At 48.0% G+C, this 70,959-nt stretch overlaps 2 protein-coding genes across 3 annotated transcripts; one reads left to right on the top strand and one right to left on the bottom strand.

Annotated features, from left to right (window-relative positions):
- The first annotated feature begins 8,989 nt into the window (after window positions 1-8,989).
- SULT2A1 (sulfotransferase family 2A member 1) lies at window positions 8,990-21,387 on the top strand. Its single transcript, XM_030796993.1, has 6 exons — window positions 8,990-9,207; window positions 11,515-11,723; window positions 13,090-13,216; window positions 16,183-16,277; window positions 17,896-18,073; window positions 21,146-21,387. Exons 1-6 carry the CDS (start codon window positions 9,072-9,074, stop codon window positions 21,256-21,258), a joined length of 858 nt encoding a protein of 285 aa, XP_030652853.1. The 5' UTR covers window positions 8,990-9,071; the 3' UTR covers window positions 21,259-21,387.
- Window positions 21,388-30,338: 8,951 nt separating this feature from the next.
- CRX (cone-rod homeobox) lies at window positions 30,339-56,937 on the bottom strand. 2 transcript variants are annotated; one of them, XM_030796990.1, is made up of 3 exons: window positions 56,838-56,937; window positions 31,566-31,735; window positions 30,339-31,049 (listed from the first exon to the last, which is right to left on the bottom strand). In XM_030796990.1, the coding sequence occupies exons 1-3, from the start codon at window positions 56,935-56,937 to the stop codon at window positions 30,339-30,341; spliced, it is 981 nt and encodes a 326-aa protein (XP_030652850.1). The 2 variants fall into 2 exon arrangements, with proteins under 2 accessions (XP_030652850.1, XP_030652851.1); XM_030796991.1 differs by lacking the exons at window positions 30,339-31,049; window positions 31,566-31,735 and adding exons at window positions 51,827-52,474; window positions 55,148-55,299.
- Window positions 56,938-70,959: the final 14,022 nt, after the last annotated feature.

Raw genomic sequence — 70,959 nt, 5'->3', positions numbered from 1 at the left:
GTAAGAACCTTTTCTCTATTCCAAAATTACCCTTGCCAGTGCTGGAGACAGTGACTGGTTTTCAGCACCTCCTATTGTTGCAGCCTTTTTTTTTTTTTTTTGACAGAGTCTCACCCTGTCACCAGGCTGGAGTGCAGTGGCGTGATCTTGGCTCACTGCAACCTCTGCCTCCCAGATTCAAGCAATTCTCCTACCTCAGACTCCCAAGTAGCTGGGACTACAGGTGTGTGCCACCACACCCAGCTAATTTTTGTATTTTCAGTAGAGACTGGGTTTCACCATGTTGGCCAGGGTGGTCTCGATCTCTGGATCTTGTGATCCACCCACCTCAGCCTCCCAAAGTGCTGGGATTACAGGCGTGAGCCACTACACCCAGCCCTGTTGCAGCTTTTTCATGACTGATGTTCAGTGAGTGGGAGGGAGTATTGTAGCTCTTCTACTCCCACCACCAGCAAGCTCCAGGTTCTTGTCCCACAACCAAGAAGAATAAGAAACGTCGACACTGGAGACTGAGTAGGGCAGAGTGGGATTTATCATGCGAAAGTCACAGAAAAGCTCTCAACAAGGAGAGGGGACCCGACAAAGAGTTGCTGGCTGCAGGGCTAAGTTCAGTGGTTTTATGGACTGGGAAGTGGGAGGAGTGTGCTAACTGGTCTGTGGGCCACTCAGAAAGACACACAACAGTGAAAAGAGCCAATTAGAGGCTGAGGTGAAGGCTTGGCCTGCAACCAATTAGGGGCTGGAGGGATGTTACATTTTATGCAAATGAGGATTTTGCCCACGGCCAATCACAGAAAGATAAGTGTATGTAAAATAGGTGAAAGGTAAGGATCAATCCGGAGGAAGCATGTGAAATGAGACAAACATGCATCAAAGGGAGGAAAATGTGTCCAAAAAAGGAATGGAATTTGTTCATCTAGGTTCACAGAGTAGGTATTTCCATTCAAGGACACAGGCTGTTTCTTATCTAGGGCCTGTAGCTTGATATTCAGGCTGTTCTTGATTTGAAGAAATTTTGCTGATGTGAGCTCTTTCTTATCTGGGGCCTGCAGCTAGATTTTCAGGCTGTTCTTGGTTTGAAGGAGTTTTACCAAGGACTCACCCTAACTGCCTGTCTGAGCACTTTCTTCCTACCTTCCTTCCTGGGGGGACATTGACATCTTCTCCCAGGTCAGCTCCTCAGAGGCCTCACTCTGGGCCACAGTTGAAGTGATTCTTCCAGCTCCAGAGATTACTGCCAGACATGGAAAGAACCCAAACCAGATGCTGGAGATAAGATCTCAGGAGCTCATCCCAGCCAATCTGCCAGTGCCCATGTGGAGCCATGTTTGGGTTTTATCTATTCATTTTATTATGAAATGTCTCACACATATAGAAAAGCATGTAAACAGGCTTCGCACGGTGGCTCAGGCCTGTAATCCTAGCACTTTGAGAGGCCGAGGCGAGCAGATCACTTGAGGTCAGAGATTTGAGACCAGCTTGGCCAATATGGCAAAACCCCATCTCTACTAAAGATACAAAAATTAGGTGCCTACCTGTAATCCCAGCTACTCAGGAGGCTGAGGCAGGAGAATCACTTGAATCCGGAAGGCGGAGGTTGCAGTAAGCCGAGATCACGCCATTGCACTCCAGCCTGAATAACAGAGTGAGACTCTGTCTCAAAAAAAAAAAAAAAGAAAAGAAAAGCGTGTCAACAAAACTCTTTAAGGCTATCATTTTGCCCTAAGTCTTCAGATAAAGACTCCAGTGAGAAAGTCAAAACACAATTGAGGCTTCTTCTAAAGTCTTTCCTGAGTCTGTTGCTCTGCTCCCCTTTCCAGAGGTGAAATTGTTCTGCAGCTTCCTGCCCGTGGTGTTTACGATCATGGCACCTCTCCCCACTGCTCTGTGCCTGTGAACATGGCCTGAGCACCATCTCTTCAAAATTAGGAATCTGCTTGTTCCTCTAACATTCTGTGCTGAGTGTGGGCGGGCTGACAGATGTAAGTCCCATTCATTCATTCAACTATAGTGTCATATTCCACATATTCTATAACTTATCCTGTGTTTTAATCATTCATTCCCAAATTCAACTGGTTTCCCATTTTTCACAGTTGCAATGTTGAAATACACATTTTTTTTCAAGTTTCCTTGTGCATGTATGAAAATATCTCCAAGGACATATATCTCTGCAAGTTTCAACTCCAGTTACTTTCTGAAACTCTCCTCCAATACCACCATGCAAATGAACAGATCCACCAAATTCGAACAGCCTGACCAACAGGTAGTATCGTCCCATTTTTTTCTTCCAGCGTATAAGAAGTGATAACCTACATGCGTTACTGTGATTTTGATTTGTATTTCCCTGATTACAAGTATGATTAATAATCAATTGTATGGTTTAATGGCCCTTTTATTTCCCTTTTCTGTCAAATAATAATATCCTTTGTCCTTTCTAAAAAGATGAATAAGTATGGCCAGGCGTGGTGGCTCATGCCTGCAATTCTTTCGGAGGTCAAGGCAGGTGGATCACCTGAGATCCGGAGTTCTAGATCTGCCTGGCCAATATGGTGAAACTCCATCTCTACTAAAAGTACAAAAATTAGTTGGGCATGGTGGCGCACCTTTGTAATCCCAGCTGCTTAGGAGGCTGAGGCAAGAGGTTCACTTGAACTGGAGAGGCGGAAGTTGCAGTGAGCTGAGATTGCACCACTGGCACTCCAGCCTGGGCAAGAGAGTGAGACTCCATCTCAAAATAAAATAAAATAAATAATAGGCCGGGCGCAGTGGCGCACGCCTGTAATCCCAGCACTTCGGGAGGCCGAGGTGGGCGGATCTCGAGGTCAGGAGATCGAGACCATCCTGGCTAACATAGTGAAACCCCGTCTCTACTAAAAATACAAAAAATTAGCCAGGTGTGGTGGTGGGTGCCTGTAGTCCCAGCTACTCGGGAGGCTGAGGCAGAATGGCGTGAACCCAGGAGGCGGAGCTTGCAGTGAGCCAAGACGGTGCCACTGCGCTCCAGCCGGGCTACAGAGCGAGACTCCGTCTCAAAAATAAATAAATAAATAAATATAAAAGTTTAAAAAACAGATGTAAGTATTTAAAGCTAAAGTATTATCTCTAAGATTTGTCTGTGTTTCACAAATGTTGATATGTTTTGTTTTCATTTTTATTCAGTTAAAAACCCTTCTTAATTTCTAATTACTTCTTTGACCCATGGGTTATTAAGATACATGTTGTTTAATTTAAAAGTATTTGGGGTCGGGCACAGTGGCTCACGCCTGTAATCCCAGCACTTTGGGCAGCCAAGGGAGGTGGATCACTTGAGGCCAGGAGTTCGAGACCGGCCTGGCCAACGTGGTGAAACCCTGTCAGTGCTAAAAATACAAAAATTAGCCAGGCATGGTGGCAGGTGCCCAGCTCCTCGGGAGGCTGAGGCAGGAGAATCACTTGAACCCAAGAGATGGAGATGGCAGTGAGTTGAGATTGTGCCACTGCACTCTAGCCCAGGCGACAGAGCAAGACTCTATCTCAAAAAAAAAAAAAGCTACATTATAGGATAAAAATCACAACTTAGTAAAATACTAAGTGTGCAACTTTATACAGGTACTAAATTAGCTTTCCTAGTGGAGAACAAGTATAGCTATAATCCAGGACAGAGCATGAACTGGAGCATCAATACGAAGGATTGTATTCCAGCAGCGAGCACAGCCCCTGGTGCATCTGTAAATGCTTCGCAAGCACACCCCCTGGTGTATCTGTAAATGCTATAGTCCCATACAGAGCATGAACTCGGTGTCACCTGAGTTAACTGTCATCAAGTACAGAGGGTTCAGAATGTTACTGACACAGGGTAGCTCTCGATAATTATTGTTCATTCACGGTGTCATAATTATTATCACTATGTAGAGTTATTTGGTAATATCGAGGAATGAACCAAAGGTAGTGAAACCCTTAACCATTTGATAAAGTTTAACCATTTATCTTGTTGTAGAGATCATTCTATCTGCTTAGATAGAGCACATGTGCAACCTCAGGTCTTTGCTGGCGAAATTCCGCTCATCTCTGAGAGATAACATTAGATGTAGCCTATTTCATCTTTCTCCCCTAAACGTACAAAAAGGTCAACAAATGAGTGAGACTCAGATTTATGGATTGATTATCAGCGCAAGGTGTGACACAGAAGTCCTCAGTCTATTCACCTAGCCCGGAACTGACGGGAAAAAGGGATGGTAAATGTTTTCTTGATCATCAAATATTCTTTTATTTATTTATTTATTTATTTATTTTTGAGCTAGAGTCATGCTCTGTCGCCCAGGCTGGAGTGCAGTGACATGATCTTGGCCCACTGCAACTTCTGCCTCTGGGGTTCAAGCGATTCTCCTGTCTCAGCCTCCCCAGTAGCTGGGATTACAGGCACCTGCCACCACACCCAGCTAATTTTTTTTGTATTTTTAATAGAGATAGGGTTTCGCCATGTTGGCCAGGCTGGTCTCGAACTCCTGACATCAAGTGATCCACCTCAGGCTTCCAAAGTGCTGGGATTACAGGCGTGAGCCACTGAGCCAGGCTGACCATCGAATATTCTAATTTAAACATTGCTACCTTCAAATTTGGGGGTTAGAGCATTCATTAGATGATATTCATTTTAGCTTAGGGAAGCCCAGGGGGAAACGGTGGAAACTAGATGGTTCTATAAGTCCTCCTAGCATCTGGAGGCCATGCATTCAGTGGACACCCTCCCTCTGGCTTGCTGTTTGAACAAGTGAAGCCAGGGGTCCTCTGAGCCCTCCACTGGGAAATAAAAGAGCTGGACCAAGGAAATAATCGTGCTTGTTGGGATATTCAGTGTGGTCAAGATGAGAATTTTCTTAACTCAGTCCCTAACACTGAAAGTACATAATGGATGCCCGGTATGTTAATGGCCATACAGAAAACAAGACTGGGTCCTGTAGTCCAGTTATAGTTGAGTGTAAATCCACCCTCCAACTGTGTGGCAAAAACAAGTTCTTGACCTTCTTACTCAAAGAGGTTACAGTCTATAGTTTATCAGTTTCCTTCCAGCTTGTTATGATTACAGGATACCTGTTATTTACTTTTACATTACAATATCTTCAAACTTAAAGACATCTTACCAAAAACAAACAAACAAAAAAACAAAAAAATAGCAAAAGATTCTTGTATGCAAGTCAAACGCTGACCAATTGTAATTTTTTTTTCTTTTTTTTTTTTTTTTGAGATGGAGTCTCGCTCTGTCACCCGGGCCGGAGTGCAGTGGTGCGATCTCGGCTCATTGCAACCTCCGCCTCCCGGGTTCAAGCAATTCTCCTGCCTCAGCCTCCCAAGTAGCTGGGATTACAGGCGCCCGCCACCAAACCCAGCTAATTTTTGTATTTTTAGTAGAGATAGGGTTTCACCTTGTTGGCCAGGCTGGTTTTGAACTCCTGACCTCAGATGATCCACCCACCTCAGCCTCCCAAAGTGGTGGGGTTACAGGCGTGAGCCACTGCACCCAGCCCAATTGCAATATTTTGCAAACATTTGCTAGATGATCTCTCTTTCTCTCTCATAGATAATATTAATTTTTTCCCTAACCATTTGAGAGTAAGTTGCAGATATTCATTTTCTTTTATTTCTCAAAACTTCAGTGTATATTGTCTAAGGACGAGGATATATCCTGTATAACATCAGTAAAAGTATAAAAATCAGGGAATCCAACAGTGACACAGTCTTGTTAACTAAATCTATGTTGCATATTCAAATTTGGCCAAATTTCCCAATAATAAAGTTATAACATGCTTGTGTATGTGTGGTCTAGGGTTCACATTATATTTGGTTTACATGTTCCTTTAATCTGGAACATGTATGTACTCAACTTGTATTTTTCCTCATAAGAATTTCACAATTTAGGCTGGACACGGTGGCTCACGCCTGTAATCCCAGCACTTTGGGGGGCCAAGGCGGGCGGATCACGAGGTCAGGAGATCGAGACCATCCTGGCTAACACGGTGAAATCCCGTCTCTACTAAAAAAATACACAAAATTAGCTGGGCGTGGTGGCAGGCACCTGTAGTCCCAGCTACTCGGGAGGCTGAGGTGGGAGAATGGCGTGAACCCAGGAGGTAGAGCTTGCAGTCAGCTGAGATCGTGCCACTGCACTCCAGCCTGGGCAACTGAGCACGAGACTCCGTTTCAAAAAAAAAAAAATTTCACAATTTAAAAAGTACAGGCCCGTCATTTTGCAGACTGTCCCTCATTTGGGGTTCATATAATGTTATCTCACTAATATATTCAGGCCTAGAGTTTATGTTTAAAATATGGCCACATAGAAAGGGAAGAGGGAGAAAAGTCAAGTGACCTCTGGTAACCAAGGTCAACATCATTAGTGCCAGGTCATGTTGCTAATAAGTCCCCTTGATATGGTGTGATGATCATGGTATTTTACCTCTGTGACCTTCCTCTCCAAAACCCACGAACCCATTTGTTGGATGAGAAAATGTGCAATAAATCCCAAAGGAGGAACATTGTACAAAATGCATTACCAGTGTTCTTCAAAACCATCAAGCTCATCAAAAATGAGGAAGGTCGGCCGGGCGCGGTGGCTCGCACCTGTAATCCCAGCACTTCTGGAGGCTGAGGCGGGTGGATCACGAGGTCAGGAGTTTGAGACCAGCCTGGCCAACATGGTGAAACCCCGTGTCTACTAAAAGTACAAAGTTTAGCCAGGAGTGGTGGTGGGTGCCTGTAATCCCAGCTACTCAGGAGGCTGAGGCAAGAGAATCGCTTGGACCCAGCAGGCGGAGGTTGCAGTGAGCCAAGATCACGCCATTGCACTCTAACCTGGGTGACAAGAGCAAGATTCCATCTCAAAAAAATAAATAAATAAAATCAAAACAGTAAAACCTGGGATTATATATCCCTGATAGATATTCACACTTGAACCATAGTTACTATAAAATGCAAAAATTCTTAATACTGTTATTCTTTGCACTTTTTCTTAATCATTTTATATGTATATGTTGCTTAGGTTGTTTTGTACAGATGTGGGCCACCATTGCAACAAAACAAATTCTTTTTGCTCTAAAATATTTATAAAGAAAATACTTAAATGCGATGTATAGGGTGGTAATAAGGGAAAAATCAAGTATTATAAACAAGAATGAAGGCTTTTTTTCTTTCCTTTTTTTTTTTTTTTTTTTTTTTTGAGACGGAGTCTCGCTCTGTCACCCAGGCTGGAATACAGTGGCAAGATCTCGGCTCACTGCAAGCTCCACCTCCCGGGTTCACACCATTCTCCTGGCTCAGCCTCCCGACTAGCTGGGACTACAGGCGCCTGCCACCATGCCCAGCTAATTTTTTGTATTTTTAGTAGAGACGGGGTTTCACCATGTTAGCCAGGATGGTCTCCATCTCCTGACCTCGTGATCCGCCCGCCTCAGCCTCCCAAAGTGCTGGGATTACAGGCGTGAGCCACCGCGCCGCGCCTAGCCCAAGAATGAAGGTTTTTGTAAAGATTTCTGTTCAGTGTTTTGCAAGGTAAAATTCTAGGCACGTTTTCCCTGAAGTTATGTGTATGTGAGTATTCTCATTCTTCCCAACTTGCCTTTGAAGAGTGAAAAACCATTATTATCAAGTAGACTTCTATTCAGTTTTTGCTCCTGCCCTGCTGTTTATCCCTTAAGAATGAGTTTCTTGGACTTTTCCAATATGTGATTTTTTTTTTCACATTTAGAATGGTGATTTTAAATGTGTGAGTGCATGCATTATCTTATCTCAGATATTTGCACCCCCAATCTACCCCCATCTCCCTAAAGCTAGAACACTGCCAACTGATCTGTTGTATAGGTCCTTTAGAAACACATAATTAGGCCGGGCATGGCGGATCACGAGGTCAGGAGATCCAGACCATCCTGGCTAACACGGTAAAGCCCCGTCTCTACTAAAAATACAAAAAATTAGCTGGGCGTGGTGGCGGGCACCTGTAGTCCCAGCTACTCTGGAGGCTGAGGCAGGAGAATGGTGTGAACCCAGTAGGCAGAGCTTGCAGTGAGCCAAGATCGCGCCACTGCACTCCAGCCTGGGCAACAGAGCGAGACTCCGTCTCAAAAAAAAAACGTAATTAACACTTAAGGTTGGGTGCTGCCAATTCTTTGTGAAAATCCAAATATTGTTAAGGAAACAGGGAGATGCCACTACCTCTTGATTTTCCGTCTAGAAACATACATGTTTATGTAAACAAATCTTTCCATATTCATCGTGACTTTTCAAGTATTTGAGCCTAAAGATTTTCATCTCACATTTTTATACCTGTTTAAATTGTTCACAATTATTACATACACATCAGCCATCAACTAAAGTTGTACTTTAAAAGTTTACTACAATATGTACATTGCTGATATTTGTACTTGCTCTTTTTTTCTCTAGAGTGGAGGTAAAATTGTGTGATATTTCAGAAATACAGATAAACGATTCAAAAAGTCTCAGGGAGAATAATGTTTCTTTGATCAAGTCTTGCCTATATTTTCCTGATAGCGTATGACAAATGTTTCTAACGTAACAAGGTGAGAACAGATAAAGATTGTATGGTCTTTTGGATTTGGAGAGAAATATTTTAATTTTTAAATGCAGTTACAAATTATAATGTATTCATATTTGTACTTTCTGTTAAAATGCACGGTTGCAGGATTATTTAGATTTTGTGTTTATTCTTGATGAAAAGCTTTGTTCTTGTTTTTAAGTTTGCACTCAAACCTTAAGAAATAAATTCACCCATATTATCAAAAAAAATATTTGTCCTCGTGTTTGTTATTTGATCTTGCAGTTCACTCTCATGAACGCAAGCTCAGATGACCCCTAAAATGGTCTCTAGATAAGTTCATGATTGCTCAATATCTTCAATCTTTTGAGTATGGGTCACATTATACCTCTCTTTATCAGCAAGTAAACTTTACAACAAACATGTGACATGCTGGGACAAGGTTAAAGATCGTTTTATCCTTGCTGTAAAAGCTGATCTGCTGGTAGCTGCCACAGCCTCCAGCGGTGGCTACAGTTGAAACCCTAACACCACGCAGGAAGAGGTCATCATCATGTCGGATGATTTCTTATGGTTTGAAGGCATAGCTTTCCCTACTATGGGTTTCAGATCCGAAACCTTAAGAAAAGTACGTGATGAGTTCGTGATAACGGATGAAGATGTAATAATATTGACTTACCCCAAATCAGGTAAGGAGGCAGAATCGCGAACTGAGAAAGGCTGTGGTTGTGTTCCTGTCCATTCAGTGCATGATTGGAGTTCTTCCTTTATGTCAGACAGTGTACAATGCTTTAAGGGGAAGAGAGGAATGCCCTATACCATTGACAATCAGAGAAAAGGATTTAGTCAGGAAATTACACAGTAGGATAAGTGTTCAGAGGGGCAATCTAAGGTATTAGGAAAATCCACAGGAGTGAATCCCAAGGCAAATTCAGGTGTTTGGTGGCAGTGGGAGGGAGGATGGCTGAGGATGACCAGTGATGTCCTGAAAGAAGGAATAGCATTGAAATGGAAATGGAAAGAATGAGTATGAAATTACTTGGTGGGGAGGGTTATTTTCAGATGGGAGAATCATCAGGGCAATGGCCAGGAACCACAAAAGAGCCAGGCAATCTCAAGGGGTTGAAAGATGAGGATCACATGTCTCTGGGAGCGGGTCTGTGGGCGGAGGGTGGTAAGAGCACTGCAGATGGGGTGAGGATTGAGGCTGAAGACATTGGAAGTGGCATGGCCCTGAGAGGCCAAGAGCAATGGGAACGTAATAAGAGGGATTTCAACAAATAGCCAAAAGATGGAAGCAACCCAGATATCCACTGACAGGTGAGTGAATAAGCAAAATGTGGTATATAGATATAATGGAATGTTACTCATCCTTGAGAAGGAAGAAAATTCTGATGCATGATACAACAGCTATAAACATCAAGGACATCATGCTAAATGAAATAAGCCAGTCACAAAAATACAAATACTGTGTGATTCCACCTACATAAGGTACCTAGAGTCATCAAGTGCATAGAAACAGAAAGTACAGTGGTGGCTGCCAGGGGCTGAAGAGAAGGGTAAATGGGGAGTTGGTGCTGGCTCTGCATAGAGTTTCGGTTTTGCAACACAAAAATCCTCTGGAGATTGGTTGAGCAGCACTGGGAATATACTTAACACTTAACACTACAAAACTGTAAAAGTGGTTGACAGGCTGGGCATGGTGGCTCATACCTGTAATCCCAGCACTTTAGGAGGTCAAGGCAGGTGGATTGCCTGAGGTCAAGAGTTCGAGACCAGCCTGGCCAACATGGCAAAACCCCGTCTCTACTAAAAATACAAAAATTAGCCAGGCGCTGTGGCGCACGTCTGTAGTTCTAGCTACTCGGGAGGCTGACCAAGACAATCACTTGAACCCAGGAGATGGAGGTGGCAGTGAGCCAAAATCATGCCACTGCACTCCAGCCTGGGCGACAGAGCAAGACTCTGTCTCAAAAAAAAAAAAAAAAAGTGGTTGAGAGCTGGCTGCAGTGGCTCACGCCTGCAATCCCAGTGCTTTGGGAGGGCAAGATAGGCAGATCGCTTGAGGTCAAGAGTTCAAGACCAGCCTGGGCAACATAGCAAGGCCTGGTCTCTACAATAAAATTTTTTTAAAAAATTAGCCCAGTACGATAGCACATGCCTGAGGTCTCAGACACTTGGGAGGCTGAAGCAGGAGGCCGAAGTACGAGGATCACTTGAGCCCCAGAGTTCAAGGCTGCAGTGGGCTATAATTGCACCACTGCACTCTAGCCTGGGCTACAGAGGGAGATCTCATCACTAAAAAAAAAGAAAAAAAAAAGGCCGGGCGCAGTGGCTCACGCCTGTAATCCCAGCACTTTGGGAGGCCGAGGCAGGCAGATCATGAGGTCAGGAGATCGAGACCATCCTGGCTAACACGGTGAAACCCCGTCTCTACTAAAAATATTAAAAAAAAAAAAAATCAGCCGGGCATGGTGGTGGGCGCCTGTAGTCCCAGCTACTTGGGAGGCTGAGGCAGGAGAATGGCATGAACCCGGAAGGCAGAGCTTGCAGTGAGTCGAGATCACGCCACTGCACTCCAGCCTGGGCGACAGAGCAAGACTCTGTCTCAAAATAAATAAATTAATTAATTAATTAATTAAGGTTGAGATGGTACTTTGTTGTTGTTTTTTTCTTTTTGAGACTGAGTCTCACTCTGTTGCCCAGGCTGGAGTGCAGTGGCACGATCTCAGCTCACTGCAACCTCCGCCTCCCAGGTTCAAGCAATTCTATGCCTCAGCCTCCCAAGTAGCTGGGATTATAGGCACCCGCCACCACACCTGGCTAATTTTTGTATTTTTAGTAGAGACGGGGTTTCACCATCTTGGCCAGGCTAGTCTTGGACCCCTGACCTCATGATCACCTGCCTCGGCCTCCCAAAGTGCTGGGATTATAGGCGTGAGCCACCGTGTCTGGCTGAGATGGTACATTTTATATTTTTTTCCTTCTTTTTCCAGGAACAAACTGGTTGGCTGAGATTCTCTGCCTGATTCACTCCAAGGGGGATCCCAAGTGGATCCAATCTGTGCCCATCTGGGAGCGATCACCCTGGGTAGAGAGTGAGATTGGGTATAAAGCACTCAGTGAAAAGGAGGGTCCACGTTTCTTCTCATCCCACCTCCCCATCCAGTTATTCCCCAAGTCTTTCTTCAGTTCCAAGGCCAAGGTCAGTGCATAATGGTTAAGACGTGTTTGATCAATGCCTTTCAAACACTGATGTGCGTATAAGTCATCTGGAGATCTTGCTGAAATGCATTCTCCTTCAACAGGTCTGTGTTATTGAGACTTGAGATTCCGTATTAGGTGACACCTTTGTGGCTGCTCCCAGAACTGTCCTTGAGTTCAAGGGTATAGACCATTCCACAGATGACCCCAGCCAGATTTAAACCAGGGATAGGGTGAAACAATAAGCCAGAATCTTAGAAAACCATGTTCTAAGCCCAATCAGAATGTATAGCCATATTATATACTAGATAACCGCCTTTGGTTGCCCTAAAAATTAATTAGCCAATCTGAATTCAGCAAATGCTTCCTGCCACATAAAAGACGCAGAGGTGTTCCTATGGGAAGCAGCATGTTCATCAATCAATGTCTGTATCCAGGGTGACTGCCCCGGTGCCATGACTGGGCTCTGTACCCACTTCATCTTACTGTGTGTAAATATGTGTTGGTATCAGCAGCCTTATGCATCTCCCATGGGGCTGAGGGGTGATCACGAGAGGGACAAGGCATATCCAGGACCTCGCATGGCTCAGACTGCTTCTAGAATCATACTTTCCTGGAAGGTGTTTATTGGTGTGTGAATTATTATCATTATTATTATTTTTGAGACAGAGTCTCATTCTGTCACCCAGGCTGGAGTGCATTGGTGCGATCTCGGCTCGCTGCAACCTCCACCTCCCCAGGTTCAAGTGATTCTCTTGCTTCAGCCTCCTGAGTAGTTGGGACTAGAGGTGTGCGCCACCATGCCTGGCTAATTTTTGTATTTTTAGGAGACACAGGGTTTCACTATGTTGGCCAGGCTGGTCTCGAACTCCTGACCTTGAGTGATTCGGCCTCCCAAAGTACTGGGATTACAGGCCTGAGCCACCATGCCTGGCCCAAAGGACAAAGTAATGTCTCTGAAATGTATCCATGATCTTGGGCGTTGTATATGGATAATATTGCTATATATCTATGAATGTAGCTTAACTTATGAATTCATTTTCCTATTAATGATCTTTAAACCACAGTACACAAATATACATCACTCACCTTTGGAAACCTTCCATGTTCTTCCCATTGTGAGCAGACTGTAATATCCCAGAGGGAAGGAACGATGCTTCCTTCTTCCGTTGATATATTCCCAGTGCAGTGACTACTTCATAGGCACGTTAAATTTGATTAGTGAATGCAGTAAGTAATTTGTTTAAAGAATTCATTGATACTATTAGGCATTATCCAAGAATTGGCTTTTTCTCCATTTTTGTGAAGATCAAAAAGAGTGAGGATTGACTGTATTGATTTTTCATTCTCCCATTTTTCCATTTAAGGTGATTTATCTCATGAGAAATCCCAGAGATGTTTTGGTGTCTGGTTATTTTTTCTGGAATCACATGAAGTTTATTAAGAAACCAAAGTCATGGGAACAATATTTTGAATGGTTTTGTCAAGGAACTGGTGAGTGTTTTGCAAAATATGGGGGTGCTTGGAGTCTTCTATCGGACCTCATTTGACACCCAGCCTCACATCTTTACGTCTCACCAACCCATGGGTTGAAAGGCTCCACCACCCCTGGAGGCCAAACCTGCTAAGTTCACTTACTCTCCCGCATAGCAGCAGAACCCTAGCCGGCGCCTCGGCTTGCCCCATGATAAACCATCCTAGCTATTTTCTAAGTCTCTAGAGCCTCCAATACTAGCACAGGAAACATATTCTCCTCTACTCTCCTAATGTGTAGATTTCTGGAAGTTAGCTTTTCACTGGCTTCTGGGATAACACAATCCTGACCTTATGCCATTTTTTTCTGATGCTTCTTTCCAAAACCCTCTTAATATTCTGTTTCTATCTGTCTCAGAACTGTTTGCATGACTCTAGGATCACTATACATTTAGTTATGCAGAATTTCTGGGCTTTTTCAGTACTTTCCATTTTGCAATTGATCTCAAAACCCTCTGAGCCTCTATCTCAGCTGTGATGTGTCTCTCAGCAATACACCAGGTACAGATACCTCCATTAGAGAGAGCCACCAATGCCTCTAATTCAGTACGCTCAAATTTGAACACCTTTCTGGCCAGGCGCGGTGGCTCACACCTGTAATCCCAACACTTTGGGAGGCCGAGGCGGGTAGATCACCTGAAGTCAGGAGTTCGAGACCAACCTAGCCAACATAATGAAACCCCGTCTCTACTAAAAATACAAAAAATTAGCCGGCCATGGTGGCTCATGCCTGCAATCCCAGCACTTTGGGAGGCCAAGGCAGGTGGATCACCTGAGATCAGGAGTTCGAGACCAGCCTGGCCAACATAATGAAACTATCTCTACTAAAAATACAAAAAATTAGCCGGGCGTGGTGGTGGGTGCCTGTAATCCCAGCTACTCAGGAGGCTGAGCCACGAGAATCGCTTGAACCCGGGAGGCAGAGGTGGCAGTGAGCCAAGATCATGCCACTGCACCCCAGCCTGGGCAACAAAATCAAAACTCCATCTCGAAAAAAAAAATTTGAACATCTTTCTTCCACGGCCTAAACTGCATGTGGTTTATCTTACTCCAACCTTCACACAAAGGTTAGCATGAGTCTAATATTTCATAAGCATCCTCTTTTCCCATCCCACTCCCCTAGGCCCCTCACCACTTTCCTATCTCTAATTATTAATTAAATCCTACCATCTTGATTAATATCTTCATTCTGGTCTCAGGACTTTGGGAGCCCGAGGCAGGCAGATCACCTGAGGTCAGGAGTTCAAGACCAGCCTGGCCAACATGGCAAAGCCCCATCTCTACTAAAAGTACAAAAAATTAGCCGAGTGTGGTGGCATGTGCCTGTAGTCTCAGCTACTTGGAAGGCTAAGGCAGGAGAATCTCTTGAATCTAGGAGGCAGAGGTTGCAGCGAGCCGAGATCGCTCCATGGCACTACAGCCTGGGTGACAGAGTGAGACTCTGTGTCAATAATAATAATAATAATAATAATAATAATAATAATAATGTATTCCATACTTGACAATTGCTAAGGGAGACCATCTTAAATGTTCTCACCGCCCTGACAAAAAATGGCAAGTATATGAGGAAATGAATATGTTAATTAGCTTGATTCTGTCTGACATGGTTAGGCTTTGTGTCCCCACCCAAATCTCATCTCGAATTGTAATCCCCATAATCCTCACATGTTATAGGAGGGACCTGGTGGGAAGTGACTGGATCATAGCAGTGGTTTCCCCCATGCTGTTCTCATGACAGTGAGTGAGTTTTCACGAGATCTGATGGTTTTATTTATTTATTTATTTATTAGAGCTTTAGGTTTTTTGTTTTTTTTTTTTTGAGACAGAGTCTTGCTCTGTCACCCAGTCTGGAGTGCAGTGGTGCGATCTCAGCTCACTGCAAGCTCCGCCTCCCAGGTTCACGCCATTCTCCTGCCTCAGCCTCCCGAGTAGCTGGGACTACATGCTTCCACCACCACGCCCGGCTAATTTTTCTATATTTTTAGTAGAGACAGGGTTTCACTGTGTTAGCCAGGATGGTCTCGATCTCCTGACCTCGTGATCCACCCGCCTCGGCCTCCCAAAGTGCTGGGATTACAGGCGTGAGCCACCGTGTCCGGCCTAGGTTTTTTTTTTAATTTTTTTTTATTATTATACTTTAAGTTCTAGGGTACATGTGCACAACGTGCAGGTTTGTTACATATGTATACATGTGCCGTGTTGGTGTGCTGCACCCATTAACTCGTCATTTACATTAGGTATATCTCCTAATGCTATCCCTCCCCCCTCTCCCCACCCCATGACAGGGCCCGGTGTGTGATGTTCCCCACCCTGTGTCCAAGTGTTCTCATTGTTCAGTTCCCACCTATGAGTGAGAACATGCGGTGTTTGGTTTTCTGTCCTTGTGATAGTTTGCTCAGAATGATGGTTTCCAGCTTCATCCATGTCCCTACAAAGGACATGAACTCATCCTTTTTTATGGCTGCATAGTATTCCATGGTGTATATGTGCCACATTTGAGATCTGATGGTATTATAAGTGTCTGGCATTTCCCCTGCTGGCGCTCACTTCTCCCTCCTGCCACCTTGTGAGGAAGTTGCCTTGCTTCCCCTTCCTCCATGATTGTAACTTTCCTGAGGTTCCCCCAGCCACGCTGAACTATGAGTCAATTAGACCGCTTTCCTTTGTGAATTACCCAGTCTTGGGCAGTTCTTCATAGCAGTGTGAAAACTGACTAATACACTGTCATTCCACAGTGTATGCATATATCAAAACATCTGTTATATACTGTAAATATATACCATTTGTTGGTCCCCTTTGACCAAGTTTCATTCAAGTTTTATTTGTCAATCATACATTAACAAGCCGGTGGGGGAGTGAACATAATAGATTGGATGCCTGCTCTCACAAAATTTGTAACCTATCACTTTTTCTGCCACCCCATGCAGTGGTATATGGGTCATGGTTTGACCACATTCATGGCTGGATGCCCATGAGAGAGGAGAAAAACTTCCTGTTACTGAGTTATGAGGAGCTGAAACAGGTAATCCCATCATTTTTAGAGTCAGTGCACACCCTCTCACCACCATCCTTACTTTCCTTAAATTCCCTCCATCCCGCTGTGTCTTCATTCCACCCTCTCAGTTAAAGTGGAGCCTGGTGAAGAATCACAAAGCATGGGCTTAACTCCCTGGTCTTCATTGCCCTGTTTCCGGTTGACCCTTGCCCAAGCTTCATGCTCTTTATTTTATCTTAAAACATCTAAGCCAGGCACGCTGGCTCACGCCTGTAATCCCAGCACTTTGGGAGGCCGAGGTGGGTGGATCACAAGGTCAGGATTCAAGGCCAGCCTGGACAAGATGATAAAACCCCATCTCTACTACAAATACAAAAATTAGCCGGGTGCAGTGGTGAGCGCCTGTAATCCCAGCTACTCGGGAGGCTGAGGCAGGAGAATCACTTGAACCTGGGAGGTAGAGTTTGCAGTGGGCCGATATGCCGAGATCGTGCCACTGCACTCTAGCCTGGGCGACAGAGCACGACTCTGTCTCAAAAAAAAAAAAAAAAATCTAGGGAGCTTTTTTGGCACCGGGTGCAGTGGCTCACACTTGTAATCCCAGCACTTTGGAAGGCCAAGGTGGGAGAATCACTTGAGGCCAGGAGTTTGAGACCAGCAAGATTCCAGTCTACAAAACAGCAAGACTCCAGTCTACAAAAGAAAAAAAAAATTAGCCAGATATGGGGGTGCACACTTTTAACTCCAGCTACTCGGGAAGCCAAGGCCAGAGGAATTACTTGAGCCCATTAATTCGAGGCTGCAGTGAGCTATGATCGCACCACTGCACTCCAGCCTGGGGCAGCAGAGCAAGACTCCGGCTCTAAAAATAAAAATAAGGAGCATATTCCATGCATTGAGGCAGAGTGTGGTGTCTCCTGCTAGCACTGGTGTATGTAAAAATTTCTCTGGGCGAGACCTATGGTGCTGCTGATAACCAAGCGTTAATTTTTGTATTTTTTGTAGAGACAGGATCTCACTATATTGCCCGGGCTGGTCTAAAACTCCCGGACTCAAGTGATCGGCCTGCCTTAGCCTCCCAAAGTGCTGGAATTACAGGCAGGAGCCACGGCACCCAACCCATCCTTGCATCTTTTACATACTTCATGCCCTCTCTTCTTTACCTTTTTTTCTTTCTTTCTCCTAATTGCATTCAACTCAATCTCTTCTCACATCTGCATGTTGTTCCTCTCTTCTTCCTCCTCCTCCTCATTCTGCAGTTCCCTCCTTCTCATCTTACTTGTTTCTATTGTCTTTTTTTTTGTTTTGTTTTGTTTTTTTTGACAAGGTCTCACTCCCTCACCAGGCTGGAGTGCAGTGGCGTGATCTCAGCTAACTGCACCCTCCACCTCCTGGGTTCAAGCAACTCTCCTCCCCCATCCTCCCAAGTAGCTGGCATTACCGGCGCCCACCACCACGCCCTGCTAATTTTTGTATTTTTAGTAGAGATTGGGTTTCACCATGTTGGCCAGGCTAGTCTCGAACTCCTGATCTCAAGTGATCCAACCGCCTCAGCCTCCCAGAGTGCTGGGATTACAGGCATGAACCACCGCGCCCAGCCTTGTCTTTCTCTTTTGTATCCTCTCTCTTGATTTTTCTTTTTTAGGACACAAGAAGAACCGTAGAGAAGATCTGTCAATTCCTGGGAAAGACGTTAGAACCTGAAGAACTGAACTTAATTCTCAAGAACAGCTCCTTTCAGAGCATGAAAGAAAACAAGATGTCCAATTATTCCCTCCTAAGTGTTGATTATGTAGTGGACAAAGCACAACTTCTGAGAAAAGGTAAAAGAAAATCCTTTGGTTTCCAAATATACCAGAATACACAGCACGCATGCCTATGGTCACAACTGGGCGCTAACAGTTGAGATGAAAGAGTGCTTTTTTTTTTTTTTTTTTTCCCAGATGGAGTCTTGCTCTGTCGCCCAGGCTGGAGTGCAGTGGTGCGATCTCAGCTCACTGTAACATCCGCCTCCAGGATTCAAGCGATTCTTCTGCCTCAGCCTCCCGAGTAGCTGGGATTCCAGGCACACGCCACCATGCCCAGCTAATTTTTGTATCTTTAGTAAAGACGGGGTTTCATCATCTTAGCTAGGCTGGTCTCGATCTCCTGACCTTGTGATCCACCCGCCTGGGCCTCCCAAAGTGCTAGGATTACAGGCATGAGCCATGGTGCCCAGCCAATTTATCAGCTTTAACTGCTCATCACCCAGAACACTTCTCCCGTGGCCTCATCAGGGAGCCTCTTCTTGTGGTACTGATGTGGGCTGTAGGCACGTGGGAAAAATTGGTTCCGCCTGGGAGGTTATCGGACTTACGTGAGGTCATTCAGATTCTCTTTCCTCAGAATGTGATACGAGCATTATCCATTCTACAAACAGTGAGCAGGTTAACTAGCAACGCTTGCTAGACCTACAAGCTGCGATTCACCTGAGAAACGAGGACAAGGACAGGGTTGGGGATGGCCAGTGCGGCTGTCCCACTGGTGAGTTAGCATAGAGATCTGTCCTGGATGGGCCAGGCACGATGGCTCACGCCTGTAATCCCAGCACTTTGGGAGGCCGAGGCAGGCGGATCACGAGGTCAGGAGATCGAGACCATCCTGGCTAACACGGTGAAACCCCGTCTGTACTAATAATACAAAAAATTAGCCGGGCGTGGTGGCCGGCGCCTGTGGTCCCAGCTACTCGGGAGGCTGAGGCAGGAGAATGGCATGAACCCGGGAGGCGGAGCTTGCAGTGAGCCGAGATCGTGCCACTGCACTCCAGCCTGGGCGACAGAGCAAGACTCCGTCTCAAAAAAAAAAAAAAAAAAAAAAAAGAGAGAGATCTGTCCTGGATGAAGAAATGTGCGAAGGAATGCCTCACCTGGAAAAGGGAGAGAAGAGAGACTTTGCTATCACACGGTGTAAGGTGCCAAGATGAACAGAAATGTCAATTGCATGGGGTGAAAGAATCCATTTTTCCAGGTCCAGGCGCGGTGGCTCACACCTGTAATCCCAGCACTTTGGGAGGCCAAGGCAGGTGGATCACCTGAGGTCAAGAGTTCGAGACCAGCCTTGCTAACATGGAGAAACCCCATCTCTACTAAAAATACAGAAAATTAGCCGAGCGTGGTGGTGGGTGCCTGTAATCCCAGCTACTCAGGAGGCTGAGGCAGGAGAATCACTTGAACCTGGGAGGAGGAAGTTGCAGTGAGCCGAGATCCTGCCATTTGCACTCCAGCCTGGGCAACAAGAGTGAAACTCCGGCTCAAAAAAAAGAATCCATTTTTCCAAAATCCTACAGTTCTAATACATCTGGGACGGCCTTCCGTGGAAGAAAAGAATTAAATCCTTCAAAAGACCCAGAGTCTTGGGCAATCGTAAAAGTAAATGTTGGCCAGGTACGGTGGCTCACGCCTGTAATCACAGCACTTTGAGAGACCAAGGCAAGCGGACCACCTGAGCTCAGGAGTTCGAGACCAACGTGGGCAACATGGTGAAACTCTGTCTCTACTAAAAATACAAAAATTAGCCGTGTGTGGTGGCGCACACCTGCAGTCCCAGCTACTTGGAGGGGGGCTGAGACATGAGAATCGCTTGAACCCAGGAGGCAGAGGTTGCAGTGAGCCGAGATTACAGCACCGTACCTCTGCCTGGGTGACACAGCAAGACTCCATCTCAAAAAAACAAAAAAAGTAAATGTTGAGACTTTGTACAACTTATCTACATTAGGGATACATACCATACACATACACCACACAAGGAAAATACACAGAACCTGTCCTACGTGATATGTGTTATGAGGTAAAATACAGCAAGGATAGGGAGTGACCTCTAAATTGGGTGGTGAGAGAGAACCTCGCTGAGAAACTCGAACTGGAACAGAGACTTGAAAGAGGCAAATAGGCAAGTCATGGGCCAATCTGAGACAGCAGCGTTCCAAGGAGAAGGAGCGTGGGACGCCAATAGTCTGAGGAGCGGGGATGCCTGCCACGTTTGAGGCAGAATCAGAAGTCCCCGTGTGAGTAGAGTGATGGAGAGGGTAGTTTTAGGGGATGAGCTCAGAGAAGCCACAGGAGCTGGATCACCTGGAGCCCTGTAAGCGCCTCCAGCACTTGTACTTGAGTGAAACCGAGAGTCCTCAGAGAATCTGAGCAGAGAAGTGGCATGATCCGGGATCACGAGGGCTGCCATGCTGAGACTAACTTATGAAAGAGAACTTATGAAAGCAGAGACCGGGCCGGGCGTGGTGGCTCACGCCTGTAATCCCAGCATTTTGGGAGGCTGAGGCGGGCGGATCACCTGAGGTCAGGAGTTCGAGACCAGCATGGCCAACATGGCAAAACCCCATCTCTACTAAAAATACAAAAATTAGCCAGGCGTGGTGGCAGGCACCTATAATCCCCGCTATTCGGGAGGCTGAGGCACGAGAACCGCTTGAACCTGGGAGGCGGAGGTTGCAGTGAGCCGAGATCGCGCTACTGCACTCCAGCCTGGGGGTACAGCAAGACTCTGTCTCCACAAAAAAAAAAAAAAGCAGAGACCAGTTACAAGTGTACTCTAATAATCCAGGTGAAAAATGATGTTGGCTTGAGTCAATGTGGTAGAAATAGAGGTGGTGAGACGTGACTCCATTCTGGACATATCAGATGATATACATTGCTGAGGAATTGCACACAGGATGGATGGGAGAGAGGAGAAGATAGGAAATTGTTTCCAGCTAGGTGAATAACTATGTGACCAGGCAGGATAAAGGCCCACCACGAACCATCGGCCATTCTGCTATGTTAGCTACAATGTCCATGTCAGGTGCCTGGTGGGGACAGGCCAAGGAGATGTGTGATCTGACCTGAGTTTCTGCTTCATGTTTCCAGGTATATCTGGGGATTGGAAAAATCACCTCACAGTGGCCCAAGCTGAAGCCTTTGATAAACTGTTCCAAGAGAAGATGGCAGATCTTCCTCGAGAGCTGTTCCCATGGGAATAATGTCCAAAACACTCTGGGTCTTATATGGAGAATGACATTGATTCTCCTGTCCTTGTACATGTACCTGACTGGGGTCATTGCATAAGACTTACTATTTTATCCTGAAACCTTAAATATCAAACCTCTGCATCTCTCATCCCTTCCTTGTTAAAAGTTACCAGGGTTGGCCAGGCACGGTGGTTCATGCCTGTAATCCCAGCACTATGGGAGGCCGAAACGGGCGGATCACGAGGTCAGGAGATTGAGACCATCCTGCCTAACACGGTGAAACCCCATCTCTACTAAAAATACAAAAAAAAAGAAAAATTAGCCGGGCGCTTTGGCTCATGCCTGTAATCCCAGCACTTTGGGAGGTCAGGGGGGCTGGGGGAGGATCACGGGGTCAGGAGATCGAGACCATCCTGGCCAACATGATGAAACCCTATCTCTACTAAAAATACAAAAATTAGCCGGGCATGGTGGTGCACGCCTATAGTCCCAGCTACTCGGGAGGCTGAGGCAGGAGAATTGCTTGAACTCAGGAGGCGGAGGTTGCAATGAGCCAAGATCGCACCACTGCACTCCAGCCTGGGCGACAGAGCAAGATGGTCTCAAAAAAAAAGAAGTGACTAGGGTTCAGATGAACCAGGGTTCAAAGCCCAGGGATGTAAAGGTTGCGGTGAGCTGAGTCGTGGGATCCCAGACTTTTTTAAATGCTTGCGATATTTCCAGTTTACAGAATGCTACAGGAATAATGTATGTACTACCTAAAAGGATGTCTAAACATTTTTTAATAAAAATAAGAAATAGCTACAGTGACAGATTTTAGAGCAAAAATTAGTAATAAAAATAAGAAATAAAATTACAGTGGCAATTAAGGTTCCATTTCTTTTCATCACATGCATCTCCACAATTTATTATTACTCTGATCTTAAGGAGTGTAATTCCCAATCTAATTTTATCCTCTTGCTCTGTGTTGTTAAACCATATACAATAAATGGTGTTTATGGAGGCTTTTAAAACTTACATAAGGCCAGGTGCGGTGGCTCACACCTGTAATCCCAGCACTTTGGGAGGCCAAGGAGGGCGGATCACTTGAGGTCAGGAGTTGGAGACCAGGCTGGCCAACATAGTGAAACCCTGTCTCTACTAAAAATACAAAAATGAGCTGGGCATGATGGCACATGCCTGTAATCCCAGCTACTCGGGAGGCTGAGGCATGAGAATTGCTTGAACCTGGGAGATGGAGGTTGCAGTGAGCTGAGATCATATCATTGCACTCCAGCCTGGGCAACAGAGGGAGACTCCGTCTCGAAAATAAAAAATAAAAAAACTAAAGTCTTGTTCCGCAAAAGAACCAAAGAACCTATAAAGAGAATGAAAAGATAGGCCAGGTGCAGTGGCTCATGCCTGTAGTCCCAGCACTTTGGGAGGCCGAGGTAGGTGGATCACTTGAGCTCAGGAGTTCAAGACCAGTCTGGCCAACATGGTAAAATCCCGTCTCTACTAAAAATACAAAAATTAGCCAGATGTGATGGCGGAGGTTGCAGTGAGCTGAGATTGTGCCACTACATTCCAGCCTGGGCAACAGAGCGAGACTCCATCTCAAAACAAAATGAGAAAACAAAAAGATAAACCAGAGGTGGAGAGGAAGTACTTGTAAATCTCATATCTGGCAATGGACTTGCTTCTAGAATACATAAAGAACTCCTAAAACCCAGCATTAAACAAATAATCTTTAAAAAAAAAAAAGAATAAAAGATTTGAAAAAACATTTCACCAAAGAGGACACAGGGATGGCAAATCAGCACATGAAACGATGTTTTGCATCATTTGCCTCTAGAGAAATATAAATTAAAACCACAACAAGAAGTCCGGGTAAGGTGGCTCACACCTGTGATCCCAGCACTTTGAGAGGCCAAGGCAGGTGGATCACTTGAGCTCAGGAGTTTGAGACCAGCCTGGCCAACATGGTGAAACCCCGTCTCTACTAAAAATACAAAAATTAGCCGGGCATGGTGGCGGGCGCCTGTAGTCCCAGCTACTCGGGAGGCTGAGGCGGGAGAATGGCGTGAACCCGGGAGGCGGAGCTTGAAGTGAGTTATGAGCCTATCACTGCACTCCAGCCTGAGCAACAGAGCAAGATTCTGTCTCCAAAAAAAAAAAAAAAGTAGTATCTTTTCTAGCTGTTTGGCTTTAGCTTAAATTACACAAGTGGAAAGAAATATAATGTTGCCTCTGTGTCTTTTCCATGTTTTTCTCCCACTTGAATGTGGGGTGTCTCTCCCCATCCCACCTGGAGGTCTCCTGTATGGAACGAACCATCTGGTCTAGGTGGCTCCTGGGACACCTCAGGACCAAGCTCTGGCTGGCCGCTCCCTGGGCTGGAACAGTGATGTATTGTTGCCCCCTGGTGGCCACGGAGCATCACAACAGGTATGTGGAAGCCGAGGACTCTCCCAGTTCTGGGGGTGCCCCTGAACGAACCCCATCTCTGATCTGACCCCACTGTGTCTCTAGGGATACAACTGCATCTCGAAGTAACAACAATAAAAACCCACAATATCCTTAAGTTATTTCCTGTCAGGCATTTTCTTTAGAAGAATTTCAGGGAAGAAGTCTGGGGTTTTTTGTTGTTTTGGGGGGATTTTCTTGAGATGGAGTCTTGCTCTGTCGTCCAAGCTGGAGTGCAGTGGCACGCTCTCAGCTCATTGCAACCTCCGCCTCCCGGGTTCAAGCGATTCTCCTGCCTCAGTCTCCCAAGTAGCTGGGACTACAGGCGCCAGCCACCATGCCAGGCTAATTTTTGTATTTTCAGTAGAAACGGGTTTTCACCATGTTGGCCAGGCTGGTCTCAAATCCCTGACCTCAAGTGATCCACCCACCTCGGCCTCTGAAAGTGTTGTGATTACAGGCGTGAGCCACTGCACCCGGCAGAAACAGTCTGTTACAATGGGAGTTTGGAAAAAAAACTTTTTTGAGACAGGGTCTTGCTGTGTCATCCAGGCTGGAGTGCAGTGAAACCACCACAGCTTACTGCAGCTTCCACCTCCCAGGCTCAAGTGATCCTCCAGCCTCAGCCTTCCAAGTAGCTGGCACCACAGGTAATGCCACCACACCTCGCCAATTTTTTAATTTTTTGCAGAGACGGGGTCTTACTGTGTTGCCCAGGCCAGTCTCGAACTTCTGGGTTGAGTCCATCCTTCCACCTCGGCTTCCCGAGATTAGAAAGCGTGAGCCACCTCCTTACCTGGCCTTGAAAACTCTTTTCTTTTTTTTTTTTTTAGACAGAATCTCTGTCACCCAGGCTGGAGTGAAGTGGCACAATCTCAGCTCACTGCAACCTCCACCTCCCCGGTTCAAGTGATTCTCCTCCCTCAGCCTCCCAAGTAGCTGGGACTACAGGCGCCCGCCACCATGCCCGGCTAATTTTTTGTATTTTTAGTAGAGATGGGGTTTCACCGTGTTAGCCAGGATGGTCTCGATCTCCTGACCTCGTGATCCACCCACCTCAGCTTCCCAAAGTGCTGGGATTACAGGCGTGAGCCACCACGCCCAGCCGAAAACACTTTTTAACTAACGAATTTACTGGTGGCTACTATATTTATTTGGTATAAAAATAATGACCATTCACAGGCTGGGTGCGGTGGCTCATGCCTGTAATCCCAGCACTTTGGGAGCCGAGGCGGGCAGATAACCTGAGATCGGGAGTTGGAGACCAGCCTGACCAACATGGAGAAACCCTGTCTCTACTGAAAATACAAAAATTAGCTGGGCATGGTGGCTCATGCCTGTAATCTCAGCTACTTGAGAGGCTGAGGCAGGAGAATCACTTGAACCAGGAGGCGGAGGTTGTGGTGAGCCAAGATCAAGCCACTGCACTCCAGCCTGGACAACAAGAGTGAAACTCCATCTCAAAAATAAATAAATAAATAAAATAACAACCATTCACATCTTTCTCTTTATGGCATTTGATTTTATCTAGGTGGATTACTGTGAAAGGGATAATCAGATAAGGCGATTTTGAGTTTTCTTTTACTAAAATAAAGTTTTTGTTTTGTTTTGTTTTTTGAGACAGAGTCTCGCTCTGTCACCGAGGCTGGAGCGCATTGGCGCAATCCTGGCCACTGCAGCCTCCACCTCCTGGGTTCAAGTGATTCTCCTGCCTCAGCCTCCCGAGTAACTGGGATTACAGGCACCTGCCACCATGCCCAGCTAATTTTTGTATTTTTAGTAGAGAGGGGGTTTCATCATGTTGGCCAGGCTGGTCTCAAACTCCTGAACTTAGGTGATCCACCCACCTCAGCCTCCCAAAGTGCTGGGATGACAGGCATGAGCCACCACAGCTGGCTTTGGTGTCTTCTTAATAATGACAGTTAGGCATCAACTCCCGGAAGTTTGCCTACTCCATGGCAGGGATTTGAGCAAGAACAGCAGTACTCAAGCTTTGCACGTTGGAATTGCCTCAGAGCTTTAAAACATACTGGTGCCCCACCCCACCAACCTCACTATTTTTTTTTTTAAGAGATGGGGCAGGCCAGGCGCCGTGGCTCAAACCTATAATCCCAGTGCTTTAGGAAGCTGGATGGGAGGATCGCTTGAGCCCAGGAGTTCAAGACCAGCCCAGGCAACATAGCAAGACTCCATCTCTACAGGAAAAAAATTAAAAATTAGCCTGGCTTGGTGGCACATGCCTGTAGGCACAACCACTAGGGAGGTTGGGATGGGAAGACTGCTTGAGCCCAAGAGTTCAGGGTTGCAGTGAGCTATGATCACACCACTGTACACCAGCCTAGGTGACAGAGTGAGACCCTGTCTCAAAAAAAAAAAAAAAAAAAAGGAAAGAAAATCAGGCCGGGTGCGGTGGCTCACGCCTGTAATCCCAGTACTTTGGGAGGCCGAGGCGGGTGAATCACCTGAGGTCAGGAGTTCGAGACCAGTCTGGCCAACATGGTGAAACCCTGCTCTACTAAAATTACAAAAAAAAAAAAAAAAGCTGGGCGTGGTGGCGGGCGCCTGTAATCCAAACTACTCGTGAGGCTGAGGCAAGAGAATCGCTTGAACCCAGGAGGTGCAGTTTGCAGTGAGCCTAGACCATGCCATTGCACTCCAGCCTGGGCAAAAAGAGCAAAATTCCATCTCAAAAAAAAAAAAAAAGAAAAGAAAAGAAAAAGAAAAAAGAAAATCAGAAACTAGATCCAGAGACCTAGGATGAAGCAGGGTGTTAAAGCAAGAGGTTTTGGCCCGGCGCGGTGGCTCATACACTTTATAATCCCAGCACTTTGAGAGGCTGAGGCAGGAGGATCACATGAGGTCAGGAGTTCAAAACCAGCCTGGAAAACATAGTGAAACCCCATCTCTACAAAATATACAAAAATGCCAGGCACGGTGGCTTATGCCTGCAATCCCAACACTTTGGGAGGCCAAGCAGGTGGACCATGAGGTCAGGAGATCGTGACCATCCTGGCTAACACGGTGAAACCCCGTCTCTACTAAAAATACAAAAAATTAGCGGGCGTGGTGGCGGGCGCCTGTAGTCCCAGCTACTCGGGAGGCTGAGACAGGAGAATAGCGTGAACCCAGGAGGTGGAGGTTGCAGTGAGCCAAGATCACGCCACTTCACTCCAGCCTGGGTGACAGAGCGAGACTCCGTCTCAAAAAATAAAAATAAAAATAAAAAAATTAGCTGGGTTTGGTGGTGGCAGGCACCTGTAGTCCCAACTACTTAGGAGGCTGAGGCAGGGGAATGGCTTGAACCCGGGAGGCAGAGGTTGCAATGAGCCAAGATCGCTCCACTGCACTCCAGCCTGGGAGACAGAGTGAGACTCCCTCTCAAAAAAAAAAAAAAAAAAAAAAAAAAACTGGCCCTTTTCCCCCTCTCTCCGATCCTTACAAGACAATGACATTTCTACCTGCACTGCCCCCATCTCCATCCCGGAGCACGCAGGGCAGTATTAAGCTTGAACTTGACCCATTTGCCGAAGGTACAATGAACTGTTCTCATACGTACCCTGAATCCTTTCTTGTTATGCTTTTTGGCTACAGGCAGGAAAACAAGAGAAATTCTTGCTCTTGCCAAGACAGACATGGGGAATTTCCAAGACCCGCCTTCTGAAAGTCACCTCGTCCCCTCTTCCTTGGCCCAGTGAGAAGTCCAGATGCTTCCCTTGGGGATGCCCAGAACACAGCCTGGGATGATGAGGAGTGGTGGGAGAGCTTCCCAGGAGATGGTAAAATTCCCTCAGAATTTTCAGTTTCCAAAGGGAGTGAAGGGGGCTGCTTGCTTGGGTGAAAAAGGAGGGAAATTGAATGAAGATATAGCCGGGGGCGGTGGCTCCTGCCTGTGGTCCCAGCACTTTGGGAGACATGGGCTGGAGGATTGCCTGAGCTCAGGAGTTCGAGACCAGCTTCAGCAACAGAGAGAAACCCTGTCTTTACCAAAAAAAAAAAAAAAAAAAAAAAAAAAAACAGCCAGGCGCAGTGGCATGCACCTGTAGTCCCAGCTACTCAGGAGGCTGAGGTGGGAGAATTGCTTGAACCTGGGAGGCAGAGGTTGCAGTGAACCGAGATCACACCACTGCACTCTAGCCTGGGTGACAGAGCAAAACCCTGTCTCCAAAAAAAAAAAAAGAATTGAGGCCAGGAGCAGTGGCTCATGCCTGTAATCCCAACACTTTGGGAGGCTGAGGTGGGTGGATCATCTGAGGTCAGGAGTTCGAGACCAGCCTGGCCAACATGGTAAAACCCCATCTCTACTAAAAATACAAAAATTAGCTGGGCGTGGTGGCTAGCGCCTATAATCGCAGCTACTAGGGAGGGTGAGGCAGGAAAATCGCCTGAACCTGGGAGGTGGAGGTTGCAGTGAGCCCGAGGTTGCATCACTGCAGTCCAGCGTGGGCAACAGAGCGAGACCCTGTCTCCAAAAACAAGAAGAATTGAGGAGATTAAAGAGAGAAGAATTCTGTTCTAGTTAATCCATTCACTTTCTATTCAGCTAATCAGGGCACATGCAAACTCCATCTTCATTCATTAACAAACTAATCCGTAGCCCCGCCTGGTGACTCATGCCTGTAATCCCAGCACTTTGGGAGGCCGAGGCAGGTGGATCACCTGAGGTCAGGAGTTTCAGATCAGCCTGGCAAATAGTGAAACCCCGTCTCCACTAAAAATATAAAAATTAGCCGGGCGTGGTGGGGGGGTCACCTGTAATCCCAGCTCCTCGGGAGTCTGGGGCAGCAGAATCGCTTGAACCAGAGAGGCGGAGGTTGCAGTGAGCCGAGATTGCACCACTGCACTCCAGCCTGGGTGACAGAGTGAAATCCTGTATCCAAAAAAAAGAAGAATTGAGGAGATGGAAAAGAGAGGAATTCTGTTCTACTTAATCCATTCACTTTCTATTCAGCTAATCAGGGCACATGCAAATTCCATCTTCATTAATAAACTAATCCATTTTCCATTCACTGATATGCCTGCAGGGCCCTGGAGCACCACTGTCCCTCCCCCAGGCCCAGGATGTGATTCTGAATCTACAGTCAGACTGGACCACCCCTCCCTCATGCCCCCAGAATGTCCACAGCGGCTCCCTCACCTACAATAGATGGATTAGATTCCTCCCTACTCTTCCCACACTGTCAGAGTCTGACTGGTGTGAAGTTTCAGTGTTTTTGTGTGTATTTTACTACCAGGGTCGGCTAGATAAGGAGGAGCTTTCATTCCATCCTGGAAGTCTGAACCCCGCACACACGCACAGCCGTCCTCCCTTCCCCCAACATCTGATCTAATTCTCTTTCTGCTTTGCTGAGGCCGGCCTGGCCTAAGAGGATTAGAGCATTTGCTAACCGGGACCAGGACAGGCAGGGTCAGAGAACCCGCTGTGGGGAGACCCAGGGCCAGGACGGCCACTAGGGGGCGGCAGAGGAAGCGAGACGCGGAGAGGGGTGTGGAGTGCTGAGGAGGGGGCACTCGTCGGCTTAGCAGGAATCAATGTCCACAAAGTAACCATGAACGTTTATTCATTTTTAAATTTACAATGTCCAGATAAGTTATGAGAATTCAAAAGAATTGAACTAGGTTCCTGGAAACAAAATAAACAGATCAACTGAATCCTATGTACAAGACAAACATATTTTTTAAAAATAAGAAATTTAAAATACCATGTAAAATATCAGACAATAATAAAAATGAAGTACAAGAAATAAATCTACAGAAAGATGCATGCAAGAGCGCTGTGATTAAATAATAACATTTCAGCCAGGCGCGGTGGCTCGCGCCTGTAATCTCAGCACTTTGGGAGGCCGACGGGAGTGGATCACCTGAGGTCAGGAGTTCAAGACCAGCCTGGCCAACATGGTGAAACCCCATCTCTACTAAAAATACAACAATTAGCCAGGCACAGTGGCGGGCACCTGTAGTCCCAGCTACTCAGGAGGCTGAGACTCTAGAGAATCACTTGAACCCTGGAAGCAGAGGTTGCAGTGAGCCAAGATCATGCCACTGCACTATAGCCTGGGTGGCAGAGCAAGGCTCTGACTCAAAAAAAAAAATTATAAACATTTGTAAAGAAATCAACTACAAAAAATGGGCCCAAAAGACCATGAATAGTCACTATTTAATAAAAATAAGAAAGAATTCAAAAAAAAAACTAAAAATAGTCACTATTTGAAAATGCCTAATGCCCATATGAGAATTTCTCAATCTCTCAATCATCAGGGAAATGGATATTACAACCACAACAAAACCACAAGTCATTGGATTGACAAACATTAAAAAGTCTCACAATCCTCAGTGTTGGGGAGGACGTTGACCAGAAGGAGAGCTGGGAAAAGCCCTTTACAATGCTCTCAAGCTGCATCCACTAATGCCAAATATCCCAGTGAGCAGCAACTCCAGTCTCAGCAGAGAAATGCTCAGGCTCAATTCAAATGAGAGGCAGGCACTTTCACAGCAGAGTCACCTGTGATGGCTGCACAGTGAAGACAGCAAATGTCCACCTGCAGCAGGGTGGGTAAAGGGTGGTGCATTCACTGCAGAAAGTCACCAGCAGTGTCAATCAGCCACTCCAGGCCCTCTGGGATCTGAAGAACTTTGCAGACACAGGCCCCCTATAAATCCAGTAATGACCTGGGGCTTGAGTGATTTTTGTCCACGGAGCCATCCTCCTCTTTGTACTGAGATGTCATGGTGGAGAGTGAGGATTCCTCGAACGGGTCTAGGAGCGGGAGCAGTTCCGTGAAGTCAGGGAATAACTGGCTGTCTGGCGACAAGTTGGAGGCATACTGGCTCTGAGGCCACAAGGCGCCTGGGGCTAGGGTTGGGAGTGATCCTGGGCCTGGCATCAGGGCTCCGCCGAGGACTGGGTCTGGGACTGGGCCTGGGCCTGAGATGGGGGCTGGGATTGGACCTGGGATCCAGCCTGAGAGTGGTCCTGACATTGGGTCTAAATTCGGGGCTGGGCCTGGGATTGGGCCTGGGATCTGGGCTGGGCCTGGGATAGGGGCTGGGATTGGGCCAGGGCCTGGACACGGGGCAGCCTTGAGGCTCTCCTGTGTTCCACACTCAGGGCCACCCCAGGTCCGGGGGAGGCTGTAGATCTTGGCTTCTGCTGCTGGGAGGACTCCCCAGGGTCCCGGCTGAGGGGAGATCCAGGAACCCCTGCCCTGAGGGAACTCAGGACTCCCAGGGACGGGGGCGAAGGCTGCAGGGACTAGCGGCGCAGCGCGGGCTCCTCGGCCTCTCCGCCCAGGGACGCGCTGGGGCTGCTGCTGGAGCCGCCGCACCCGAGCTAGTTTGGCGCGGCGATTCTTGAACCACACCTGGGGGGCAGAGGGGACAGGGAGAAGGTGTGAAGGAGGGGCTCGCGCGGCCCGGTGAGCCGCTCGGGGGCGGCGCCGGCCTCAAAACTCTCCCTGTGTTCACCCCCACCCGCACCCACCATATGAGGGCCCCCGGCTCCCAGGCCTGGAGAAGGGAAGGGAGAGGGAGGGGAAAGGAGGGGGAGGAGGGTGGGGTGGGAGGGGAGGAGCGGGGTCTGCCGCCCAGGAGCCCGGGGGCCAGGGAGGGTTCGAGGGGAGGGACCGCGGGTTCTCAGGGGGGCCTGAGGTCCGGACACCGGGAGACCCCGTGGGGAACAGCCTGGGCCGATCGTGTGGGCGTGTTTGGTCTAGCATAGAGTTGGAACAGGACTCAGGATACAGCCCGGGTCTACACTGGCGGAACCCCTTGCGTGGCAAAGCGGGAGGTGGCCGGGCGGGCCAGGCCCCGGTGAGTGACAGCGGTGGGGAGGCTCCTTGGGGTGACTGGGGCGGGCGGGGTGGGGGTGGGGGTCAGACCTGCAGTTGTTGCTCCTTGAGGCCGAGTGTCTCCGCCAGATTCAGTCGCTTGTCGTAGTTCGGGTACTGGTCCTCCTGAAAGCAACCTTCTAGCACTTTCTGCTGGCTTTCAGTGTAGACCGTGCGCTCCTGCCGCTGTCTCCTTGGAGGATCCGGGGCCAGGGGACGGCCTGGGGGCGAGAAGGAAACAGGTCAGAGAAGCTCCCAGGCAGCCCCCCGGCCCCCCTAGGGACCCCGTCCCCTGCGCCAGGCCAGGAGCCCAGGCAGTGAGGGCTGGGGCGGCACCGCGGATAGCAGCCTGGTATTCAGACCGGACCTTGCACCTCTCTGGGCCTCAGGGTCCACATCTAGGAAATCGGCATGATAACAGCTCCTGCATTGTTAGGGACCCCACAGAAGGGAAGGCAGGCAGCATAGGCCCCTCACCTCGGAGCAGATGGGGCTGCCTCAGGCCTGCTCAGCCCTCCCCAGCTGCCCCATCCCCTCCCATCCAAAGGTTATAGGGACCCTGACACTTGCAGGGGTGCCGCCACCTGCCCAGTCCTGTGCTCCACTCTATTGCATGGTTTCATTTCTTTCCTTCTTTTTCTTTCTTGGAGGGGATCTCGCTCTGTCACCCAGGCTGGAGTGCAGTGATGTGATCACGGCTCAAGGCAGCCTCCACTTCCTGGGCTCAAGCAACCCCCGCCTTCGTCTCCCGAGTAGCTGGGACCACAGGTGTGCACCACCACCCCTGGGTAATCTTTGGATTTTTTATAAAGACGGGTCCCCACTACGTTGGCCTGGCTGGTTTCAGAGTCCTGGACTCAAGTGATCCTCCCACCTTGGCCTCCCAAAGAGCTGGGATCACAGGCGTGAGAGGCTGCGCCCAGCTGCATGAATTTTCATTTCCCAGACACCACTAAGTTCTCCCCACTCTGCAGGACAGGAAGCCGCCCGCACAGGCCCAGCCCTTCTCTGGCTGCTCAGATCTGCACTCTGCAGCCTCAGCCACAGGATCAACCCAGACCCCTCACACCCCTGTCCCCACTCACCTTGGAGATGACCAGGGTCTTGCATCCTGAGTCCTGATCTGTTCTCAAAGACAAGTGTGTACTGACAAGGGCTTGGCTCTTAAATCGCTCCTCTGCTGTGCCCACCCTGGCCCACCCTGCCAGGACCCTCCCTTTCCCACCCTGCCCTGCAGTCCCGCCCCCTGGAGGAGTTGAATGATGGATTAATCCTTCATCACTGATCAGGTACTGCCTGCCGAGCTGTGCCAGGAGCTGGGGAACCTCAGTGGGCAACACAGCCTTGGTTTCACCCTCATGGGCCCTAGCCCAGGCGAGGTGGCATTCCACGCGGGTTTGGTTGGGGGAGTCAACATCGTGACCTGTGGTTGGGGTCCCCATCTCAGGAGAGGCACTGCCGGCCAGCCCCCAGGAGTCATCCTTGTTCCTTCCCAGGACTGGGGCCCCACATGATCAATGCCAGTGAGTCTACCCACTCCTCCCAGCTCCCGGGCTGCCCGCCTTGTCCAGCCACCATCCCTCCCTCCTGGATGACCTTGCAACCTCCTCTTTGGTACCTCAAGGCCACTCTGGCCCCTACTATTCATTCTTGAAGTTATCTGCTCCCCCAACCAGGAGGGGACACAGGTCTGATGGACGTTTCCATGGACCGCTGCTGATGTATGCAGGGGACCCATGACCTTGGTTCACACAAGTCAGGTCCCTCAGAGGTGCATCTGCTGTGTCAGACCCCTGGCTGCCCTCGTCTCCTCATAGCAGGACCCACATGGTTCAGGGGTCAAGGAGATTGACAAGGCTTATGATCCAGGGAGCTAAAAATGACTCATGCAAGGCCGGGCACGGTGCTTCACGCCTGTAATTCTAGCACTTTGGGAGGCCAAGGTGTGCAGATCGCCTGAGGTCAGGAATTCGAGACCAGCCTGGCTAACATGGCAGAACCCCATCTCTACTAAAACTACAAAAAGAATAGCTGGGCCTCGTGGCAGGCACCTGTAATCCCAGCTACTTGGGAGGTTGAGACAAGAGAATCACTTGAACCTGAGAGGCAGAGGTTGCAGTGCAGCCTGGGTAACAGAGGGAGACTCTGCACCCCCGCCCCAAAAAAAAAGAAAAATAAATGACTCATGCAATCAATTTCAAAATTCAACAAAACGTAGACATTGTTACCACGGGCCTCACTCATTGTTTTCACCTGCTACTTAGAGTTCTGTTGTGGAAAGCAGCATCCCCAGCAATGATTCCTCATCGCACATGTTGTCCGGCTTCATCTACAGGACATGCTGGGAACACAGTGGTGACCACAGAGATTTTGCACTGTGGCTATTTATTTGGCCAATAAAGGCATAAACAGAAGAACAAGCTCACTGGTACTATTTTGTGAAGATAGACATTTAAATATAAGAAAGTTCTGCCAGGCCCAGTGGCTCACGCTTGTAATCCCAGCACTTTGGAAGGCCGAGGCGGGTGGATCACCTGAGGTCGGGAGTTCGAGACCAGCCTGACCAACATAGATAAACGCCGTCTCTACTAAATATACAAAATTAGCTGGGCATGGTGGCACATGCCTGTAATCCCAGCTACTCGGGAGGCTGAGGCAGGAGAATTGCTTGAACCCAGGAGGTGGAGGTTGTGATGAGCCAAGATTGTGCCATTGCACCCCAACCTGGGCAACAATGGTGAAACTCTGTCTCAAAATAAATAAATAAATATAAATTGAAACAAAATAAATAGTGGCTGGGCATGGTGGCTCATGCATGTAATCCCAGGGTTTTGGGAGTCAAGGGGGGAAGGTCACTTGAGGCCAGGAGTTCGAGACCAGCCTGGGCAACATAGCGAGACCTTATCTCTACAAAATATATTTAAAAAAAAAAAAAAAAAAACTAGCCAGGCGTGGTGGTATGCACCTGTAGTCCCAGCTACTTGGGCAGCTGAGGGGGGTGGATCGCTTGAGCCCAGGAATTCGAGGCTGCAGTGAGCCATGATCAAACCACTGCACTCCAGCCTGGGCGACAGGGTAGAGACCCTGTCTTGGAAATAAATAAATAAATACATTGTAAAACAAATAGATGGTGTGTTTACAAGTTCGCTGCACTCTCTTCAAAGGTTGCTTAGTATCTCATTGTGGCATCTTTCCATCACTGTATCTATATTCTGCTTCCTTTCTGGAAACATTTTACCATAATTGCACATTTTGTTCCACTTTTAGGTGGCTGGGAACACGTTATTCACCAAGGCAGATGATGGCCCTGCTGTCAACAGGAATGATCTCACAGTTTTCTTGGTCTATAAGATGTGAGTAGATGATCCCCCTCTCTATAATTTCTAAAATAAATTAAATGTAAAACTTTACATATTCGAGGCCAGGCGTGGTGGCTCATGCTTGTAATCCCAGTACTTTGGGAGGCTGAGGCGGGCGGATCAAGAGGTCAGGAGTTTGAGACCAGCCTGGCCAACATAGTGAAACCCCATCTCTACAAAAAAATACAAAAAATTAGCTGGGCATGGTGGCGGGTGCCTGTAACCCCAGCTACTTGGGAAGCAGAGGTAGGAGAATTGCTTGAACCCAGGAGGCGGAGCTTGCAGTGAGTGGAGATCACGGCATTGCACTCCAGCCCAGGCAACAATTCGAGACTCTGTGAAAAAAAAAAAAACAAAACTTTGTGTATTCGATTGGCAAAGATTAAGACCAGAGACTCTAGCTGGGCTTAGTAGGTGAAGGGGTAGGGAATCTGATTATTTCCCCAGAAATGGTTTTGGAGCATAGGTTGTTGCTTGTTTTTGTTTTTGTTTTTTTGTATTTTTGGTTTTGAGACAGGGTCCTGCTGTTTTGCCCAGACTGGAGTACAGTGGCACGATCACAGGTCACTGCAGCCTTGACCTCATAGGCTCAAGTGATCCTCTCACCTTAGCCTCCCAAGTTGCTGGAACTACAGGCACCCACCACCATGCCCGGCTAATTTCTTTTATTTTTTGTAGAGACAGGGTTTTGCTCTGTTGCCCAGCCTGATCTCCAACTCCTGGGCTCAGGCGATCCTCCTGCCTCAACCTCCCAAATTGCTGGGATTGTGTGAACCACCACGCCCAGCTGGTTGGTTTTTAAGACTGACTTGGTGAAACCTGTCCATGTTGATCAGCTAAAGACCATCAGAGGGACACCAGTAGTCAAGCAAAGTTGGATTTATTGTCTTGTTGCAAGAAGGAGGAACACAAAGGGAACCTTTGGGGCCTCTCTGTAAGAGGGTGTTTGAAAGGATGTTTTAGATTGATGTGAAAGGAACTGTGGCTTTTGCCCTTGCTTTTTTTTTTGAGACAGTGTCTGGCTCTGTCGCTGGTGCGATCTCGGCTCATTGCAGCCTCTGCCTCCCGGATTCAAGCGATTCTCCTGCCTCAGCCTCCTGAGTAGCTGGGATTACAGGCGCCCACCACCACGCCCAGCTAATTTTTGTATTTTTAGTAGAGATGGGGTTTTGCCATATTGGCCAGGCTGTTTTCAAACTCCTGACCTCAAGTGATCCGCCCACCTTGGCCTCCCAAAGTACTGGGATTACAGGCGTGAGCCACCGCTCCTGGCTGCCCTTGCTTTTAATGGCAAATGTTACAGGATTTGAGCTTGTTTGATAATTTTGGAAAGGATTCGGAACAGAGTGACTTTTATACCTAAAAGAATGCAAACCAAAAAAAAAGTTTAAAAACAGGAAAAAAAAAGAATTTAAATCAGGGAAGCGAAGAAATATTTGTGCACTAATGTTCATAGCAGCATCTTTTACAATAGCCAAAAGGCTGAAACAACCCAAATGTCTATCAAATGAATGAACAAAATGTGGCCTATCCATGCAATGGAATATTTTTCAGCCTTAAGAAGGAAGTTCTGGCAGAGGCTACAACCTCCATGAACCTAGAAAGTATTTATGCTAAATGAAATAAGCCAGGACAAATATTGTATGATTCCACTCCCAAGAAATCACTAACATAGACAAATTCATAGAGACAGAAAATAAGTTAGAGGTTCCCAAGGGTTGAGGATGGAGAGAATGAGGAGTTCAATATTTTGTAGGTACAAAGTTTCAGCTTGGGGCCGGGTGCCCTGGCAACATGATGAAAAAACTATCTCTACTAAAAATACAAAAATTAGCCAGGCATGGTGGCGGGCACCTGTAATCCCAGCTACTCAGGACGCTGAGGATCACTTGAGCCCGGGAGGTAGAGGTTGCAGTGAGCCAAGATAGCACCACCGCACTCCAGCCTGGGTGACAGAGCGAGATCCTGTCTCTAAAAACAGAAAAGTGAATAAATAAATTAAAGGTTACGATGGTAAGTTGTATGTTATGCCTATTTTACTGCAGTTTTAACAAACAAGAAAAGTGGTTTTGCTCTGGGTTTGATGCCGTCGGGAAAAGAGGGTCACTCTGATTCTCTTACCTTGAAGGTGAGGAGGGTGAGGAGTGCCCAGAACTAGGTTTTTGCCTGGAAACAGTATCACTTGTATTCAACAGAAAAGGAGGACATGGATCTCTTTTGTGGTTTGAACAACATATTTCTCTCTGGATTCAGACATGATTACGGAGAGCTCAGGACAACACAAAGAATAACCTTGTCCGTTTGTGCTTGTTTCTTTGTTTAAATCCAGTTCTTGCGCCATGCATTGTGTTTTATGAAATCCTTTCTTTTTTTAATAATGTTTATTTGTTTACGTATTTATTTATTTATTTATTGAGACAGAGTTTCGCTCTTGTCACCCAGGCTGGAATCCAATGATGTGATCTTGGCTCACTGCAACCGCTGTCTCCTGGGTTCAAGTGATTCTCCTGCCTTAGCCTCCCGAGTAGCAGGGATTACACGTGCCCGCCACCACACCCAGCTAATTTTTGTGTTTTTAGTAGAGATGGGGATTCGCCATGTTGGCCAGGCTGGTCTCGAACTCCCGACCTCAGGTGATCCGCCTGCCTCAGCCTCCCAACGTACTGGGATTACAGGCATGAGCCACCACACCGGGCCTGAAATCCCTTCTATCCAAAGAGACAGCATGGAGGCCTGGCTGTGAGTGCAAGGCCAGCCCCTGGCCATTGGGGGCTGCTTTTCTCTTTCTGATATTTCACCAACTCTCTTGTACTGAAAATTCCGGGCACAGTGTCTCAGAGCAGCTGGGAAGCCCTGGAGGTCCTCAACATTATCAGCTGTCTGACCTTGGGCAAAAGGCTTCCTCCCTCCAGGATCAGTTTCCCCACCTATACAATGGGCCTGGGTGGATTCAGGCATCTGTTATCATGACATCTGCTCAGGAGGGGACCTGGCACAGAGAACCCTCCCTAATCCCTCCCCTGGCTCCCCTGGTTTGGAGAATCCTCCCCAGTCCCTGCAAGTTTGTTCCCAGGGCAATGTCACTAGTGGCCCTGCCTCACCTCACCTCCTCCCTGCAAGAGATACTGATCAAACATTATTACCTTGAAAATCAGCCTCCTCCCCAGCCCCCACCAGTGCACCAAGTTTAAGCCAGCAATTTTCTTTTTTATTTTTTTGTTTTCTGTTTTTTGGTTTTTTGAGACAGTCTCCCTCTGTTGCCCAGGCTGGAGTGCAGTGGTGCAATCTCAGCTCACTGCAACCTCTGCCTCCTGAGTTCAAGCCATTCTCCTGCCTCAGCCTCCCAAGTACCTGGGATTACAGGCGCCCACCACCATGCCTGGCAAATTTTTGTATTTTTAGTAGAGACAGGGTTTCTCCATGTTGGCCAGGCTGGTCTCAAACTCCTGACCTCAGGTGATCCGCCCACCTCGGCCTCCCAAAGTGCTGGGGTTACAGGAATGAGCCACCGTGCCCAGCCATAAGCCAGCAATTTTCAAGGTCTAGTTGGCATCAGAATCCTCTGAAGAGCTCCTTAAAACCCAGATCCCTGGGTCTCGCCCCTAGAGTTTCAGTTTCTGATTAGCAGGTGATGCTGACACCACTGAGATGCAGCAAGAACCACACTTTGAGAATGGCTACGGTCAGCTCAGCGGCAAGCCTCTCTATCCACCTCAGCCCCACACCTGGCCTCTGTCTCAGCGCTTGCCTTGTTTAGGGACAGGAAGAGGCCGGCAAGCCAGGACAGAAAGGATGGAGACTTGAGCCAGGGCCGCATGGCATCAGACCTTGGAGGAGCTCAAATGTTATTCCCAGAAAACAGAAAATAAGAGAGAAGTGCAGAAGCAGGAAGCCATCATAAGCTTGGGAAGCCGGGCATCGCGGGGGGGTGCAGCGAGGAGAAGAAAAATAAATAGGAAGACAGATACAAGAAATAGAGGCCAGGCACGGTGGCTCACGCCTGTAATCCCAACACTTTGGGAGGCCGAGGCGGGCAGATCACAAGGTCAGGAGTTTGAGACCAGCCTGGCCAACATGGTGAAACCACGTCTCTACTAAAAATACAAAAATTAGTCTGGCGTAGGTAGCAGGTGCCTGTAATCCCAGCTACTTGGGAGGCTGAGGCAGGAGAATCACTTGAATGTGGGAGGCGGAGGTTGCAGTGAGCTGAGATCGTGCCATTGCATTCCAGCCTGAGTGACAGAATGAGACTCTATTTAAAAAAAGAAAGAAAGAAAGAGAGGGAGAGAGAGAGGAAGGAAGGAAGGAAGGAAGGAAGGAAGGAAGGAAGGAAGGAAGGAAGGAAAGGAAGAGAGAAAGAAAGGAAAGGAAGGAAGGAAGGAAGGAAGGAAGGAAGGAAGGAGAAGAAAAGAGAAAAGAAGGAAAAGAAAGAAAGGGAGGCCAGGCGCAGTGCCGCACACCTGTAATCCTAGCACTTTGGGAGGCCGAGGCAGGGGGCTGTGGGGATCGCCTGAGCCCAGGAGTTTGAGACCAGCCTGAGCAACAAAGTGAGACCTCATCTCTACCAAAAATACAAAAATTAGCCGGGCGTGGTGGTGCATGCCTATAGTCCCAGCTACTCGGGAGGCTGAGGTGGGAGGACCATTTGAGTGTGGGAGGTCAAGGCTGCAGTAAGCTGTGATGGCATCACTGCACTCCAGCCAGGGCAACTCAGCAAGAAACTCTGTCTCAAAAAATTAAAAAAATAAAAATAAAAAGCACAGAAGTTTCTTGAACCATGCTTGAGGAACAAAGTAAAGAGATAAGAAAGTGTAGAAACTGAGCCAGGTGCGGTGGCTCACGCCTGTGATTCCAGCACTTTGGGAGGCCGAGGCGGGCAGATCACCTGAGGTCAGGAGTTTGAGACCAGCCTGGCCAACATGGTGAAACCCCGTCTCTACTAAAAATACAAAAATTAGCCGGGCGTGGTGGTGGCACACGCCTGTAATCCCAACTACTCGGGAGGCTGAGGCAGGAGAATCTCTTGAACCTGGGAGGCAGAGGTTGCAGTGAGCCGAGATCATGCCATTGCCCTCCAGCCTGGGTGACAGAGTGAGACTCTGTCTCAAAAAAATAAAAATAAAAATAAAAATAAACATAAAATGAAAGTGTAGAAATTGGAAAACAAGACATAGGCACAGTTTTGCTCCCATATGCACAGCAGGCATGAAGGGTGACACACAGGAAGCTGCTGAGAATGGTAGCCTCATGGAAGGGCCGCCATGGGGCTGGGGACAATTTTCATGGCATGCACGGTGAATTCCCCACGGTGCAGGGTTATTAACGATGCAAAATGTAAGTAAAATAGGCCAGGTGCAGTGACTCATGCCTGTAATCCCAGCACTTTGGGAGGCCAAGGTGGGCGGATCGCTTGAGGTCAGGAGTTTGAGACCAGCCTGGCCAACAAGGCGAAATCCTATCTGTGCTAAAAATACAAAAATTAGCTACATGTGGTGACGTGCACCTGTAGTCCCAGCTACTTGGGTGGCTGAGGCAGGAGAATCGCTTGAACCCAGGAGGCAGAGGTTGTAGTGAGTCCTGATCGTGCCACTGCACTCCAGCCTTGCTAACAGAGTGAGACTTCATCTAAAAAAAAAAAAAAAAAAAAGTAATAAAATAAAATAAGGTCTATTCTGTTTTTAGAAAATTGGTTCCTTTCTCTGATCTCTCTAGACCACATTCCCTTTGTCTTGGGAATGGAGTTTCTTCTTCCCAAATTCATAGAAAATAGCCACTTTTTCATCTACTGCTCTGGGCCTCAGGTTTTCTCTGGGAAGTGTCTCCTTTCTGGCCTACCTATAGGGGCATTGAAGTAAAACACTGGTTGAGGAAAATTCACAAACCAAGTGTAGTGGTGCAATCACGGCTCATACAGCTTGGTGTTGCTGGGAATATTCTGTTTCTCACTCTGGGTGGTGATTACACAGATGTGTCCCTTCCTTCCTTCCTTCCTTCCTTCCTTCCTTCCTTCCTTCCTTCCTTCCCTCCCTCCCTTTCTCTCTCTCTCTTTTTTTTGAGATAGGGTCTCCGTAAGTCACTCAGGCTGGTCTCAAACTCCTAGGCTCAAGCAATCCACTCTCCTCAGCCTCCCAAAGTGTTGGGATTACAGGCGTGAGCCACCGCACCCAGCCATGTATGCATTTCTGTTAGTACAATACTAGAAGTAGAATTTTGGGGTCACAGAGAAGCCATTTGTTCAAATGTTATAGATAACGCTGAACAGATTTCCGAATCGATTTTACCAGTTTACATTTTCAGTTACTCCATATCCTCACCAAAACTTGGCATGGTCTTTTATTTTTTTTGTTTTTGTTGTTGTTATTGTTGTTTGTTTGTTTGTTTTTGGCAGGGGTTGGGGGTGGGGAGGCGGATAGAGTCTTGCTCTGTCACCCAGGCAGGAGTGCAGTGGCGCAGTCTCGTCTCACTGCAACCTCCGCCTCCCAGGTTCAAGCGATTCTCCCACCTCAGCCCTCCAAGTAACTGGGATTACAGGTGCCCGCCACCGTGCCTGGCTAATTTTTGTATTTTTAGTAGAGACAGGTTTTCTCCATGTTGGCCAAGCTGGTCTCAAACTCCTGGCCTCAAGTGATCTGCCCGCCTCAGCCTCCCAGAGTGCTGGGATTACAGGCGTGAGCCACCCTGCCTGGCCAGACTGTTGAGTGTTTATTCACCATTTATATATCTTCTCGGAGCACTGTCAATTCAAGTCCTTTGCCCATTTTTAAATCAGGGTTTTTTGTTTTTTTGTTTTTTTAAACTGTTGAGTTTTAGGAGTCAGTGTATTCTGATTATCAATCCCTTAAAAAATGTGTGATTTGCAATTTTTTTTTCCTATTCTGTGACTTGCCTCTTTACTCCGTTGATAGTGGGTTTTTTTATTTCTTTAGATGCAGGGTCTCTGTTTGTCACACAGGCTGGAGGGCAGTGGCGCAATCATGACTCAACTGCAGCTTCAGACTCCTGGCCTCAAGCGCTCCTCCCGCCTGGCCTCCCAAAGTGCTGAGATGACAGGTGTCGGCCTCCGTGCCCACCCGTCCCCTCACTCTGTCCTTAATTATCCCTCCCTCACATTGTCTTTCCCAGCGCCCCAGGTGCATGTCAGGAGCTGGATTCCCATGGTATCCTTTGTATTGCAAATTGCACAGTGAGGTATGAATGTGGCCAGTGGATAACGTCCTTCAGCTCCTCCTGGCGTCCGTTCCCACCTAATCTCTTCCTCCACCCTGCTTTCCGTTTCTCCTCTGAAATGCATTCTCTCTCTCTCTCTCTCTCTGTTTCTCCTCTCTCTCTCTCTTCTCTCTTCCACACTTTACAGAGGCTAAAACTTTGGGAGGCCGAGGCGGGTGGATCACCTGAGGTCAAGAGTTCGAGACCAGCGTGGCCAACATGGCAAAACCCCGTCTCTACCAAAAAATACAAAAATTAGCCGGGCTTGGTGGCAGACACCTGTAATCCCAGCTACTCCGTAGGCTGAGGCAGGAGAATCGCTTAAACCCGGGAGGCGGAGGTTGCAGTGAGCCGAGATTGCGCCATTACAGAGCAAGACTCCGTCTCAAAAAAAAAAAAAAAAAAATCGTCCCGAAGTTACCCAAACAGAAGCTGCGCCCCCTTGCCGTGTGACCCCAGGCCCACTCAGTTTACTTCTCGCCAGTATTTTTTCATCTTTAACCTGAGAAGCACCAAGAAGGCTGAGATTGGATCCCATTTGCCTCAGGAAAGTTAATTAACCTCTCCTGATCCTTAAATCCAGGGAGGGGCACGGCCCCTCCCTCAGGGAGCTGCATCGACGTTTCAATGAGTGAAGGGGCTCAACAGTGCCTGGCACATAGGAGGTGCACCTTGAAGGGTTTAGCCGTGATTTTATCATCATTGTGTGCCCCAGGCACGAGTGCTTTTCCATGGAGGGGACAGGAGTGGAGGAGGAGGGGGCATCGTTTCGTTAAAACTCCACGAAGTCCCCTCCCCCACGGGTCATGCGTCTGAACCTAATCCTCGCTAATTCCCCTGCCATTCTGCTGAGGCCGGGCTGTTGCCATAAGAGGATTGGAGCATTTGCTAAATTAGTCCTGGTCAGGGGCAGAGGAAACAGCTGGGGGAAGGCAGGGTGTTTGGAGACCAGGAGGGACAGAGACATATGGGGATGAGGGAAGAGACGGAGAGAGGGAAGGAGGGGAGAGAATCACTCACCGCTGATACCTAGGAAGGGGAAAACAAGAGAGAAGAGAACATGAGTGGCGGTCAGGCGCAGTGGCTTGCCCCTGTAATCCCAGGTCAGGCGCAGTGGCTTGCCCCTATAATCCCAGCGCTTTGAGAGGCCGAGGCAGGAGGATCATTTAGAGCCCAGGAGTTCAAAGCCAGACTGGGCAACATAGCAAGACCCCATCTCTACAAATGCATAAATAAAAATTCGAGAACAGGAATAAAATGGACAGAAAATGGAAGGGACAGAGACCAGCAAGGAGGCCGGCAACCTGATGAGATGAATATCAAGACCGGGTCCATCCTCTCCTAGCTTGAGACCTTGGGCAGGTCACCCAGCCGCCCTCTGCCTCAGTTTCCTCATCTGTGAAATAGGGATCATAATAATAGTATCATTCTGAGAATTAAAAGAGTTAGAACCGGCTTACACCACTGCCTGCCCAATAATTTTATTTTATTTTCCTTCTGATTTACTAAGGTATAATTTATGTCCTATAAAATCCATTCTGTTTTTTCCCCAACTCTTTCTTTTTTTTTTTTTTTTTTTGAGACAAGAGTCTCAGTGTCACCCAGGCTGGAGTGCAGTGGCACAATCTCGGCTCACTGCAACCTCTGCCTCCCAGGTTCAAGTGATTCTCCCACCTCTGCCCTCCAAGTAGCTGGGATTACAGGCACCCGTGACCACATCCAGCTAATTTTTATATTTTTAGTAGAGATGGGGTTTCACCATGTTATCCAGGCTGGTCTCGAACTCCTGACCTCAGGTGATCCGCCCTCCTCGGCCTCCCAATGTACTGGGATTACAGGCGTGAGCCACCACACCCAGTGTACCTGACTCCCTGTTCACTCTCTTATTTAAATACGTTCGTTTTCTAGGGTGTGATAAGTTTGGGAAATTATATACAGTCCCAGAACCATCACCATAATCAAGATAGGGAACATTTCTAGCACTCCCAAAAGATCCTCGTTTGTTCCTTTGCAGTAAATCTCACCAGCTGCTCCCTAGGTCCTGGCAAGCACTATCTGCTCTCTGCCCCGTATAAGTTTTATCTTTTCTAGAATCTCATAGGCATGGAATTGTACAGTATTTGCTTCTTTTTTTAATTTTAATTTTATTTATTTATTTCAGTATTTGCTTCTTTGTTTCTGGTTTTTTTGTTTTTTTTTTTAGACAGGGTCTCACTCTGTTGCCCAGGCTGGAGTGCAGTGGTGCAATCTCAGCACACTCCAGTCCCAACTTCAGGGGCTCAAGCGATCCTCCCACCTTAGCACCCCAAGTAGCTTGGTCTATAGGCATGTGCCACCATACCCAGCTAATTTTTTGCATTTTTTTAGTAGAGACAGGGTCTCACTATGTTGCCCAGGCTGGTCTGGAACTCCCGGGCTAAAGTGATCCTCCTCCCACCTCGGCCTCCCAAAGTGCTGGGGTTACAGGTGTGAGCCACTGTGCCCACCCTGGATTTAATTTTCTTTCTTTCTTTTTTTTTTTTTTTTTTTTAAAAGACATGGGGTCTCACTCTGTTCCCCAGGCTGGTCTTGAACTCCTGAGCTCAAGCAATCCTTCCACCTCAGTCTTCCAAAGTGCTGGAGTTTCAGGTGTGAGTCACTGTGCCCAGCCCTAGTTTCTTTTCCTGGGGTATTGACTACTGGGAGTTCACTCCTTTTCATCAGTGAGGAATATCTTTTTTTTTTTTTTTTTTTTTTTGAGACAGAGTCTTTCTCTGTCACCCAGGCTGGAGTGCAGCTGTGCAATCTCAGCTCACTGCAATATCTGCCTCCTGGGTTCAAGCGATTCTTATGCCTCAGCCTCCCAAGTAGCTGGGATTACAGGCACGTGCCACCACGCTCAGCTAATTTTTGTATTTTTAGTAGAGACGAGGTGTCTCCATGCTGGCCAGGCTGGTTTCGAACTCCTGACCTCAAGCGATCCGCCCACCTAGGCCTCCCAAAGTGCTGGGATTACAGGTGTGAACCACCATGCCTGGCTCAGGGTATCCTTTTGTATGGATGCATCAGGGTTTGTTTCTCCCTTCACCTGCTGATGGACGTCTGGATAGTTTTCAGCTTGGGGCCATTATGACTAAAACTGCCAGGAATAGCATAAGTACAAATTCAGTAAAAATAATAATAATAAAGACCCAAGTACCTGGCCAACGTGGTGAAACCCCGTCTCTACTAAAAATACAAAAATTAGCTGGGCATGGTGGCACACGTCTGTAATCCCAGCTACTCAGGAGGCTGAGGCAGGAGAATCACTTGAACCCGGGAGGCAGAGGTTGCAGTGAGCAGAGATCACGCCACTGCACTCCAGCCTGGGCAACAGAGCAAGACTCCATCTCAAAATAATAATAATAATAATAATAATAGGTTAAGATAAATGTTTAGCAGCTGGGCATGGTGGCTCACGCCTGTAATCCCAGCACTTTGGGAGGCTGAGGCAGGTAGATCATGAAGTCAAGAGATGGAGACTGTCCTGGCCAACATGGTGAAATCCCGTCTGCTAAGCGTGGTGGTGCATGCCTGTAGTCCCAGCTACTCGGGAGGCTGAGGCAGGAAAATTGATTGAACCTGGGAGATGGAGGTTGCAGTGAGCCGAGATCGCGCCACTGTACTCTAGCCTGGTGACAGAGTGAGACTCTGTCTCAAAAAAAAAAAAAAAAAAAAAGATAAATGTTCAGCATGATGATTTCAAGGCTCATCCACATCGTGTTTATCAGTGCTTCTTCCTTTTCCTGGCTGAGTAATATTCCCTTGCATGGGTAGATTTGTTTCTGTGGATGGACATTTGAATCGCTTCATCTTTTGGCCATTGTGAATCATCCTGCTATAAATTTGAGCGTACAAGTTTTTGTCTGAACACGTGCTTTCCGTTCTTTGCGGCATATGCTTCAGAGCAGAATTGTTAGGTCACTACAAAGCTCCAGAGCATTTTCGTCATCCCAAAAGGAAACCCCATATTCATTAAGCAGTCACTCCCCATTCAACCACACAGCACCCCTCACCCCAGCACCTGGCAGCCACTACGTTTTCTGTCTCTACGGATTTGCCTTTTTTTTTTTTTTTTGAGCCAGATTCTCACTCTGTTGCCCAGGCTGCCAGGCTGGAGTGCAGTGCTGCGATCTCAGCTCACTGCAACCTCTGCCTCTCAGGTTCAAGTGATTCTCCTGCCTCAGCCTCCCAAGTACCTGGGATTACAGCCACACACCACCACACCCAGCTAATTTTTGTATTTTTAGTAGAGATGGAGTTCCACCATGTTGGCCAGGCTGGTCTCAAACTCCTGGCCTCAAATGATCCACCCACCTCAGCCTCCCAAAATGCTGGGCTTATAGGCATGAGCCACCATACCTGGCTGGATTTGCCTATTCTGAATGTTTCATATAATTAGGATAATACAATATATGGTCTTTGTGTCTGGCTTCTTCTGTGAATGTACCTAATGCCACTGAATTAAGTACCTTAAAATGGAAAAAGTGAATCATGCAATGGGAAAAATGGTACATTTTATAGTATGTGTATTTTACCACAAAAATAGATAAAGATTTATTGAGCTCTTACCCTGGACCCAGCTTCAGGTCCAAGTAATTAATATAATAACATCATTTCATTCTCTTGAGATGGGTCTTCTTAGATGCTCCATGCTACAGGTGGGGAAATTGAGGCTGGGAGAAATGAATCACCCGAGGTCAGATGACCAGAAGAGGCTAAGCCAAGGTGGGACAGCAAGTCTGCCTGACCCTCCATCCTGTATATAACTCCCAGTCATCCCCCAACAAAAATCTTAATCTGGGATTCAGCAATTCAGAGGAATACAGGCAGAGTGAGATGACCTAGAGGTCGGGAGCGGTGGCTCACGCCTGTAATCCCAGCACTTTCAGAGGCTGAGTGGGGTGGATCACTTGAGGTCAGGAGTTTGAGACCAGCCTGGCAAACATGGTGAAACTTTGTCTCTACTAAAAAAATCCAAAAATTAGCCAGGCGTGGTGGTGGACGCCTGTAGTCTCAGCTACTCGGGAAGCTGAGGCAGGAGAATAGCATGAGCCCAGGAGGCAGAGGTTGCAGTGAACTGAGATCGAGCAACTGCACTCCAGCCTGGGTGACAGAGTGAGACCCTGTCTCAAAAAAAAAAAAAAAAAATGACCTAGAGCTGGAAAAACAGGAACTCAGAGGTGGGCCAGGCATGGTGGTTCACACCTATAATCCCAGCACTTTGAGAGGCCGAGGCAGGTGGATCACTTGAGCCCAGGAGTTTGACACCAGCCTGGGCTGCGTGGCAAAACCTTGTCTCTACTAAAAATACGAAAATTAGCCAGGTGTAGTGGCAGGCACCTGTAGTCCCAGCTACTCAGGAGGCTGATACAACAGGATTGCTTGAACCCAGGAGGCAGAGGTTGGAGTGATTCAAGATCACGCCACTGCACTTCAGCCTGGGTGACAGAGTGAGACCCTGTCTCAAAAAAAAAAAAAAGAAAGAAAGAAAGAAAAAAGTAAGAAGCAAAGAAAAAGAGAAGAGAGGGAAGGAAAGAAAGAAAAAGGTGAAAATCCATCCAAATGAAACAAGGACCTGGGAATCTGAAAGGCAAGAGGAAGAAAGGAAAGAGAGAGGAGAAGAGATGAGAGAGAAAGGGTGAGATTGAGAAACTGAAAAGGATCCGGGGGAAGAGATGGAAAGCAAAGGGTTGGAAGAGCTGAAGCTGCAGAAGGCTGGATGCTGAGAGGGAAGGTGGGCCAGAGGCTGGGCGTGGCTCTAAATGCTGGCGTTAAGCTGCACATCCTGCCACTGAGGCAGGAAGCATTCTCGTCACCCCCCTGTTTTTTCAGGAGGGGCATTGGAAGGTTACAGATGGGTGGGGCTGGGGCTGGCCCTGGGGACCCCTGTTCCTCCTCCTCCTTCCTTTTTTTTTTTTTTTAATTTTTTGTTTTTGGAGACAGGGTCTCTTGTTCCATCGCCCAGGCTGGAGTGCAGTGGTGCAATCATAGCTCCCTGCAGCCTCAAACTCCTGGGCTCACACGATCCTCTCATCTCAGCCTCCCGAGTAGCTGGGACCACAGGCACACATCACCACACCCGGTTGATTTTTTTAATTTTTTGTAGAGACAGAGATCTCGCTTTGTTGCCCGGGCTGGTCTGAAACTCCTGGCCTTACTCAATCCTCCCTCCTCAGCTTCTCAGAGCACTGGATTACATGCGTGAGCCACTGCACCCAGCCCCTGATCCTTCATAAATTGGCTTTAGAGAGATGTCAAGGAAAGGAGGGTGAAGAGACAGGAAACACATGGATGGACCCAGGCCCCACAGACAGAAGGAACAGAGCAGTTCCTGTTTCTACCTGCCCCTCCTGGAAAAAAATACGGAAACTAAAGAATCATCCAGACTTTAAATGAGATCCAACATTTTAATCGGTTTCACTCTGTGGGTGGACAGAGAAGGGGGACCCGGAGGCCAGTGTGTGGGGAAGAGGACAGATAAGGTGACACCTTCTCAGGGAGGCTCTTGGCTTCTTCCTTCTGTCCCCACCTGCCTTGTCACTCTCCCTGGCTTTAGGACGTAGAACATTTGAAATCTCCCGTGCACAGCTTGAAGAACCTGCACTCAGGAGCCCAGCCCAGGAAAAGCAACTTGTAACCTCCTAGCCGGATTTGGCGCCCCGCCCTCTCCGGCTCCTGGTGGATTCTCAGAAGACCCCAGGATCAGGCCCTCTCGAAGTCTTACCCTGTCGGCCTGTGATGGGGGCCCCTCGGCCTTCACTACTCACTCCTTCCCAGAACCTTGCATGCATCCTTCAGTCCCTCCCTGACTCCCATCAAGTTTCTATGACTTGTTTGCACAAGACACATCCTCCCCGGTGAATAAAGAGAAGATTCTCTTCCACGCCTGAGTCCTGGCCTCCAGTGCAGAGCTTCCGTGTCTCCGAAGAATGAAACTTATAGTGGATTCTGGTCCCAACGTTTGCACAGACCCAGGGCACAATATCGTCCCATCCCTGCCCCTCCTGTGTGAACTTTGTCTAGCTCCCCCAGCCTCCCCAATGATCTATGTTGTCTTCCTCTGTTTATATGTTCATCCCACACTGGACTCTTGAGCCACTCCTGGGTTATTTTTGTTGTTGTTATTATTGAGACGGAGTTTTGCTCTTGTGACCCAGGCTGGCGTGCAGTGCCGCAATCTCTGCTCTCTTCAACCTCCGCCTCCCGGGTTCCAGCAATTCTCCTGCCTCAGCCTCCCGAGTAGCTGGGATTACAGGCATGCACCACCATGCCCGGCTAATTTTTGTATTATTAGTAGAGACGGGGTTTCACTATGTTGGCCAGGCTGGTCTTGAACTCCTGACCTCAGGTGATCCACCCGCCTCGGCCTCCCAAAATGCTGGGATTACAGGTGTGAGCCACCGCACCCGGCCCACTCCTGGGCTTAATGTCCCAGAACCCAGCATGACTCGGGCCTATGAGAGATGAACACGTTTTATGTGGAATAAAAACCTCTTTGTGGGCTCTAGAGATCAGGGTGTGCCCCTCAGGGGGTCTAGGCTGTGTGCACCTCTTCTGGTCTGGTGCTGGAAACGTCACCTGATACCTCCCGGCCTCTCTTCACATCTCGCCTTTCTCCTGACCCTGGCTACTGCTGACAGTGTGTACCAACTCGTAAGCATATATTGTGCCCTATCTCTTCCCAACTCTTAGTTCAGTGACCTCAGGTTGCTAGCTTGAAGTCAGCCGTGGCGGGAGTATTTACACCCCGGAAATTGACAAACGCTCTACAACCAACCTTTCCTCTTCCTTGGAGAGCCCATTGTTAGACCTCTGCCAGCACACCACTGTCTTCCTGCCCTACTTTTTTTTTTACACCTTGCGTTGTGAACTCCACCGATGAAGGGCTCTGGGATCCCACCTCCCCACCCAAAAATGAAAGGACAACTCAGACCGAGAAGGCAGGGACCCAGCACCCAACTTCTGAGCATCAAACGGCCTCAATCCGTCTTCAGGTTCTCACAAGTGCTTGCCTGTGTCACCATAAGTAAGATTCTATTTCAAGAAATAATGGTGCCACCCCAGGAAAATGTCCTCAAGCCAAGCTCTATTTTCCAATCCCACCATCAAAACTGAAAACCAAAAAAAAAAAAAAAAAATCTAAAAAAGGGAATGTATGCTTGAAATGTAGGGCTGCCTCCTCCAAATCTATTTCCCCCTCTTCCTGTCTCTTGTTTATTTACAGATGGGAGGCTGTCCAGCTGCTTCTTCTCTGTGAAATAGCCACAACTATAGGTGATACGTCCCATGCAGCTACCCCAATTCCACCAGTGTCTCACCTTTAGAAAATCCTAAAACAAAAGAAAAAAGGAGTAGAGATGGAACAGGCAAGTTGCCTTTCATTTCCCTACCAAATATACACATTCCCAATGTGCTAATGAGCGAATGAGTGATATAACGTCTTTAAAAAGAAACTAAGAAGAAAAAGTACATATATGTATAGCTACATATATGAATATAGATCTTTGTCTCTCAAACAGTCCCCTAAACCTACCATGTAAGCCTGACATTTGTGAAGTCTGTAAAATTCCCAGATAATTTATTTTTAATGTAACTGCATCATTGGCCTAAGGTTTCCCGACGGGGCTTCTTAAAGTCTGTCTTTGGAATTTCTAGAAAGGTCCCTAACCATATGCTAAAGAAGTCTCCACGTGTAGGGCCAGGCACAATGGCTCATGCCTGTAATCCCAGCACTTTGGGAGGCCGAGGCAGGCGGATCACTTGAGGTCAGGGGTTCGAGACCAGCCTGGCCAACATGGTGAAACCCTGTCTCTACTAATAAGACAAAAATTAGCCGGGCGTGGTGGAGCACACCTGTAATCCCAGCTAATTGGGAGACTGAGGCAGGAGCATCCCTTCAACCCGGGAGGCGGAGGTTGCAGTCAGTGAGCCGCGATCACACCACTGCACTCCAGCCTGAGCAAAAGAGCGAGACTCCGCGGTGGCTCACGCCTGTAATCCCAGCACTTTGGGAGGCGGAGGCGGGCGGATCACGAGGTCAGGAGATCGAGACCATCCTGGCTAACACGGTGAAACCCCGTCTCTACTAAAAATACAAAAAAAATTTAGCCGGGCATGGTGGCGGGCGCCCGTAGTCCCAGCAACTCGGGAGGCTGAGGCAGGAGAATGGCGTGAACCCAGGAGGTGGAGCTTGCAGTGAACCGAGATCGTGCCACTGCACTCCAGCCTGGGCGACAGATCTAGATTCTGTCTCTCAAAAAATAAATTAAAAAAAAAAGTGTCCACGTGGAAAGTTAAGGAATCAAGCCCCCCTACCTGCTTGTTCAAGGGCACGGTGATTCTGACCTAAACATGACCCCAAATCAACTGCAAGTGTGATTTGACTTCTTCTTGGAGCAAGTTCTCAGCACCACTTTCTGAAGCCTGGAGCTCGTGGTGTACTTCAGCGGTCACAATCGTGCCAGACGGTGTTGGGGTTGAGAGAATCACTAGGACCTGTGAGCTGTCCCGGGAGAGGGAGGAGCCTCTCCCTGCGGAGGAAAGGGGTGGGCTCTGTAAGCTGAACACCCAGCCCAGCCGCAGAGACCAGGGCTGTCGGCCGTGGGAAGGACAGCTGGTTCCGGTTGCTTTCTCAGTGATGCTGTCCCGGGATCTAAGCTGCAGGGAAGCAGATTCAGAAGAGAAAGGGTCCCGAGGCCCAACAGAGAGAGATGGAGACTGCGTCCTCTACAAGATCTGAAACTTCCAGGCACTCTGATCCTTGTAGTCCAGAGGGTCCATGGGATTGTAGGTGAATTTCCAGGCACCCGTGGGGTCCTTGAATTCCAAGCTATCCACGGGGCTGTAGGCGCCATAGCTCTGGCCTGATAGGGAGGTGGGGGACTGGGCCAGGGAAGGTCCCACGGAGGGGCCAGAGAGAGGGCTAAGAGCCGGGCCCCCTAGCTGGGGCACCATGGGAGAAAGGTAGGGGTCTAGGCCGCTGAAATAGGAGCTCGGAGACCCATAGGCGGAGGGGGAAGAGCAGAAAGCGGAGGCCGGGGCGTAGGTCATGGCATAGGGGGCCGAGGTCAGAGATGGCGCCGAAGCCACCAGCCCAGCCCGCTGCGCCTCAGGCAAAGGGGACTCTGAGGCTGGGCTCCAGATGGACACAGTGGCCACTGCCGTGGTTGGGGAGCCTGAGGGGCCGGGCAGAGGGGGACTGTAGGAATCTGAGATGCCCAGAGGGTCTGGACACACATCCGTGGAGGGTCTTGGGGACGTGCCCGCCTTCCTCTTGGCAGGCCGGGCCTTGGCCTGGCCCCCTGGGGGCTGCTGCTGCTGTTTCTGCTGCTGCCGCTGCTGCCTGCATTTAGCCCTGCGGTTCTTGAACCAAACCTGGGGGATAAGAGGGGAGATGGGGGTGGGTAAGTGGGGAAGAGGCCCAGGAGAGCCACAGGGTGCCCAGGGATGAGGACACTTATTGGTGAGAGGTGCTGGGGTCACATCTGTCTACTTTGCATCCAGCTGTGGGACATCTATTCATCCATCCATCCATCTAACCATCCAATCATACCTGCATGTGTGCATGAACACATACATACATCATACCTATGTGCATTCATCCATCCGTCTAATACAAACATGCACACATACAATTATACATATATATACACCATATGCCCATATATCACGCATACATTTACCCATCTATATGATCATACATACATTATACACATATTCATCCATCCATCTAATACAAACATGCACACGTACAATTATACATACATACACCATACGCACATACATCATGCCTGCATTTACCCATCTATATGATCATACATACATACATCATACACATATACATCGTACATACATTCACTGGCCCATCTGATCATACATGCAAGTGTACATACATCATACACACATACATCATACATGCATTAATGGAGCCATCTGATCATACATATATACGTCATACACATATTCATCCATCCATCTGATCATACAAATATACAATTACAATTATACATACGTGCATTGTACACACATACATCATATGCACATACCTCATACATAGATACACATTAATCCATACATACAATCATACAAACACATATTTCATTTATCCATCTAATTATATATACATTCATACACTCATATATAAACAAATAAACCCATCCAGTCATCCAATCATGCATATATGCATACATATATCATACCTACAGGCATTCATCCACCTAATACAAACATACACACATACAATTATACATACACCATACACGCATGCATCATGCATACATTTATCCATCTATCTGGTCATACATACATCGTACACATATTCATCCACCTGATCATACAGACATAAAAATGTGCAATTATAGGCACATACATTGTACACACATACATCATACATAGCTATGCACTAATCTATCTAATCATACATACATACAGTCACACATACATATTTCATTTATCCTTCCAATCATACACACGTGTGTATGCACATAAATGTAACATCATATCTACAGCATGCAAACATACACGCATACAATTATACTTACATACACCATACACACATACATTATGCAGACATCCATCTTATCATACATACATACCTCACACATATATATGTCATACACACATTCACCAGTCCATCTGATCATACATACATCATACATACACTTATCCATCTGATGATACATACAATTGTACACACATACATCATACATAGATTCATTCATCTATCTTATACATATAATATATACATAGGTCATACACACATACATCATACATGCATTAATGGATCTATCTAATCATACATACATCATATGCACGTTCATCCATCCATCTGATTATACAAGCATACAAATATACAATTATACACCCATACATCATACACACAAACATCATGCATACATACACATTAATCCATCCAATCATACCTATATACAATCATACAAACACACACATTTTATTTATCTGTCCAATCATATATACGTGCATACACTCATATACACATAAATACACCCATCCGGCCGGGCACGGTGGCTCACGCCTGTAATCCCAGCACTTTGGGAGGCCGAGGCAGTAGGATTGCCTGAGGTCAGGAGTTTGAGACCAGCCTGGCCAACATGGTGAAACCCCATCTCTACTAAAAATACAAAAATTAGCCCTGTGTGGTGGCACGCGCCTGTAATCCCAGCTACACAGGAGGCCGAGGCAGGAGAATCACTTGAACTCAGGAGGCGGAGGTTGCAGTGAGCCAAGATCATGCCACTGCACTCCAGCCTGGGAGACAGAGCGAGACTCCATTTCAAATAAATAAATACACCCATCCATCCAATCATGCATGCACATACACCATGTATACATATATCATGCATGCATACATTCATCATCTATCTAATCATACCTACGTGTGTTCATGCAAACACACATATATACATGTATCCATCCCATCATACACACAGACACTCATATATACACATACATACATTCATCCATGCTTCCAGTCATACATGCACACACACACATCTACAGTCACACATACATACATTCATCTATGCATCCACCCACCCATCCATCCATCCGTCTATTCAGTCAGTTAATAAACGTGCATTAACCATTTTCTACTACTCTGAGGGTCCATCAGTGGAATCGACTACTCTGAGGGTCCATCAGTTCTAGTTGGGAGAAACAGAGTCTAAATAAACAGACTCTGAGAAACCATACGTAAATCATATGCAATGTTAAATGCTATGTTCAGTGTGGCTCTCATTGATTGATAAGCAAAGACTCGAACAAGGCGATGGGGCCTGCTGTGTGGTTATCTGGAAATAAGCATTCCAGATAGAGGAAACTGAGTGCAAAGGCCTGAGGCAGGAGGGTGCTCGGCAGGCATGAGAGCCATGAGGCGGTCAGTGGGATGATGGGGAGAGGAATTATTGTCCCCTTTATAACTTTGGCTGTCACTCTGGATCTCTCCCTCCTCCCATCGCTCTTTGTTCTGGGGAGGGCTCCTGAGGTCACAGGAAGGGTCGGGAGGGGTCCAGGGACCCGCCACCCCACCTGAACCCTGGACTCGGGCAGATTGATCTTCAGAGCCACCTCCTCGCGGGCATAGACGTCTGGGTACTGGGTCTTGGCAAACAGTGCCTCCAGTTCCTCCAGTTGGCTCCGAGTGAAGGTGGTCCGCTCCCGCCGCTGCTTCCTGGGGGCGCCTGGGGTGGGACAGGAAACAGGACCCTCAGGTCATCCACATGGGCTGGTGTGAGGCCCTGAGGCTGGGTGGGATGCCAAGAATTCTATCCTGGTTGCCATCTGCCTAAACTAAGGATGGAATACATATCCCCTGCCCTTCTACACCTCACTCTGTGCCTGGCACTCTGTGGCTCCTGCCTGACCCCAAGGCTTTAGCTCTACGATGAGGTGTGTGAGTCGTTTTTCCCTCTTCTAAACTTTCTTATATACTAAGACATAATCAGTTGAAGTGTGACATTGCTGACATTCAACCATTTCTAGCCTATAAAAGTAGCAAGTCTGGGCCAGGTGCGGTGGCTCACACCTGTAATCCCAGCACTTTGGGAGGCCGAGGCAGGCAGATCACAAGGTCAAGAAATTGAGACCATCCTGGCCCACATGGGGAACCCCTGTCTCTACTAAAAATACAAAAAATTAGCCAAGTGTGGTGGCGCACGCCTGTAGTCCCAGCTACTTGGGAGGCTGAGGCAGGAGAATCGCTTGAACCCAGAAGGCAGAGGTTGCACTGAGCCAAGATTACGCCACTGCACTTCAGCCCGGTGACAGAACCAGGCCTGGTCTCAAAAAAAAAGTAGCAGGTCCACACTGCTCAACATAATGCAAAAAAAAAAAAAAAAAAAAAAAAAAAAAAAAAAAACGAGAGCTAAAGAATAATGCTACAAATAACTGAGTACTCACTTCTCTTAAAAATAAGGCTTTACAAAAATTAGCCGGGCATGGTGGCAGGCGCCTGTAATCCCAGCTACTTGGGAGGCTGAGGCAGGAGAATCACTTGAACCCAGGAGGCGAAAGTTGCAGTGAGCCAAGATCGTGCCATTGCACTCCAGCCTGGGCAGGAGCAAAACTCCATCTAAACTCTGTCTCAAAAATTTAAAAAAAAAAAAGAAGAAAGAAAGAAAGAAAGAAAAGAAAGAAAGAAAGAAAGAAGGCTTTGCAGGCCAGGTGCAGTGGCTCATGCCTGTAATCCCAGCACTTTGGGAAGCTGAGTCAGGTGCAGTATTTGAACCCAGGAGTCTGAGACCAGCCTAGCAACATTGGAAGACCCAATCTCTACAAAAAAAATTTTTTTTAAATAGTAATTTTTTTCTATGTTTTGTATAATCCAGACCCTGCACAATCTACAAAAACTTTAAAAAGTTAACCAGGCATGGTGGCATGCTGTGACCACCACCGCTGCACTCCAGCCTGGGCGACAGAGTGTGAGACACTGTCTCTCAAAAATAAATAAATAATAAAGTTTTGCTAACAGATGAAAATTCCTCTTGATTCCCCTTCCAGATTACATCCCTTCTTCCCCACTCCAAAAGGAACCTCTGTCCTGAATTTCTAGGACTGCTCATGTTTTTCTAAGTGGCATGCATTTCAGATGAACGCAGAGGGCTGGTGTATGGCCCTGAAGTCGCCCCTGTGACTGCCTTCTTCCTGGGGGCAAGAGGACCCAGAGGTGCTCCAAGAGATGAGGCCAGCCTGGGGTGCCAAGAGAAATGACTGTACTCACTTGGGTAGGGCACAGCCTGGTGCATCAGATCCACACTGGGGCCACTTAGGGCCAAGGCGTTGACAGAATAGTGGGGCCCCGGGTTCATATACGCCATCATGATCTTCGGGGACACTGAGGCCCAAGTCAGGGGGCCTGCAAGAGAAGAGGAGGGATGCTCACTCACTTACCAGTTACTCACCATGGGGTGACATGCAGGCTGAGATTCAAGTCCTGCCTCCTTCTCCTCTTAGGTATGTGACCTTGGCCATTTATCTCACCTCTCTGTACCTCTGTGTCCTCACGTGTAAATTTGCCTCTGCTTAAGGTTCTCAGAGCTTTCTTGAGACTCTGCAAAGCAGAGAGCTGAAGCCATCATGTGCCTCATAAGTGCAAGCTCTTATTCCTACTCTACCCTCTAAAAAAATCTCGTCCTGGCTAGGTACAATGGTTCACATCTGTAGCCCCAGCAATTTGGGAGGCCAAGGCAGGAGGATCACTTGAGCCCAGGAGTTTGAGACCAGCCTGGGCAATATAGCAAGACCCTGTCTCTAAAAAAAAAAAAAAAAAAAGTGTTTTTTAAAAAGTTAACTGGGTGTGGTGATGCATTCCTGTAATCCCAGCTACCCAGGAGGCTGAGGTGGGAGGATCACTTGAGCCCAGGAGTTTGGGGCTGCGGTGAGCTGTGTTCAGGCCACTGCACTCCAGCCTGGGTGTCACAGCAAGACTCTAAGAAAAGAACAAAACAAATCTGATCCCGTAACACTTCCTCATCCAAGATGCCTTCTTTCTGTGACCATGGGCAAACGTGCTCAGCCTCACTTATGACCAAGGACTGCAGGTTGACCACTGTCCCTGTTTACCCAGGGTGGAGGAGAGGTGGGTATTTCTTAGAACACAGGACTTTCAGTGCTAGAGCCAGAATGGTCCCAGGCAAACTGGATTGGTTAGTCACCCTAAGGGAGAGTGGCACTAAACCGACAGTAAGGGCCAGGCAAGGTAGCTCACGCCTGTAATCCCAGCAGTTTGGGAGGCTGAGATGGACGGATCACCTGAGGTCAGAAGTTCAAGACCAGTCTGGATAACATGGTGAAACCCCGTCTCTATCAAAAATACAAAAATTAGCCGGGTGTGGTGGCGGGTGCCTGTAATCCCAGCTACTCAGGAGGCTGAGGCAGGAGAATTGCTGGAACCTGGGAGGTGGAGGTTGCAGTGAGCCAAGATCGCACCACCGCACTCCAGCCTGGGTGACAGAGCGAGACTCTGTCTCAAAAACAAACAAACAAACAAACAAAAACGACAGGAAGGGCCAAGGAAGGTGGCTCACACCTGTAATCCCAGCACTTTGGGAGGTCAAGGCAGGGGAATCACTTGAGCCCAGAAGTTCAAAACCAGCCTAGGCAACATAGTGAGACCCCCATCTCTGAAAAAAAGAAAAAGAAATAGTGAGATCCAGGCCAGGCGCGGTGGCTCACGCTTGTAATCCCAGCACTTTGGGAGGCCGAGGCGGGCGGATCACGAGGTCAGGAGATCGAGACCATGGTGAAACCCTGTCTCTACTAAAAATACAAAAAATTAGCCGGGCGTGGTGGCGGGCGCCTGTAGTCCCAGCTACTTGGAGAGGCTGAGGCTGGAGAATGGCGTGAACCCGGGAGGCGGAGCTTGCAGTGAGCTGAGATCGCGCAACTGCACTCCAGCCTGGGCAACAGAGCGAGACTCCGTCTCAAAAAAAAAAAAAAGAAATAGTGAGACCCTTATCTCAAAAAAAAAAAAAAAAAAAAAAAAAAAACAGCGAGTGCGGATCTTCCATGATCACTTTTGACCTATCAGGTTGGCAAAGATGAAGGAGGTTGATAACTTCCGGCACTGGGGTCAGTGTGGGGAAAGGCGCACTCCCGTGGCAGATAGTTGCAACAAACTGTTATTGAAGTAAAATGCCATCTTTCTTTTGTCCTGGTAACTCACCTTCAATGTATACCTCAGTCGCCTTGTTAGAAAATGGGAATGAAAATCGCATTTATGGGCCAGGCGCAGTGGCTCACACCTGTAATCCCAGCACTTTGGGAAACCAAGGCAGGCAGATCACTTGAGGTCAGAAGTTTGAGATTAGCCTGGTCAACATGGTGAAACCCCATCTCTACTAAAAATACAAAAATTAGCCGGGCACAGGGGTGCACGCCTGTAGTCCCAGCTACTTGAGAGGCTGAGGCAGGAGAATCGCTTGAACCCGGGAGGCGGAGGTCGTAGTGAGCCAAAATGGTGCCACCACACCCCAGCCTGGGCTACAGACTCCGTCTCAAAAAAAAGAAAATAAAAGAAAAAGAAAATAGCATTTATGTTCAGGTGGCAACATAGCGAAACTCTCCTGTCTCTACAAAAAAAAAATTTTTTTTTTTTAAGTAAGCCTGGGTGCAGTGGCTCATGCCTGTAATCTCAGCACTTTGGGAGGCCAAGGCGGGCGGATCGCCAGAGGTCAGGAGTTCGAGACCAGCCTGGCCAACATGGTGAAACCCTGTCTCTGCAGAAGATACAAAAATTAGCCGGGCATGGCAGCGCATGCCTGTAATCTCAGCTACTCGGGAGGCTGAGGCAGGAGAATCGCTTGAACCCAGGAGGCAGAAGTTGCAGTGAGCCAAGATCACGCCACTGCACTCCAGCTTAGGCGACAGAGCGAGACTCCATCTCCAAAAAAAAAAGCATAAGGCTGCTCTCTGAACTGATTTTAAAAGATCTCTATTATATAGTTTTAAAAAATTGTTCTAGGGGCCGGGTGTGGTGGCTCACATCTGTAATCCCAGCACTTTGGGAGGCCGAGGCAGGCAGATCACCTGAGGTCGGGAGTTCGAGACCAGCCTGGCCAACATGGTGAAACGTCTCTACTAAAATACAAGAATTATCCAGGCGTGGTGGCAGGCGCCTGTAATCCCAGCTACTTGGGAGGCTGAGGCAGGAGAATCGCTTGAGCCCAGGAGGCAGAGGTTGCAGTGAGCCCAGATCGTGCCACTGCACTCCAGCCTGGGAGACAAGAGCAAGACTTCATCTCAAAAAAAATAAAAATAAAGAAAAGTTCTAGGCTTGGCAATAAGACAAAGGCTGACAGCATGCCATTTCCAAGTCATCTGGGAGTCTTGTCTAACAGACCCACCCAAAGTTTGCTTCATATTCTAAGGCAGCAGTCCTCAACCTTTTGGCACCAAAAACTGGTTTCGTGGAAGATAATTTTTCCATGGATGGGGGTGGGCAGTGCATTAGATTCTCATAAGGAGCATGCAACCTAGATCTCTCGCACGTGCAGTTCACAATAGGTTTCACGTTCCTATGAGAATCTAGAACCATCGCTGATCTGACAGGAGGCGGGGCTCAGGCAGTAATGCTCGCTCACCAGCTGTGCAACCCCGTGCCTAACAGACTACAAACTGGGGGTTGGGGATCCTATTCTAAGGGGACTGTACCTGCATTTGATTTATTATTCTTTTTTTTTTTTTTTTTTTTTTTTGAGACAGAGTCTTGCTCTGTCGCCCAGGCTGAAGTGCAGTGGCGCGATCTCGGCTCACTGCAACTTCCGCCTCTCGGGTTCAAGCGATTTTCCTGCCTCAGCCTCCCGCGGAGCTGGGATTACAGGCATGCGCCACCATGCCCGGCTAATGTTTGTATTTTTAGTAGAGACGGGGTTTCACCATGTTGGCCAGGCTGGTCTCGAACTCCTGACCTCGTGATCCGCCCATCTCGGCTTCCCAAAGTGCTGGGATTACAGGCATCAGCCACTACACCCGGCCTATTATTCATTATTGACTAGAGTCTAGACTTCGACAAGGTAAGTGGTAACCTCAGGAAGTTTGGTTGCAAATGATTTCTCTCTGGTAGAAAAGATAACCTCAAAGGTTACAGTTGTATTGTCCTGTAGGTCTTTAACCAGTTTTGTATCTAACCTGGCAAACTTTCTCCAGCCCATCTTTCCTGACTAAACGTATTAACTTCTGTTCATCAAATTCTCCTTTTTTTTTTTTTTTTTTTTTTTAATGGAGTCTTGTTCTGTCGCCCAGGCTGGAGTGCAGTGGCACAATCTCGGCTCGCTGCAACCTCTACCACCTGGGTTCAAGATATTCTCCTGCCTCAGCTTCCCAAGTAGTTGGGATTACAGGCATGAGCCACCACACCCAGTTAATTTTTTGTATTCTTAGTAAAGACAAGGTTTCACCATTGTTGGCCAAACTGGTCTGAAACTCCCGACCTTAGGCACCAGCCACCACGCCCAGCTAATTTTTGTATTTTTAGTAGAGTCAGGGTTTCACCATGTTGGCCAGGATGGTCTCAATCTCTTGACCTCGTGATCCACCCCCATCAGCCTCACAAAGTGCTGGGATTACAGGCATGAGCCACTGCATCCGGCCCGAATTCTCCTTTGAAACAGCTGGTTCCTTCATTCATGACTTAAATCAATCTTTGACCTGTGCTTATTATATATGTGTCAGAGAATCAGATTTGTTTTTTGGGGTTTTTTAAGAGACAAGGTCTCCCTCTGTCATCCAGGCTGGAGTGTAGCAGCGTTGCCATAGCTCACTGCAGCCTCCAACTCCTGGGCTCAAGTGATCTTCCCACCTCAGCCTCCCAAAATGCTAGGACTACAGACATAGCCACCACACCTGGTCAAATGGGTTTTTTTTTTTTTTTCATTTAATTGCACTTTTGACAATAAGTGTTTGTGAATGTTATTTTATATATTGTATATGACCAAACCATATATATTTATTATTTGTTTTATTATATATTATAAATATTATAAAATCATAATATTTATATCTTCAAAGGCAACAAGTATGGTGCTGGGCAGTATGTATACCTCGCAACCATTTGTGATTTTTAAAACAATGCAGTTGACCAGGTGCTGTGTCTCACACCTATAATCTCAGCACTTTGGGAGGTCAAGGTGGGCAGATTGCTTGAGCCCAGGAGTTCGAGACCAGCCTGGGTAATATGCCAAAACCCTGTCTCCACAAAAAAAAATACAAAAATTGGTCAGGCATGGTGGTCCGCACCTGTAGTCTCAGCTACTCAGGAGGCTGAGGCGGGAGGATCCCCGGAGCCCAGGATTTGGAGACTGCAGTGAGCTATGAGCATGCCACCACACACCAGCCTAGGCAATAGAGCAAGACCTTGTCTCGATAATAATAACAAATAGGCCAGGTGCAGTTGCTCATGCCTGTAATCCCAGCACTTTGGGAGGCCGAGGCAGATGGATCACCTGAGGTCAAGAGTTCGAGACCAGCCTGGCCAACATGGCAAAACCCTGTCTCTACTAAAAATACAAAATTAGGCGGGCGTGGTGGTGGGCGCCTGTAATCCCAGCTACTCCAGAGGCTGAGGCAGGAGAATCGCTTGAACCCGGGAGGCAGAGGTTGCAGTGAGCCGAGATCACACCATTGCACTCCAACCTGGGCAACAAGAGCAAAACTCCATCTCAAAAAAAGAGCTATAATAATAAAATAAATTTAAAGATAAAAATACAGTAAAATAAAAATACAAAAATTAGCCAAGCATGGTGGTGCATGCCTGTAATCCCAGCTACTTGGGAAGCAGAGGCAGGAGACCCTCTGGAACCTGGGAAGTGGAGGTTGCAGTGAGCCCAGATTGTGCCAGTGCACCCCAGCCTGGGTGGCAGAGTGATTCTCCATCTCAAAAATAATAAATATTATTATTATTAATTAATAAATAAAATGAGGCATTGATTTTACTCATGTGTAGAATATATGCTTGTATATGCATAGAAAATTCCCAGGAAGGAAGCAAGCTACTGGTACCAGTGACTGCCTCTGGGAAGGAGTGCTAAAGCCATATCTTGTCTCTATAGTTTGGATTACTTTTTAATTGTGTGTGTGTGTGTGTGTGTGTGTGTGTGTGTATGTTCTTGTCAAAAGCAAAAACAACAATGAAATCTTCAAAAAAGCAAATAGAACATGAAAACCCTCTGAGGGTTCCTCATTGCCCTCATTAGGATGGCCTCAGAAAACCTCTCAGCCTCCACAGCTATTTGCATAAGCCGTTTCCCGGGTTAGGCACGCCTCTCCCTCACCCCAAAGCCCCTCTCACCAGCTAACCCCTTCTCCTCCAGGTCTCAGCTCAGCTACTTTCCCCACAGAAAGCAACCTATGCCCCTAAACTGGATTTTACACACACACACACACACACACACACTCGCTACCTCTTTTTCTTCAAGACACAGCTTGTATTAAATGACATATTTATATGTTTGTTTATCTGTCTCTCTCCCTCAAATTCTATCAGTTACCTGAGTTCAGGGCCTGGGAATATCTCGGTTCCTGCCATGTCCCCAGCACCCCCAATAAATATTTGAAACATAAGAAAAAGAATTAAAAATGGATGGCGTTTATTTTAAGCTCCCACCCCTTAGTTCTTCTCACTGTCCTTTCCTTCTCATCCCTCACGTGAGGAGGGGAACAGATTCTGTTTATTTTAAGTTGAGATTCTACTGTTCATTCAGTAAATATTTTTTCAATGCCTTCCCTGCTCTAGGAACTAGGAATATAGCAAGAAATAAGACCTCAGCTTCTCTGTTCTCATAGAATTGAACTTCTTGGTTCCGTTCCTAGAGAAACCAATAATGAGTAAGGAAAAAATAATTTTTTTTTTTTTGAGACAAAGTCTCACTCTTGTCCCCGAGGCTGGAGTGCAATGGCGTGATCTCGGCTCACTGCAGCCTCTGCCTCCCGGGTTCAAGTGATTCTCCTGCCTCAGCCTCCCAAGTAGCTGAGATTACAGGCACCTGCCACCATACCCGCCTAATTTTTGTATTTTTAGTAGAGATGGGGTTTCACCATGTTGACCAGGGTGTTCTCGAACTCCTGATCTCAGGTGATCCACCTGCCTCGGCCTCCCAAAGTGCTGGGATTACAGGCGTGAGCCACCAAGCCCGGCCTTTTTTTTTTTTTTTTTTTTTAATAAAGATGCCATGGCCGGGGCAGGGGCTCACGCCTGTAATCCCAACATTTTGGGAGGCTGAATTATGAGGATCACTTGAGGTCAGGAGTTTGAGATCAGCCTGGCCAATATGGTGAAACCCCATCTCTACTAAAATACAAAAATTAGCCAGACATGATGATGGGTGCCTGTAATCCCAACTACTTGAGAATCGCTTGAACCCGGGAGGTGGAGGTTGCAGTGAGCTGAGATGGCACTACTGCATTCCAGCCTGGGTGACAGAGCAAGACTCTGTCAAAAAAAAAAGCCTTCAGAAAGTTTCAAGAACTCCCAGGAAAATAAAACAGGTTGTTATGAGAGTGAACACGTTTGGGGTGGGTGAGGCATCTAGGAAGTTTTGTGGATCTGGAATAGAGATTTCCAGGCAAAAAAAAAAAACAGCAGGTGCAAAGGTTTGCAGGCTGAAATCTCACACTGTCACCCTGAGCAAGACAGGGTCTCCAACTTTGTCTTGTTGGAGGAAAAACAAGGCACCCCGTGTGACCATAGCAGATTGATCGTGGAGAAAAGCAGAAAGAACACGTAAAACCTGGTAGGAATGTCACGAGAAGGCTCAGTGCTGACAATAAAATCAAAAGCAGCTACATTAAATCCCCAAAATCAAACTTCCTTCAAGGTAACTCCCAATAACCCTTACCCCCTGATATTCAGGTCCTGTGTAGTCCCTACTAACAAGCTGGCTGACGTGTGTAACCGACAGGATATTGCAGAAATGACAGAGCGTGGCTTCCAAGGCTAGCTCTAAGGAGAGCCAGCCGCCATGTTGTGAGGATGCTCAAGCCATCCCATGGAGAGGTCTATGTGGCGAAGAAATGAGGCCTCCTGCCAACAGCTATGAGAGTAAGCTACCATGGAGGTTAGTTCCCCAGCCTCAGCCAAGCCATTAAGTGACTTCAGTCCTGGCCGACATCTGACCACAACCCCATGGAACACCCTGAGCCAGAATAATCCAGTTAAGCCACTCTTGGATTCCTGTCCCTTGGAAACTATAAGAGATCAGAAATGTGTATTGTTTGAAGCTGCTAAATTTTGGGATAAGTTGTTACCCAGCAATAGGTAACTAATACACAAGCCTTCTCTATACAGGAAGTCATTAAATCCCCAGCACAACCTTGGGAGGTAGAGTCTGTATTACTATGATGCTTACATTTTGGTTTTGGTTTTGGTCTTAGGGACAGCGTCTCACTCTGTCACCCAGGCTGGAGTGCGGTGGCACAATCATAGCTCACTGCAGCCTCGACCTCCTGAGCTCAAGCCATCCTCCCACCTCAGCCCCCCAAGTAGCTGGGACTACAGGTGTGCCACCACGCCTAGCTAATTTTTAAAATTTTTGTGTAGAGAGAGGTGTCTTGCCATGTTGCCCAGGCTGGTCTTGAACTCCTGGCCTGAGTAGATCCTCCTGCCTCAGCCTCTCAAATTGCTGGGATTACAGGCATGAGACACTGCTTTTGCCTGATGCTTACAGTTTAGAGAGCATCTTCAGGCTCAAAAGTGTGACTTACCCGGGATCACACACATGCTGGCAGTGGAGAATCCAGGATTTAAAGGCTAGAGTAATTCCTGAAGGTCCTATTCCCCCAGCCCCCTAACCTGGGTTCCCTCTGTCCTCTCCCACTTCTCCAAAAACCAATAATGTTAAATATGAACCTTCAGAGAGTGGAGACAAGGAAACTGGTGAACCTGCCCCACTGGGGACCATTTGCAGGGCCTGGAACAAAAGCACACACTTTCATTGTCTTTGCTATCAAATCTGAGCCAGGTTGCCCGGCTAAGCAGTTGACCTTCCAGGAAAGCCAAGAAAGCTCACATTTAGGATCATCCCTTTCTGGATTTTTGTTTTTGTTGTTGTTGTTATTTTGAGACGGAGTCTCTGTCACCCAGGCTGGAGTGCAGTGGCGCGATCTTGGCTCACTGCAACCTCCACCTCCTGGATTCAAGCGATTCTTCCGCCTCAGCCCCCTGACCTTGGACAACAGGCATGTGCCATCATGCCTGGCTAGTCTCTCTTTTTTTTTTTTTTTTTTTTTTTTGTATTTTTAGTAGAGATTAGGTTGGTCAGGCTGGTCTCGAACTTCTGACCTCAGGTGATCTGCCCACCTCAGCCTCCCAAAGTGCTGGAATCACAGGCGTGGGCCACGGTGCCTGGCCAGGATCATCCCTTTTAACAGATAGGGGATAGGAGGCTCAGCAGCAGGAAAGTGTGGGCCCCAGATCAAACAGCTGATAATAATGATAAAGTGCTGCCTGGACAAAATGTCAGCAGAGAATAATAACAATAATAATATCGAATATCCACTGAAACCTTTCCCTGGGTTTGGCAGCAACCTGAGGCAGCTGATGACAGAAGGGCATCCAGTGAGGGCTGGGCGTGGTGGCACGTACCTGTAATCCCAGCACTCTGGGAGGCTGAGGTGGGAGGATCACTTGAGCCCAGGAGTTGGAGGCTGCAGTGAGCTATGATCGAGCCACTGCACCCCAGCCTGGGCGACACAGCAAGACCCTCTCTCAAAACAAAACAAAACAGGCCAGGCCAGTGGCTCAGCACTTTGGGAGGCTGAGGCAGGCGGATCACTTGAGGTCAGGAGTTCAAGGCCAGCCTGGCCAATGTGGTGAAACCCCGTCTACTAAAAATACAAAAATTAGCGGGACGTGGTGTTGTCCCAGCTACTGGGGAGGCTGAGGTACAAAAATCTCTTGAACTCGGGGGGTGGAGGCTGCAGTGAGCTGAGATTGCACCACTGCACTCCAGCCTGAGCGACAGAGCAAGACTCCATCCCAAAAAAAAAAAAATTCAATCAATCAAAACAGAACCTGTCTCCCGGGGAGGAAAAAAAAGAAAAAAGAATGTCCAGGAATTCATCACTCGGCAGACACTTGGCCCAGGCTTTATATACAAGATCTCACAATGACAACAATTTCCAGACTCTGATGTTTTATGATTTCAAAGGGTAGAACAAAGAACATCAGTGTCTCTGCCTCGGGGATCAACCTGGGAGGCCCCAGGCTGTTCTCAGAGCTGTGGGGTTTGGCACCCACTGGGTCCCAGGTTCCCACCTGAGCAGTTGTTCCCACAGGTGAGGTCTGAATGCTCACAGCCACCTGGTGGGGCGGACACGCAGATAACTCCATTCTACAGCAGGGGAGACTGAGCCTGGGAAGGAGGGAGGTGCCCACAGGTCAGGTGGCTGATGGCCTTAAGGACCTCCAGGGGGTCCCAGCTTCTCACACACTGCATGCACCATGGACCTTGGGAACAAGATCTCAGGGAACAATAACTCCATGGAAACTTCCTCCCAGGTGGCTTCAGGTATCGTCCCCACTTTACAGAGGAGGAAACTGAGGCTGAGAGAAGTGCAGTCTCCAGTTCTGTCTTGTACATCAGCGGCAGAGCCAGGGCTGGGCCAGCACCTGCCCTGGAGCCTGTGCCCTCCTGATCACCGGGCGATATGGCCTCTTAGGACGCTCGCCACAGCCCCACGGAGCTCAGAGGTCCCTTTCTCAGAGGAGGAAACTGAGGTTGAGAGAGGTTTCGTCAATTCCCAAGGCCACACAGGTGATGAGTGGAAGAACCAGGGGTAGAATTTAAATCTCTTTGGCCCCCCAGCCCCACTCTTCACCTCCAAGTCTACCTGGGGACCCTAGAAACAGAATGAGGCTGGTCTCCTGCCCTGCTCCCACTGCAGGCCAGGCCTGCAACATGGCTCATCTGGCTGGATCATCGTGACAGCTTATCTTTGTCCCCACTTTGTACAAGAGGCAACCAAGGCCCACAGAGCCCACATGAGGGGTCCAAGGCCACACAGTGAGAAAAGAACAGGGTTTAAATGCAGACTCGGCCAGGCATGGTGGCTCACACCTGTAATCCCAACACTTTGGGAGGCCGAGGCTGGTGGATCACCTGAGGTCAGGAGTTCGAGACCAGCCTGGCCAACACGGAGAAACCCCGTCTCTACTAAAAATACAAAAATAAGCCAGGAATGGTGGTGCACGCCTGTAATCCCAGATACTTGAGAGCCTGAGGCAGGAGAATCGCTTGAACCTGGGAGGTGGAGGTTGCAGTGAGCCGAGGTCATGCCACTGCACTGCAGCCTGGGCTACAGAGTGAGACTCCATCTCAAAAAAAAAAAAAAAAAAAAAACAGACTCATGTGGCTTCATGCCAGCCCTTGGCAAGACCCTCCCAGCTCAGCCACATTCCGGGCCCTCCCTTGTCAGCCACTCCAGCCTCTCTCTGCAGCCTCTGTTGGCTCCTCTGTCCAGTGGGGACAAGGAGCTGGGTGGATGCACCCGCTGCTAGCCATGAGACCTGGGGGAAGCTGGGATCCACGGCACAGTTAGAGCCTGAGCAAATCAACTCAGTGATCAACAATGTGATCCCTGAAGCATCCAGAAATTCAAACACAGTGGGCAGCCCTGAAGTCAGACCTCACTCTGTGGCAATCACAGTCCTCGCTCAGTCCTTTTGGGAAAACTGCATCACACCTCCTCTCTGTGGCAGTCTGTCTACCTGCTTCTACCCTTCTGCCCTTCATTCATTCATTCATTCCCTCCACATTCACTGAGCACTCACTGTGTGTCTAGGACTGACCCAGGCACTGGGAATACAGCCGAGAGCAAGACAGACAAGGCCCCAGCCCTCCTGACAGGGGCAGACAAGAAACAAGGTGTCAATCAAGAGTTTTGCAGGAGACCGCCTGGGCGCGGAGGCTCACACCCATAATCCCAGCACTTTGGGAGGCTCAGGTGGGCTGATCACTTGAGGTCAGGAGTTCGAGACCAGCCTGGATAACATGAAGAGACTCCATCTCTACTAAAAATACAAAAAATAGCTGGGCATGGTGACACGCGCCTGTAATTCCAGCTACTCAAGAGGCTGAGGTAGGAGGATTGCTTGGACCTAGGAGGTGGAGGTTGCAGTGAGTGGAGATCATGGCACTGCACTCCAGCTTGGGCAACAGAGCAAGACTCCATCTCAAAAACAAACAAACAAACAAACAAATGAAAAAATAAACTTTGCAGAAGATCAGAGAGAGTGACTGTGCTGGAAGCTGAGAGGGCGGGGGCGTGAGGATTCCCCAGTCCCGAAGTAGAGCCTGGGCTGAGAGCCAGAGCCTCTGGGTGCCTCGAGGCCCCAAGTGATCAATTCCCCAGCACAGTGATCCCCAGTCATCACATTCCTGGCTCTCTCGGGCAGGCCCAAGTCCACCCGGAGTCCTTCGTGCTGCAGCCACAGACCTGGGCTCTCTGCGTATATGTCCGTTCCATCCCTTGTCTGTCATTCATCCATCCATCTATGCAACACATATTTAGGCAAATCCCAACCACACGCTGGGCACTGGGGAAAAATCAGTGCTCAGCAAGGGAGGGAGACAGGCCATTTGTGGATCATCGCGCAAATGAAAATTTCAGGCAGTGCTAAGAGTTTTAAAGAACAACCCACAGAGCGGTGTGCTGAGGAGTTAGTTGCCTTAGAACCACGGTGAGAAGCCCCCAACCCCGGATGCCGTCAGGGCTTGAAGGGACCCCCTCGCCCACAAGCCACCCTGAATCCTCCCAATGCCCCGAGTGCCATGAGCCAGTCCCTGCTGTCTAACCTTACTCCCTCCTGCTGCAATCACAGCCTAGCCCCGTTTCCACAAACGCCAGGACGGCACCTCTGTTTTGTGTGTGACTATTCAGCAAACATCACCTGCAGAGCACAGCAAACACAGCCATGAATAAGATAAACCCAACTTCTCCCCTCTCTTTCTTCTCCCCCATTCCCTCTCCCCTCCTCGGTCCCCTCCACCTCTCCTGCAGACGCTCACCTTCAGAAAGGAGGGACGGGGCTCTCCGGTGGCCCAGGACCTAGACAGAGCAGCCAGACAGCAGAGGCTGAAGGAAACACGTCCCCTCACATGGGGAGATTTTAAGCCTGGGCTAGGAGTGATGTCATTTGTCATGGCCTGGATCTCGGAGGGTAATCCCGGCCAAGGTGGGGGACTCAACTGGGCACCAGGAGGTGACATTGGCTGGGAGGGGGAGGGGCACCCGTCTGCTTAATCCCCTCCTCTTCCCCCCATGACATCTTGGCAATTAGGGCTGATGGGGAAGGGAGGCCCCAGCTCCTGCCAGTGACCATAAGCCCCTATTCCTCAGGGAAGTCCTTCCTTAGGTCTAACTGGTGTCTCTCCAGCTTCGGCTAGTACCCTAAGAGAGAGGCATCAAAGAGGAAGGAGAGAACTGTCAGAGGGTCCTGAGAGATCATCTGAAAAAAGAGAGACACGGAGCTTTCGGGATCCCTCTCCTGGGTCCCCGTTTCTCTCCACAACAGTCTGTCCGACAGCTAGTTTATCTCTGTACTGCCTCATTGTTCTTGGTTTCTGCCTCAGTTTCCCGTTTCTCTTTCTTTGACTTGGTCATGTCTTGTCTGTGGCCTCTCTGTCTCTGTGCTGTCAGACCTGATACTCTCCTCTTTTGGGGGGCGGAGGTGGCAGGGGCTGCTTCCAGCACTGACAATAGGCAGACTCATTAGAAAGGGTGTTTTGTTTTTCTGTTTTTGGTGGAGTTTTGGGGTTTGGGATTTTTTTTCTTTTTTTTTCCTTTTTTTTTTTTTTTTTGGTTGAGACAGGGTTTCACTCTGTCGCCCAGGCTGGAGGGCAGTGGCATGATCACGGCTCACTGCAGCCTTGACCTCCTGCGCTCAAGGGATCCTCCCTCCTCAGCCTCCCCAGTAGCTGAGACTTTACAGGCACATACCACGATGCCCAGCTAATGTTTTTATTTTCATAGAGATGGAGTCGCTCTATGTTGCCCAGGCTGGCCTCAAACTCCTGGCCTCAAGCGATCCTCCCACCTCGGCCTCCCAAAGTGCTGGGATTGCAGGCGTGAGCCAACAAACCCAGCACTCGCCGTCTCTCTACACACCATTGGTCTTTGTCTGGCTTCTCTGTACCTCAGTTTCTTTTCCTCTGGGCCTTGGGCTGTGGCATTTCTGCCTACTTGCCTGAATACCACTCTTTCTTTCTCCATCTGCTCCTCTCTGTCCCTGTCTTTGTCGATAAACCTGCGTTATCCCCTTGGTCTCTCTTATTCTCTCTCTTTCTCTGTCTCTCCCTGTCTATCTTGCTCTCTCTCCCCTCTCGCTCAGCCTCTGTGTCCTTCTGTTC

This window comes from Nomascus leucogenys, chromosome 17 (genome assembly GCF_006542625.1).
Source record: "Nomascus leucogenys isolate Asia chromosome 17, Asia_NLE_v1, whole genome shotgun sequence".
NCBI lineage: Eukaryota > Metazoa > Chordata > Mammalia > Primates > Hylobatidae > Nomascus > Nomascus leucogenys.
The sequence above is the reverse complement of the archived record's forward strand: the minus strand, read 5'-3'. Positions and strand labels throughout refer to the sequence as shown.

What these genes read in the sequence shown, in the direction of transcription:
- SULT2A1 (XM_030796993.1), top strand. Translation starts at nt 9,072, where the DNA reads ATGTCGGATGATTTCTTATGGTTTGAAGGCATAGCTTTCCCTACTATG. An exon ending in GTTATGAGGAGCTGAAACAG is followed by an intron (nt 16,278 to 17,895) that starts GTAATCCCATCA and finishes TTTCTTTTTTAG; the next exon opens with GACACAAGAAGAACCGTAGA. An exon ending in AGCACAACTTCTGAGAAAAG is followed by an intron (nt 18,074 to 21,145) that starts GTAAAAGAAAAT and finishes TCATGTTTCCAG; the next exon opens with GTATATCTGGGGATTGGAAA.
- CRX (XM_030796990.1), bottom strand. Translation starts at nt 56,937, where the DNA reads ATGATGGCGTATATGAACCCGGGGCCCCACTATTCTGTCAACGCCTTG. An exon ending in CCAGGCTGTGCCCTACCCAA is followed by an intron (nt 31,736 to 56,837) that starts GTGAGTACAGTC and finishes TCTCGCCCCCAG; the next exon opens with GCCGTCCCCTGGCCCCGGAT. An exon ending in TCAAGGAGCAACAACTGCAG is followed by an intron (nt 31,050 to 31,565) that starts GTCTGACCCCCA and finishes TCTGCCCCCCAG; the next exon opens with GTGTGGTTCAAGAATCGCCG.